This window comes from Motacilla alba, chromosome 6 (assembly GCF_015832195.1).
Source record: "Motacilla alba alba isolate MOTALB_02 chromosome 6, Motacilla_alba_V1.0_pri, whole genome shotgun sequence".
Taxonomy (NCBI): domain Eukaryota; kingdom Metazoa; phylum Chordata; class Aves; order Passeriformes; family Motacillidae; genus Motacilla; species Motacilla alba.
This window is the reverse complement of record NC_052021.1, coordinates 22,620,091-22,678,805: the sequence shown is the minus strand read 5'-3', so window position 1 is coordinate 22,678,805 and position 58,715 is coordinate 22,620,091. Positions and strand designations below refer to the sequence as shown.

Below are 58,715 nucleotides of genomic sequence, written 5' to 3'. Positions count from 1 at the left end.
CACCCCAGTGGGTGGTTGCTGCATCTTTTCTCCTCTCAAGGTCCTGGACACAATCAAGCCAACACCAGACTGTATTGCCAGATGCTGAGGCCAAGACACTTGGCTGTACTTCACAAGAGATATTGACAGATGGGAATCAGCTTTAAAAATCCCTATAAGAGCTCAGAGAGACCTGGAAAACCTGCTTGCTCTGCCTGGAGAAACTTGGTCAGCTGGGATGACACCGTAGGCTGGAAGAAGGCAAGATCAAGTGCTGTGAGTTGAAGTTAGCCATTTTAGGCCAAAAATTACAAAGAATATTGAAATATGGGGTCCCTGCAGAATATCCTTTCTTCCTGTTCCTTAAGTAAGAGCTGTGACGTTCACTCAGAAGGCACTGAGCAGGTTTCTCTCATCCAAGAATGGCAGAAGACTGGGACAAACATTCGGAATATTCCCCGCGACCTTGAAATCTGCTGATGTAACAAATCCAGTCAGCATTCAGGATAGGGTCCAATCTTCAGTCAAAGCTGAGGAATTGGACATGAGGTTTAGAAAAAAAATCAGGTTTGTGGTTTTATACCTCATTTATAACTCAGATTATTGCATATATGCATTGCTTCTCCCACTGGACCACTGCCATACCTTTTCTTGGCCTCTTACAGATTGATTCAGCTGATTTGCAGCTCTGCCAGAATTTCTATCAGATCTTGATTTTTCTGGTTACTGGCTTTTCCCCACACCTCCTCTAAAGAGGGGATATGGCACTTGCTTTCAGCTCAGGCTGGAAGCAGCTCACCCTGTGTCTGTGCAGAGCCCAGAACAGCATCAACTGATGTGGCACAAAGTATAAGGAGGAATGAGGATGTGATACTTTGGCAGAATAGCTCTGGAAAGTCTGTGCTCTTCTCTTGCTAAATTCTCTGCTGAGGGTTTGGCTCTGTTTGCATTGGCTACTGAAAGCTAAGCCAGCCTGGTGATGATGGAGCATTTTTAATGTCTAAAAAGAGCCCCCAACAAAACCAATCGTTTCTGTTTATAGCTGACCTTCTCTGGTATACAAAAAGTCTGAGCAGGCAGAGCTCATCCAACTCCAGCAGGCAAGAGGCACCCATCAACACATCCTGGAAGGATGCGTTCAACAGCAGCCCAGGGGGAATGGGACACCCAGAAGAGGCACAGACTGGGACTGCTGTAATTCAGCCCAGTCAAATGCATAAGCTGCCAGTAAAACATTTGCTCACAGACACAATGAGTGAGAAAACTGGGTTTTCTGCTTACCCCAAACTCCTCATTTTTGCTTTTGTAAGAACCAGTTTCTTCTTGTACACACTGGAGGTGAAACCCTGACTGATCTCCCGGATGCAGAGGCTCACTGCACATGCACTGCCTGGCATGGGGGGAGTTTCAGCTGCGTCCAGCCTCCCCAGTATGGGTGGCAAAGGTAATCCCAACGTGGGAGAGAACACAGCTTCTTTTAGTAGGTATCTGATGAAATAAGCAACTTTGTCCTGTGTGCCCAAGGATCTAATACAGCTAATTACAGAAAACATGTGCCATGCAGGGGTATGTACTGGTGGGAGTCTGGGATGACCATACTTGCAGTGAAAGGACAGAAAAGCGTGGCTCCAAGGAGAACCAGATCTGCACTCAGAGGAACCCTGAAGGAAGATCTTTGAAACATCTGCATGAGTTTCAGGAGCACATGTCCTGCTGAAAGGCACCAGGTCCCAGCTTCAGAAACTGAGCTCAGGCTTCAGAGCTGAGGCCCTGGCAGGAGCACAGGCCCCTGAGTACCCGCAAAAGCACAACCACCATGGTGCTGTTCATCAAGGTGCTCACTCCTCACTCTGTGTTGGAGCCTACATTTCACAAAGTCAACCTCTGCAGCGCATCCTCTGCATTTTCAAAGTCTTTCCTTAACAGGTGGCTGTCTTCCTCCTCCCCAAACATGCTACAGCTTGAATCAGACACTTTGATCAGGGGGAAAATATCCCCAGGGGAAAAAGCTCTTGATGTAACACCAGCAATGTGTTTGAACCAGCCTGTCGGGGCACAGTGGAGAACCAGGGCCTGAAACTGTGGACGGAAAAGGATGAAGACCTGACCAGCAGCTTTAAACAAACCCTGCCTGAACCCTGGGACCCAAGGAGTATTTTATAGTCTTTGTAGAGATACTCACACCTGCAGAGGAGTCTACATTGCCTTCCAGCAAGCACAGTGTCCCAGGCTGCTATGGGACAAGCTTGCATATGCTGATAGGAGCTGCTGTCCCTGTGCAAGCTCCTGGCTGGCGGTGCAGATGGAAACGGTGGTTTGTGGAAACACCTGAACATCCAAACGAGATACATTAATCTGTGCAGGTTTACTGGCTGGAACAGTAACTGTGGAAGAGAGCTGGACAATGAGCAGTTCCCATCCATGGGGGCCTAGAATGCCATGATGCCCCCTGAGTATCAATGGTTGCCCTAGAAAGAGTGGTGCCTGCCTTCCTGGAGCACTGTGTGGTGGCACAGTGCTCCAGGTGGTGCCAGTTCATCCCAACACACGCCAATGACCCTACTTTAACCAAAATGGATAAAAGTTCTGGTCATCCCCTTGCCTGCTCTACTGGTGTGGGACAACTCAAACACTTTCCTGAGCCAGATGCATTCACAAAATTTTGGTTTTAATAGCATTTTGTGACACAGGCTGGCTCCTCCACTGCAGCCCCAACTGCTGAGAAATCAATCATTACCAGCAGTTAGCTGTTTGATGGTTAACAGCCTGAACCGAAGCCAAACTGGTTGTTAATTGGGCTAACAACTGATTTCAAGGGGTTGTTTTGCAGGGCCCAACACTCCCAGCAATTGACTTGGAGTTGTAACTAGCAGCCAGGCGGCAATTAACAGAGTCCAGGGAAATTCGCAGGCCATTACCAAAGGGCTGGCTCCCAGCTGGGCTTCTGCTTCTCATGGGGAGATAGGGAGCGCAGCCACAGCCCGGGGCCTGAGCAGGCACAGCCAGCACTCAAGGTCCCATTTCACATCCTAATAGTCAAAATTGTATGGATGTACAGCCTAGGTCTCATCCTGCACTTCAGGAGGCTCTTATGTGTTTGTCGTTCTTGGTTTTTTTAAATGTTGCTATTGGAGTTTTCCTTAAGTTTGCTACGAACTTCCACAGGGACACCTTCCAGCTCTTCTTGAAATCCCTTCTCGGGACTCTGTTTTGCTGTGGTAGCAACTGGACCCAAGCTTATGGCTTATGGCACCTGCTACAGTGGACCATAGGAAACATGATGTCTTTGGGACAAGGGCTGCTCCTTACTCTGGGAGGTTCCAGCCACCAAGATGTACTACAACAGCAGAAAGTTTGCAAAACAACCACAGAAAGAGGCTAAGAATTTTTTCCCTTCTCCGCCTGCTATAAATCTTTGAGAGGAAAACAATTAGGAAACACGACTGGCCATATTGGCAGGAGAGGCCAGCCCAGGAAGCAAGGACCCTTCACAGTGCCATGGCCATGGTTAGAAGGGGTTCCTCCTTGGCTGAACAGAGGGCTTGGATGGGAGCAGTGGCACAGATCGAGCATTCACCAAACTGGGGAGACTCTGACAGCCCTCAGCACCCCATTGCCAGTCCACAACAGCCAACAGCACAACCTTAGCAAAGTGATCATACCTGAACATGGCTGCAATGGTTCTTATCTTGGACACCACACAGCCTGGAAGGACATTCCAGTGTTACAGCTACTGTCAACATAGGAGAGATGCTGTAAGTCACGTGAAGCCCAAGAAGATCCCCTCTACTCCCAGAGCAGCAAATCTGAAGTGCATTTCCTTGCACAGTACCTGGGCCATTAGGCAACCTGGAGCTAACAGCCATAACCTTCAACCAATCCACACACCAGCCCTCTCTTGTCTGCAGCTGATGTGGTGCAGGGCCAGCGGGTGGACAAGAAATTCTGCTGGAGCCTGGCACCAATTTCATGCTGACTTTGACCCTGCAAAGGCTGCATCCCAAAGCCCAGTCCCAAACATCCTTTCAACATCTCCCAGGAGTTCCTCTGGTGTACCAAGCCACAGGAGCCGTGTCTCCCTGGGCCCGTGGCTTGTCAACACCAGAGGCCACAGCACATCCTTGTCCAGGAAGAAAGAAAAACAGCCAAAACTTTGCCATCAAAGGTCTTCTGCAGCAAAGCCACAGGAACTGGAGGGCAGCCCCATTTCTAAGACAGAACTGATAGTGCTGTAGGTGTGCTTGGGGAGGGGGCAGAAACGTTGCAAATGGGAAGCAGAGTGGTAATCAGGAGCATATGTGTAGGTGTTGGAGCATCCCAGGTGCTACAGAAGTGCTAAGTGTTATTACTATGGCCAGGAAACTGGCTGTGAAAACAAACTGTACTCCACATCCCCTCTCTCTGCACCTTCTCCAGGGTCGGGACCTGAGACTCCCCATCCAACTCAGGAAAAGAGGAACCAGCCTGGAGGTGCCTTTGGCTGCACCCCGTGGTCAGACAACCTGTGTGGGAAGGAGAGGAGAGGAGCAGAGAGGGACCAAGGCTCAAAAGGAGCATCAGCTCTGGTCCCCCTGTGGCCAAGAAGATTTTGTGCCCGGTCAGAGTATGGTGCTGTCCCTCAACACATGTTGAGTGCTGTTGCAGCACAGAAGATTTTCCATACGTGAGACTCATTTTGTGGCCACCCTGCCCAAAGTAATCTATCTCAGGAGCTCCTGGCCCTGGAGGGCCATTCCCTTGTGACAGCACTGAGCTCAGTTCTGCTCCTCCTTGTGCCTCCCTCCAGGATGCTCCACTTGGTTCCACAGCCAGGGCTTGCTGCTATGGAGCAGGGCACGGAGCAGTGCTGAGCCCTCCCTGCTGGCAGGATAGAGCCCACCAACAAGCCAGTTTGGTTTGGAGTAGCCAAAATATGAGATCCCCCACTGAGTCTCTGAGCATCCCCGTTTCTGGCTATAAATCCTTTCCAAGGAGGAGTCTTTAGAAAGGGGGGCTGAGATGATCCACAAGCTGCAGCCACCCCCCACCCCCTCCCCGAGAGGAATTGCTCTCACACAAATGAAATGTGTGTAATTAATGGGCAGGGGGCTGGACAGGTCTGAGATGAAAGCGTTTCCTGGACTTGTCCTTCATTTGCATGGTATCAGAAGCTGTTCAGAAGGTGTGACTTTTCCCACAGGGAGCCCTCAGTTCGGTGGCACAATAAAGCCAGAACTTCTTACCCAGAATTAATTAAAGGAGGGGGAGGGGGATGGCAGGGAAATGTTTGAAAGCTGAGCCTGATGCAATAAACAAACAGCCCAGTCGTCCTTCCCAAGCTAGAGCCTGCCTAAGGGAGCCTGGGCAAGCCCCCGCCCTGCCACAGCATCCCACAGCCCACCCTGCTCAGTGGGCACCCAACCCAAGCAGACCTCGTGGAAAAGTTGTGAACTGAGAGAAGGGGTGGGAGCAGAGCCAGCATGTGCCTAAAGGTTTGGTTGGAAAAGCAGAGGTGCAGCCCCTGCTCAGACAGCACACTCCCCTTTTCTTGCCACTTCAATTTATTGCTGCCTGCTACTCTGTTTCTCTGCCATAGAATCCCAGAATGATTTGTATTGGAAGGGACTTTAAAGGTCTTTTAGGTCCACATGCCCTGCCATGGACAGGGATACCTTCCACCAGATCAGATTGCTCAAAGCCCCATCCAACCTGGCCTTGAGCACTGCCAGGGATGGAGCACCCACAGCAGCATTCAATCTGAAAACAGCTCTTTCTCCTGCCGGCTGCTGCCCTGGCATGTTCACCCCACATTTACTTCTTACCCTGTGCCAGCTGGCTGGACCAGATGGGCTTCCCTGTGATCTGGCAAGGCGGAGTCTCCCAAACGTTGCTCAGCTCCAGCCTTGTCACTGTGTCCGGATGGCACCTCATGGTGGAGCCCTGGCCAGGCAGGGACACCACTGCTTGGAGCTCAGGATGCGGCCATCATCCCTGCTTCAACAGCCAGAGCAGCAAGGCTCCTCTCCTGCTTCATCTGCCACCTCCCTCCAGCCAGCCGGGGCAGTGAGGGGTGCTGCAGGGTGACACTGGGAATGGTGGCATTAGGAACAGGCACAAGGATTCTGTTAGCTCAAAGCAGGGGTTTCTGCCCAAAACACCCATGCTAACAGCATGAGTTAACAAAAGCAAACACCCATCCCCAAAGCTCCCCAGCCCTCTCCTGCATCCAGCCCCATCTCAGCACCCCACCGTCCCCAGGGCCCTTGTAGGGCTGTGATTCTCGAGCTTGGTTCACTGCTGACAAAGAAGGAAAAAGAAAAAGTCCCAGATTCCTGGGTTGATGATTGACCCCATGCATTCAAATAGCAGCCAGAGCTCCTATAACTGTGGAGGGACAGCAGATATATCACCAGGGACTGTCCCCACCTCCCTGCATTTGTGGTGGAAGCCACCAGCCCTGGGGACCCTGTACACAGCACCCTGCAGGGCCCAGGAAGAGCATGAGCTCCTCCAGACTTACCGAGGATGAAGTGGTATCAGTGCAGAGTCAGGATATAGGAACAATTAATTAATTCACTTACTCATTAACTTACTAGAATTGGGGTCTTTAATCTTCCAAGCAGTGGTGAAACAGCCTTTGTTGACTAGGAGCTAAAGTCAGACAAATTCAAACAATAAACAAAGTCTCAAGCTGTAGTGCTCCATGGCCACCCAAAAGCCCTTCAGTGAGAAGTGCCTGATTAACCATGGACCAGGTGAGCTGGGGATCCCTTCCCAGAGGCCAGGCCTGGGTGCCTTTCCCTGAGGCAGAGCAGAGAGCAGGATTTGGGGGCTATGTGGTACAGAGCTGTGCGGGGACACAGGAGCATCCATACCCACCTCAAACCCAGGCTGCTGGCTGCTCACTGCTCCAGCTCTTGGCTGCATCCCAGGATGGCAGGGGTAGGGGAGCAGCCTTACTGGAGGCTGAGCACCCACACCATGCCCTTCCCTACCATGGCTGGGGCATTTGTAACAAGACAAGAGACATGGAGCCGGTCCTGTGCCTCTGCTACCCCTACCTGGAGCAGGCACCTGGCACCAATTCACTCATGTTCACAAAGCCATTAGGAAAAGCAGTTAGACAAATTAAAAGAAGAAAAGCAACCATTAAGGACTATCAAACACCATCTCTGCCTGGGGAAAGACCAGGAGCAATTCACTTTTAATTCCTGCCGTCTGTAAACCACAACAAAGTCTGCCCCCGCTGTCATCCTCAGGCTTCTGCAGCCCTTGGGTCCCTCCTGGAACAGTCAGACAAAAGCCATCCATGCTGTCCTGGGGCTCAAGCAACATCCTTGATCTCCCTGATGCAGCAGCGATGCTCAGGTGCAGAGCGAGGCCAAGTGCTCAGCTCCTTCTTTTCCCTCCTTGAAGTTACTGACAAATCCTGCCAGCTCAGCCCGGGCTGCTGTGGCAGGCGGGGGAAGGCTCAGCCTCCCACCCTCAGAGCAGTCCCAGCCTGAGCACTAAGGGATGTCACAGGCACCCCATGAGCATCGCAACAGGGCTGGCACCAGCGATGGTGAGATGCACCTTGCAGGGCGGCTACACTTGGGCAGTTTAACACAGTCCAAGTTTTATTCTTAGAACCTTAGAACCACTCTATATCTGAACCCCTGATCTGCTCCTGTAAGCAAGACCCAGCACTGCAGCAGAGCTGAGTGCTCTCTGAAGGAGGGGATGCAACAGCCCATTTTACGCAGCTCCCACGCTCTTCTGGGAAAGAGAGGAGCAAATAGCAGCTTTCTCTTGGAAAGTTTCATCCCATCCTTGAAAGCAGTGGTCAAGGCTCCATTACTCAGTCCCCATTCAACCTGCAGTGGGCCTTGCTCCCACACCTCAAGAAGGTGGCATCTGCACATTAAATCTGGAATCTGCTGCAAGGAAAACCACAATTTCCACGAGACTCATCTGGGTCCAAAATCTTGGGGCAGTTTCCCATTTTCCACAGCTGTTCCCCTGGGAAGGAAATTGCACCAACCAGCAGCCTCAGCCCCATCCTGCACCTCACTGCCATCCTCTGTCACCCCTCTCCAAGATGTCTGTCCAGCCCCAGCCCCTCCCTGGAAAGCATCAGGCTCAGTTAGACTAATACAAACTTTTAATGCACATATTAAATAAATATTTCAATCATTTCATATTCAATTTGTACACAACCGAAACAAAACAAAAATCCTCAAGGAAACAGGAAAAACCTCAAACAATCAAAAAAGATTGGATGAAAAGTCACCCCTGGTTCTGGCTCCTATCCAGTGTCTTTGTTTGCCCTCCCCGTGAAGAATAATTGGTTTAACCCTTTGGAGAGAGTCACAGTCCCAGGGCAGCATGTGCAGAGCAGGGCTGGCTGAGGATGTTCACTCAAGAGATTAAATGTTCCCTTTGTTTTTTTTTTTTCTTTTTCTTCTAAATATAAAATTGGACTTCTGTCAACACAGAAATTTTGAAAGAAACCCCCTCCTTTCCTAGGGGGGCAAGGGTGGCAGTATTTCTGATCAGAGACCTGTACGAGACGGTTGGCAATGGAAGCACCAACTATTAGGACAAGATACTGAATATCACAACAAAACAGCCTGAAATGGCTCCAAAATAATTTGTAAACTTTGTTTAATTTTATGGATGAAAACTTGCATCTCATAAAAAATATAGACAGAAAAAAATATCAATTTTTGGTGAGAAGTTCACATTTTCCACATGGGGAAAAAAAAAAAACAGTTATCAGCCCGCTCCACAGCAGCTGTGCCTTAGTACTTTAAAACAAACCAAATGCCAAAGATGCTCCCGTGGGTAAGAGGTACCAAGTCAGTTCAGGACTTTCTCTGGGGAATCCATCACCCCTGTCCCCTCCTGAGAAAAAAAGTTGAGAGTTGTGAAGCCAGCAGCATTCTCAGAAAGATGCGACTTCCAGCAACCCCTTGCTCAGCCAAAGAAGTAGGCACATCCAAGGAAAGAAAGCATCCAGTGGTCCTCACCCCAGGCGTCACAGCCCCCATTGGCAGTGTCCCCACATCACCCAGGCTGCAAAAACCACCTAGGAGGCCTCCAACCACCTCCAAAATAAATCCCCTCCTCTTAGCTGTTTTCCAGCTTCTCCATCTTCTCCAGCAAGCATAGCATTAGTTCAGTTCATTTAAGTAGCACATCGCTTCCACATTTGGATTTCTATGGTTTTTTGCTTGTTTGTTTTAAACATGATTTTTTAACTCCTTTCCCCCTAGAGCTACAAAAAAAAATATTACAAAATAAAGCACAACCCCAAACAGACTAGAACATTTCTAAGTGAAGGGCTCTTCTCCCTTCACCAGTCTTTGAATGTTTCATTACTTTTAAAGCTGGAGTACAAAAATAGAGCCTCTCTCATTTTTTCCTCTTTTTTTTTCTTTTTTTTGTAAAAACCAAACACCCCCCCAAAAGTACCAACAACTAGAGCAGGTAATTTTTTTTATCCTCCCCCCTCCCTTTTTTTTTTTTGTTTTCTTTAATACCCATATGGGAAAGTCTCTACATATAGTCCACCAAGCTCAGAGGAGCATCCTCCAGGAGAGATGCAGGCAGAGGAGGCAGGGGCAGGCACATCAAGGGCCCGCTCTGGAGTTTCTAGTCCTTTTACTTCTGCGGTTGAAGGGGTAGTTGAGGAACTCAAAGCGTCTGTGGGGCTCGGTGGTCTGGTGGCCCTTGGGGAGCCTCTTCATGAAATGCACCTCCCGCTGGTGCTGCCGGGTCTTGGAGCCCTTGCGCGGGCGGCCCTTGCGGGTGAAGGCCATGTACCAGCCCTCGTACTTGGCGTTCTGCAGCGCCGTGTAGTTGTTCTCCAGCACGATCTCTGTGAAGACACAGTCCTTGCCTTTGCCGTTGCTCTGAGAAGGGGACAGGAGCAGAGATTTAAGCAACAGGCGCTTTCTCAGAGGGCTGCTTCCCACTGCCCCACCCTGCGCTGACTGCTGTGGCAGCAGGGTTGCAGAGCTTGTGGGCAACCCAAGGCTCACTTCTCCCGCAAGTCAGAATGGCCCAAAATGTGCCTTTCCTTAACAAGCTGCAGGGAGAAGGCGTTGTGACACAAACACTGCTCATTGCTGCTTTTGTAGCAGTCCAGCTGGTCCCAGCCTCAACTTCCACCTCATCCACAGGGGAACGTCCCAGCCTTAACTTCCACCACATCCATAAGGGAACTTTAGCCTCCATCTGTGCCTGGATGTAACCATAAGCAAACTCTCCATCCCAATTCACCCACCCATCCTGTCCCCCTGGGGTCTTTTATAAAGGAGGGGCATCAAGGAGCACTGAGTGGCAGGAGAGGTGACATGAGGTGACAGTGCCCACAGATGGTGGGGGGAGCATGGGGCAGCCAGGAACTGAGCTCCTCCCATTATGGGCAGTAGCAGGACTTGAGAGGGACCTACATCGGCAGCCCCCAGGAAGCAGCTGCCGCGGAAAATCCTTGCAGATAATCACTGTTCTGGAGGGATTCTGCATGTCCAGCCCCCCCACCACGGGAAGGGGCATCAAGGCACAGAAGCTGCATGACAAACCAGCAGGTGGTGGGGTCTGGCCTTGGGGCCAGCCCCATGGAGCATCTTAACATTCCTGGCACTTGTACCATGTAATCGTGGAGAATAGACCAGCAATCCGCCTATTTGTTCCGAGAGATAGAAGGAATGTGCCCCACACGGCACCCGCCCACCTCTCTTGCTCCCCCTCAGGCTGCAGGATGGCTTGTCCCCCTGCCCCCAAAAGGCACAGCTCCTCTCCGGGCAGTCCCCACCCGTGTCCCCGGCAGTTCCCTGCCCTTACCCTCGCACCCTACCTTGCCAATCAGCTTCCCCTTCTTGTTCATGCAGATGTAGAAGCCCGTGGCTGCCCCCTTGATACGCACGCGGCTCCCAAAGGTGTCTGTCTCCACGATGAGCTTGGCTGGGGAGAGAGGGAGGGAGGTCAGAGGGGCTGTGGGATGGGGCTGGCACAGGTATGGAGCCCCCAGCAATGCACCTGATGCTGGGCACTGCAGGCATGCGATCTCTGGCAACTGGGCCAGAGAGCCCTGAAATCAGCACATGAGGTTAAGATACAGCGGGTCCCCCCTCCCCCTTAACCTGCCCCTATGTCCCTGCATGACCTTGGACATGTCCCTTTGCCACCTTAATCTGTGTTGGACGGGGAGCAGCTCTGTTGTACCCAGCTCCACAGGGCTCAGTGGTTCAGGTGTCACAGAGGCGTCCCAGATGGAGGCAAGGCAGTGAGCAGGGCACACACAACGGTTGGCAGAGAACGAGGCAGCTGCCCTGCAAACTGAGGCAAGTCTGGGTGTGCCTGTGGGCAAGGACCAGACAGGCACCTTCTGGAAGCGCACAGTGTGCTGCCAGCTGTCCCCAGCCCAGGGGACACCGCTCCGTGTCCCTCTGCCAGGCCAGGGCTGCAGGAGGAGCAGTGACTTTGCAGCTGGCAGGGGAGGCGTGAAGGGTACAGCCACCCTTTTAATGCCTTTCACCTTTGCACGAGTCGAGAGGGCGTATTGATTTGGTCTCAGTTTTTTAATGGAGGCATCGATCGACTTCCGAAGGAGCTATGCAAATTGCTGGGTCGATGGGCCGCCTATAAATAGACCTGTCACCTTCCCTCCCTGCCTTCACCCTGGGAACCCAAGCCCCAAAGCCCATCCATTCCCAGGGAGGGGGGAGGATGGGGACAGGACATCCTTCTTCCCGCTCCTGCAGCTGCTGTCCCCAGAGCAAGCCCCGCTAGGAATGGTGGCTACCTGTTTGCACCTCAAAAGGTCTGTGCTGGGCCAAGCTCCAAAGAATTCCCCACGATGCTGAAAAGCAGCTGTGACTGTCCCATCACCTCTTGCCCAGCATCAGCCCATAGTACTGTGCTATCCAGCAAGGCAATTAGAGGACAGGCTGCAAACGTTCCAAGCCCACACTCCTATTATGGGTTTTAAGTCCATTGATGCCTTGTTTATCCTCTCTGATGCCTGCACAAGGGCTGCTCAGTTTCTCAGGACTGCGGTTCACTGCAGCTTGCACATCTCTAGCCCAGGATGCTCAGCCTGCAGCCAGCCCCAGCGAGGGCAGTGAGGTGGCTCTGGAGTGGGAGGCTCTGCAGGAGGATGCTTTGAATGGCAGAAGGAGGCTGTAAGGTGCACACACAAGTTAAACTGAGCCTAAATCACACTCTGGGCTAGGGGCAAATGCCCTTCTGTCTCTGCAGTGCCTCAACCCTGCATCTTATGATGGATGCTACTGAGGTCAATGGCACCAAGGGTGGGGGGACAGCAAGCAGGCAGCTGCTGAGTTGACCAATGGAAAGGTCGTCCCCAAATTTGCTGGGGCCAACTGATTTGGTTCTGTTAGACAGGCCAATCTTGATGGGCATGCAGGCACCCCCTCCCTGCACCCCCTCCTGTCAATATCACCCTGCAGCATCACTTGTTCCCAGACTACCATGCACACATCCCCCTACTCCCAGGCACACACAGACTGAACTCAGAGACAAGAAATTTGGGAAGAGGGAACTCCAGGCTGTGCTGATCAATGCCCAGAGCCTGACAAGCACCTAGCATCCCCAAAACCACCCATGGGAGCGATGGCACTCTGCAAACAAAGCACTGAGACAGTGACCCCCTATTTATCTATATTGGGGAAAGGGGTGGAATTGATCTTGGAGGCAGTAAAAGGTTTAAGGAAAATTGATTTTTCTCTCTGAGAGATAGAAAGAGCTGGGAGGGAGGGAGGAAGGGAGGCATGAAGAGGGATGGAGGGAGGTAGTGGGGAGGCCTTGGCCCCAGTGAGCACAAAACCCTGCTTTAAAGATGCACATTGCTTCTCTTTTGGACTTTTCTCTTTTTTTTTTTTTTTTTTTCCCCAAAGGGCAGCTGTGATTTACAGCCACCAGACGGGTTTGCTGGCCTGCAAACGAGCCCAGCCCATGTGTCGCTCCAGACCCCTTATCCACAGAGGATGAAGATAACCTGGCCCCAGGGACTCGCACCCCTAGACCCTTGCAGGCAACGTGTGAACCCTGCAAACTCCAGCCCCAACCCACAGAAAACCCTGGGCACAGACAAAAACCAGCAAGTGGGCAGAGAGCAGTGCTGGTGTCTCCAGCCACTCGTGGGGTCGGTGCCAAGCTGCAGCTGGCAGTGGTTTTCTTGGTGGCAAGCACAACCCGGGAGGGACGAGCTGGGCTGCACCAGCCGCCCACCTTCCCTTGGAATTAAAAAAAGTCAATCAAATATTGACAATTAAGACAAATAACTGAAAACACCGGACTCGATGTTAAGTCGGCTGTAAAAATGTCAGCGTGGGGAAAGGGGTCATCTGCAAAAATAAATCAACCCCTTTTACATGCCCACCCCCAAAAATGAGACTAAAAAAAAAAAAAGGCAGAAAGAAGGGCTTGGGGAGGGGGAATCTTTACTACAAAAGTGGATTTCTAAATAACATTTTGGGGGATTCCGTTTTTTTTTTACCTTTCCTCTTTTGGGGAGTGGGGGGAGGCTTAACGTTTTCAACTCTATTCTTTCATTTAAGTGACAGATTTATCCCAGTAAAATTATGTTTCATGCTCAAACTTTGAAGGGAAAGTGGCTACGTAAATGCTGAAAAAATGCAGCGAGACACACTTGATCCCCCAACTGGACTGCGAAGAGGAGAAAGTATTCAGGAAATGTTAAAAAAGGTGAAAGTAAGAAGCGTTTTAATAGTTCTTCCAGACATGGGGGCCTCCCTAGAGATTCATACAGAACAATCCTGAACCTCTATTTTAACATTTACAGACTTGCAACTCTTTTAAAACTTTACATCTGAAAAACTGCTTGTTCTCTTTCTGGTTTAGATCAGTCTTCATTTTCCTCCTTAGCTCTTCAAATACTTAACCTTTTTTTATTACATTTTAATAGAGTTTTTCAAGCCACCACCAGTCCCCTCCTTCTGGCCGTATTTAAACCTGGTTGTTATTTAAATATGCACTAACTGTTTTTTAAAATCCAGGCATTAGAGGTCTAAAACAAGATGGGATTTCCTTTTTTTTTGCTTTGGAAATTAGCTACCACCCTTTCAAGTTAGAGCTGCTCCAGGATGGGAATAATTCATTTGCAAGATTAATTCTGGATGTATGGAACATCACATGGAACCTGCACTGTGCTTGTACTGATAATGTCCAGTGTGAAATTTTCTGCCAAAGCAAAATGAAGAAATAGCCCCCAAAAACCAGAAAGGCAAAGAAAAAAAATGGTTTCTACTAATCTACCCAAGGAAGAAAGGGAAAATGCAGCTAACACCAAAGCAACACAGTTATGATACCTATGTGCAACACACAGGAACACAGGCACCTCCCTGCCCTGGGCGCAGGATCAGGCCTCCCGCAGCCGTGCCGGGGCTCGCTGGCCCCACTGACCCCTGTGCCACATCTGACCATCCCAACATGTCAGCGGCTCACACCATCAAAGTATTTGGGCTTCGAGAGTCCCCAGCGGAGGGACCGGTCCCGTTGCCCCAGAGAGGGTGGAGGTTTTGGGGAGGGGGTGCCAGGGTGATGCAGAGGGGCCGAGGCAGAGCGCAGGCTCTCATGCTTGCAGAGTCCCTGCTTTGTCTCTGGAGACACCGCAGCATCTTTGCCCGCAGCTGACTGCCTCGCTGACCCTTTCCCCGTGATTTGTTTTGAGAAGGAAGGGATGGGACAGGAAAATGCCACTTTAGACAGTCCTACATCAGGGAACGCTTCCCAAGTAGTCATTCCCTTTCACCTCCCTGCCTCTTCTTTTTCAAATTTACTTTCCATTTCTGTTTCAAAAGAAAGTCTCAGGGATTCCCATCCCTGGAAAGAGCCAGGATAAAATGTCTGATGATGCTCAGGATGCCACAGCCCCAAGCCCTTTGAGTCAGGTGCAAACCAGGAACTAAAAGGAAAGAAGCAGAGCCTATCCTTCAAGAATTGGTCCCCTCCCTTGGCACAGGGAACCTGCCCTCACCTTGAATCACACAGCTGCTGATTACTGACCCCTATGTTCTCCTTTTACAAGCCCCCACAAGCCGAATGATTTTAACGATTTCTGGCTAACAAACAGGACGGAAATCATCAATCGCCACGCTGGGCTGGGAACACCTCCCCAGCTCCCCCCGCGCCTGCCCACACCGTGTGTCCTTACCGTGCACATCCCCATCCTCTGCCATCGCATTGATTTTCTTGTTGTCCAAGATCTGCACATGTTTCCCGCTGGTCCGGCTGTACAGCTGGTAGGTACGGACAAGCCGCCGGCTGAGCTGATCTGTCACCAGGCTCTGCTCCCTCACATGCTGTGTAAAATTAGGTGGGGACTGAACAGTTACCTTTAGGAAATTAAAAAATATACAACACACCATTATAATCTCTACTCCTCAGCGGGGCAAGCGGGCTGAGCTGAGATCGCTGGCCTCCAGCTGGGATTTACGGGAGGCCAGGAGCCAGGACCGCAGCGGTGCCTCCTGTGCCATCAAAGCCTCTCCAGAAGGAGCATTAAGCTCGGGGACACAGTGACCAGAGCCCTGTACAGAGCTGTGCCCTCTCCAGACACACCCTAAGCAGCGGTGCTGGTAGCTCGGGAGTAGAACAAGGCTTGGTGACCTCAGAGGCCCCTCCAGGACTCGGTGGGTCCTGACTGGGACTGGGGTACCTTGAGGTGAGCATCAAGGCTGGGAGCTGGAGGGGGATCAAGGTGGGACATACAGGACAGCACTATGTTGTCCTCTCAAGGGGCTGATGCTTTCATCCCACACCTCTCTCACCTCTGCAGGAGCATACAGCTGTTCCAGCTGCCCCGGGCACACACCCCAACAGTTTCAACAGCTGCCTGTCCTTTGGGTCTCAGGCTCTTTATTTGCTCCCAAGTACCCCATTTATTAAGTTCATCAAACACAAAGTTCACAGAGATGGTGGAACTATGAGGCATAAGAATTACAAGAAAACCATACCCCGGCGCAGGTATTTAGTGGCACAACAACCCAAGGATATCAACATGCTACCTGTGCAAACACAGCTCTCAGCCCCAGTCAGCTGTTTGCTGCCAGCACGGGGTCATCCCTAGCCCCAGCACACCAAGCCCTTTAGTCCCGGAGCCGCAGCTGAGCCCATCCTCTCCAGACCCGACACTGCTGCTCCTGGGCTTTAAATGATTTTCACGAGCGGCCAAACCTGCTCCCCCCTCAGCCCCGGCTCGCGAGCTGGCACAGAAGTCTTTTTCCCCCCTCGTCTCAAATCCCTCTTTTAAGTCTGGAAAGTTTCGCTGCTCCCTGACATTTATAAAGATGTATTCTGAGCAAATGTTAGGAGATCGCTCCTTTCAACATCAGAAGGCTGGGGCTACCCCCCACCACCCCCACGTCAAATGGGAAGATTTCCTCCTGTCTTAAACAACAACAGAAAACCACAATAAAAGCAAAAGCCGCTGCTCTCCCAAAGCCAGCTTTATAGAGATATCTCCCCTTGACAATGTCATCTCTCTCCTCTGCTTCTGCCTGTGCATGTGTGTTTCCTATAGAAGGGTTTTGGATAATGCAGCAGGATTCTCTCCCCAGCTCTGATGAGGGTACCATGTGGAGGAGAGGTCATTAGCCATGCTGCTATTTGGTCTCCATCTCATACTCCAAAATATTACAGCTATGTTTTTATACAACTGCACAATCCCAGTGCTCCGTTCCCTTCACTTCTCAGCTGGAAACTCCATTTTTTCCCCCCCAAGCTTCCAGGAAAAAAACAATAATTTTAAAGAGTAGCTTAAAGGGCATTTTAAACAAAGCTTCTGCACCTGTAATCTCAGGGGGAAGGGGAGGCTTCACCCCGGTTTGGAGGCGCACGGCTCCCAGCGACGCGTGCCTGCTGGTATGCGGGTGTTGCACAAGCTCTGCCCGGGATGTTTAATCTATTCATGTCACCTCTGTCTCTGCCGATACAAACCAGCGATGCTAAAGTCTGACACATTTAAGCTGAATCAAAACCTGCGCTTTTTATTAAGGCTTTTGCAGGGTTTCTTTTCCTTTTTAAAATTCTGCTTTACTTTTTTGGATGAAGCAATATGGGGGGGGGGGGGGAACGGAGCAGAGGGACGGGGGTATCCACAGTGTAATTAGAGGTCGGGGGGACAGAAATTAAAGCTGCTTTAAGATAACTCTGTGTATTTCCTTGAAATCCCGGTACTGTCTGCCTCGCAGCCGGAGTCCCCCGCACCTTATTTTGCGTCCCGGGAAAGGTGGGGTCCCCCCTCGGCTCCGGCGTCTTACAACCAGGCAACTTTTGTCTCCTGGGTTTTAAAGTGCTCCTTTTCCCCGTCTCCCTCCCTGCCGGGCGGCGGCGGGACACCCCCCATCCCCGCGGGGCGAACAAAGCCGGGCAGCCCAGCGGGCACTTACCTGGGCTTGCAGGCAGAGGACGAACAAGTGCATTAACCTGGGAGAGGGAAAAGCGGGAGAGAGGTGTGAGCCGGGGGGGCTGCGGCCGCGGGGCGGGAGGGCTGTGGCTGCCGGTACTCACACGTAGCTGAAGAGCGAAGAGCAGGGGTCCATCGCGGCGCCGGTGCGGGGCCGGGGGCCCGGGGCCCGGCGGCGGCGGGGAGCGCCCGGGGGGCGCGGCGCTGTCTCAGCTCCTCGGTTCCTCTCGCCCTGCCGGCACGTCCTCGCCCCAAAGAAAGGAGGACACAAGCGGCTACAGAGGGGAAAGGCCCGGCGGCCCCTCCGCCCGGCCAGCCCCCGGGGCGCTCGGCCGGCGGCCCCTGCCGCGGGGAGCCCCCCGCCCCGCTCCGCGGCCCCGCTGCCTCCGCGGGAGGCGAAGCCGACCCGCAGCCCCGACGGCGGGGGCGGGCGCGGCCGGGGGGCGGCAGCCGCCACGGGGGAAGCCCGGCCGGACCCCGGCTCCCCTCCCGATCCCGGCGGTACCTGCCGAAGCGAAGCGAGCGGCGGGCCAGGTGTCGCCGGGGCTTGGGGCTGCCACTAAGGGCCGGGCTCCGCGGCCAGTGGTCGGCGGGACTCCCTCCCCACCCCGTGCCTCAGTTTCCCCATCCGTAAAAGGGGGTTTAAGGGCTCGGAGGGTGGGTCGGGGACGCGGTTCCCCCCGCTGGGGGTTCGCCGCTCCGCGGGCGCGTTGTGGATTGGGAGCGGGCGGGCGAACCCTCCCGGGACGTGCCAGACATTAAAAGGATTACCGGAGGAGGGGGATGGAGGGGGCCGGAGTTTCGAGAAGGAGTGAGGCTGGGCAAATTCCGCAACCGGGGTGGGGAGCGGGACACCCCCGATTTCTTCGCGAGCATCCCCGCCGGGCGCTTACCTTGTAGAGCGGGCGGGCGCCCTCAGGGCCGGCGCTGCGGGGCCATGGGGCCGGGTGGCGGCGGCGGCGGCGGGACGGGGCTCAGCCCCGCAGCCCGGGCAGGGCCGCCGAGGGCTGCATTGTTCCGGCGAGCCCCGGCCCTCCCGGCCCCGCCACCTGTTGCGCACCGGGGCGGGGGCTGCGGCGGGGCTGCGGCGGGCGGCCCCCGGGGCCGGTACCTGGCCGGGGCCGGGGCCGGCGCCGCCTGCTCGGCGCTGAGTGACAGCTGCTAATTTGCCGGCCGTGCCCCGCTGCCGGTCCCCGCGCTCCCCGCGCCCTCCTTTATCTTATCAGAGCCCATAATTACAATTGCTATTTTGCTTCCTCGAATCAGCAATCAGCGCTATCTGCCGCCGCTGGAGAGGCAGCTCCTGTCAGCCGCCCCTGAGTGACAGCGCGGCGGCTGCCCCGCCGCACAAGCGCGGCCACACTCACACACACGCGTGCATGGCCCGCCCGCACACACAGAGCCCCGCACACGCCTGTGCAGCCCTCCTGCACACGCACGGCCATGCAGGCAAGCCGCACACACACAGGCTGCCCGCAGTCCCTTTCACACACGCACAGCTGGCACATGCGTGCAGCCTTTCCCGTGAGGTCCCCTCCTTCTCACTCGCACCCCTCGCACACTCTGCACCCCCCAGCACAGCTAGCCACGCTTTGCTTTGCTTTGCTTACCCCTGCCCGCAAAATACAACCCTCTGCCTCACGCACAATGGCACCAGCTGCAGCCACAGGACAGTTCTCTCTCTCACATGCACACTGACACCCAGCCTGGGCACTTTCCCCCTTGCTCAGGCACCCAACAGCCCTAGACACAAGTGCACCAACATCTCTCCCCACCACACAAAGTGTCACCCCAAAACTCTGCCTGCTGTCACTTCTGGGGATGGATCCCCCAGGGTTCTCACCTGATCTTGCTCAGCATCCTCAGTGCTGCAGGCAGGCAGGGGATCCTGGGCGCTGCCCCGTCGGTGGGCTGACCCCACAGGGCCCAAGGAGAAACAGTCCCTGCATCAGTATTAACAAACCCAGTACAGCACAGGATGAGCAACTGCCTTGTGCTGGCCAAAATTACCCCAAATTTCAGTTCATTGTTCACTTTCCTTCCCTTTTCTTGGTGCAAAAAGATGTTTCTAAGGGGGTTTCCCATGTGTAGGAAGAAGTCTTGGGCCAAGCCCAAGCATTTAACTAGAAGCATTTAGGAGGACCAGGAACAGGCAGGACAGGCACTGAAGGTGCTCAGCAGAAGCAGGAGCTGGTTTCCAAGGGCACAACACATTCACACACTCAGCTCATCAGTACAGCACATGGTCAGGAGAAAAACGTTCCAGGCTGAGCTGTGTGAACAGCTGATGTACCACAGCACAGGTGAGGTGGTTCCTCCTATTCACCTCTCTGCACTGCCTAAGGAAAACCAGGCAAAACCAGAGCAGGAAACACTAGATACTCCTGATGCTCTAAATTCAGGCAATCTGTACTTTTTCATATATATAAAAAATCAAGGAATTAAGTCTATTTCCCAGATGCTGCTCTCCTTCACCGGTGGCCACCTCTACTTTATCCCTGGCGGGCACGGGATCAGGCAGGCACACGTTACTGTGCACACCACAGTCTACTCAATAGCACCATTTCCAGAACAGCCCAGACTGCCTTAAATTGGGAGATTTATGGTGTCCTGTACGGGGTCAGAGGCAGCTGCAAGCTGACAGTCCCGTGTGCCCCCTGCCCTCAGCAAACAGGCTCAAGTGCCAGTCATGGCTGTAAAATCAAGCCAGTGTGGGATCACGCAGGGGTGGCCACACTTTGCCTGACAGGGGATGACAGACGATGCTCCTGTCAGCCATCCTCAGGCCTACAGCCAAAGCCTCCACAGCCCCCATCCTACCCCACCTTTGGGAAGGGAAAAGGAATGAGCAGGTCAGTGACAGCAGCCAGGGACAGGCAGCATCACAGCTGCTGGCCTCACCCCACCTCTGCTGCTGCCTTGGATCATGGCCATGATCTGCTCCTTGCAGGGAAGATGAGGGCCTGCACAGAGGCATTTGCCTTCTTCCCTTGGTGCTTCCCAGCCCACCTGTGTTTGCATCAAGAGTGACACCCCCACCCCCTTTTGTTTTTAAGTAAAAAAAACCTTTTTGGATAGGCTCTCGCCCATGCCAGGCAGAACAAGGGAAATCTGCCTGCCTGTCAGCTCCTTCACAGGCCATCTGAGATAAGCCCCCTGGTCCACAGGGTGAGGGTCCCCTCCATCCCCAGGCATGGAGGCTAAATGGCTTGTCTGGCTCTCCTGGGGAGAAGAGAAACTCCAGCCCTGTGCTCCTGAGACCAGCTGGGCCTCAGGCCAAACTGCTGTGGAGATGGTGGAAGAAAGCCCCTTGAGGCAGAAAGGCTTGGGGACCTGCTGTGCACACCAAGCACACCAAGCAGCCATTGGGCTGTGATCCCTGGAAGAGGCTTCCTGGCATGGTCCCATCAGATCTTGTCCTGCTGCCCCACTGCTCCATTGCCCTGGTCTGCAGAACTGGGACCGTGTTGAGACTGGTCAGTTACAGAAGGGTTTTCCTTCAGAGAAGAGCTCATGTTCATGTTCATCGGGGATGTTAAACGCTGCAGATGAAACATTAGCAGCAGAGATGTGAGCTGCAGCCCTCCCATCCCCTTTCCCACAAAGCTGAGGGTACCAAGGTGCAGCCACAGGGCTACAACACCAAGAAGCAGGAGCTGAGAGAGGAACCAGGACACAGAGGCATCTGTCCCAGCCTGGCTGGGGTCCAGGCTTGGTCTCAAACTTTGCCCACCTCCTTCACCCCACACAGAACCTCCTGGCAGCTGGGGAGTGTGGAGGCAGCTCCTGGAGCAGCCTAGACTGAGATAAGACAGGAAGGAGATCAGGAGAGGATTTGAGATGGAAGGAGTAGCAGGTGAGGGACTGTGAGACTCTGGGAGGGGTCTGTGCCATGTACAGCAGGGACTGGAGAGTGCACAGCAGGTGATGAAGAAAGCTCTTCCCATTCTCCTTGTGATGCTCAGCACGGCACCCCCACAAGCCAGGGCCACCCCAGCACCACCCATTCTCTCTTTCAGGACCTCCCTTAGCACATCTGCAGGACAGAGCCAGATTCCATCTCCAACTTCCTGCCTGCTTCCTTGTCACCCTGTCTAGCCCAGTTCTAGCCAGAAATGGTCCGCATACCCTTTCCTTGTGCAGGATGACCAACAGTGGTGTCAGCTCCTGCTCATCGCAAGAGATCAAAGCCAGCAAGGAGCATCATTAGCCTGAAACCTCTCCACTAGCACCCCTTCTTTCAGAAAGCCAGAGACACCAACTGCAGCTTTAAGGGCAAGCAGTCCAAACTGGGCTGAATGGAGACTAGGGCTGCTAGCAAACTGGGAGTTCATATCATAGGAGGAGTCTAGGAGAACCTGGAGTGAGGGGATGCCAGCAAAACACCCACAGGAGTTTTGCCTTGAATACCTCTTTCAGGGGGAGCTACCAGTGGATAGTTTCAGGGGAAGCTATCAGGTGGAGAAGAAACCAGGGCGTTGCTGTCACTCATAGTGAGAGGCCAACAGGCAGAGCTCCCTGCTCCTGCCAGGCAGGGGCATAGACAGGACCACAGCACTAATCCTGACTGAGGGAGGAGAGCAGCACCTGCAGCAGCACACAGCAACACTGAGCCAGCCAGAGGGTGAGGAGAGCTCCTCTCTGCAGGTGCAGAGGGCTCAGACAGTCTGCAGAGCAGTTGCCTGGGGGACTCTGAAAGGTGACAGACAGTGTAGGCAGTAGGGTTGAGGGTTAGCCAAAGGCTGGGACTCACGAAGGTGGGGACACTGAAGTGCAGGAAGCACTGCCCCATACCTGAGCATCTCTCTCTGCTGCAGCACCATATGAAGAGCCAAAATGCACAAAACCCAGAATCCTGTAATGTTTTACAGCTGAGCCTGGAGGATGCTTGGCCATAAACTAACTTTTCCCACCCCAAAATAAAGACATGGAGGTTTCCCAGCAAAGCCAGAGGGATATTATCCCACTCCACCCTCACCCTTCCCAGCCCCGTGGCCCAGTGCCCCCAGCCCTGCCTGCTGATCCTTCACTGTGGCTTTAATGGGGCGTTTCAGAGGCAACAGCAGCTCCTCCATGGCTGAGCAGCACGGAGCAGCCTGGGGCAATCCCACTGCTCACCATTAACCTGCCCCCACCCCCCAAAGGGAAGGAACTTGGTGAAACCCCATTGGGATGTGTTACATGGGAATGACCTTGTCTTCACTACCCACAGCACCAAGGCAGCCCCAGGGCAAACGAGGAGCGGGGAGGGGAGACACAGCCCACTCACAATTAATTCTTCTCTCTATAAAATTACTAGCAGCAAGACTGAGGCATGTTTTGTGGGCAGTGGGAGCACCGGGCCAGGAGACTGTCCCTGTGTTCTGGTCACAGCCCCCTGGACCTCCTGTGCAGGACCAACCTGGATGAAGTGGCCCTCTCTGGTCACTGTTCAGCAGCCTGCTCTCACAGCTTCCTCTCAGGGAATCGGGCTGAGTCCTCTGCCCCTCACCAGCTCCTGTCCCTCCTATCCAGCAGCTTTCTAGAAACACGACCTTTGCTTCCATAATTTCAGTCTGTGCTCCTGAAATTGCAGATGTCAGTATCGGCTTCACCATCCTCCAGTGGCCACATGCTGGCTACCAAGCAGCAATGCTCCTGCAGATCAGGGAAGACAAAGCTGGGCTCTGCTTTCCATCCAGACTGGGCTCACCACGCACAACAGCAGGGCTGCCAGCACAGCAGGGGCAGCCTGGGTGGCTCAGGGCGTGGCAGCTTCACTCCCGGCTCCCAGGCAGAGCAGAGGAGCACCCTGTCATCCAGGACGGTCCATGGGTGCCCACCTGGATTTTCCAATGGTGTTAAGCATCCCCGGCATTCGGGTCTGTTGAGGCCGGTGCTATTCTCATCTCTGGCACCCCCACCCAGCACATGGGGTGAGCCAGGCACACGGGCAATGATCTGACAGAGTTGAGCAAGACCAAGAGCCTTGTGGAGATCACTGAAGGGGAGGCACGTGCTCAGGTCCCATCCATCTGCAAGGAGAGAGAACTGGGATGGCTCTGCAACTACCCAGCTCAGGAAGGTGTCCACACAGACTCCTTGAGCTAGGCAAGCCAGAAACAAAGACCAAAGACTCCCAGCGAGGGCAGTTTACATGGCATCAGCTCGGGGAGAAGGTGACATCTCCAACCCTGCATGATTTAAACCTGAGGCTGAGTATTTTTGTGCAATTCTGCTCTGCATCAAACAGGGGTCAGCAAACAAGCAGCCTGACCAGGAATGGCCATGACACGTGCACATGGAAGGGGTCACACCCATGGACATGTGGATGAGGATGTGTGTGCTCATGGCCCTTGGGCAGCTCCACTCCATTCCTGACCCCCTCGTACAGAGCCAACAGCACCTCCAGAACCTGGTCCCAAGACATTCCTGGCTGGAACAACTTCCCCAGCATCACAGCCCCAGCCCAAGAAGGGGTCTCCAGCCACACATCATCAGGCAGGGCTGGGAAAGGGGGGGTCAAAGCCAGGATGGGTAGGCAGGGGCTCCACTGGCCACCCAGGAAGGTGGGAGCCATCACTCAATGCCAGGTGTCACTGTCCTGTCTGTGGGATGGGGTCTGTGGCTTCTTCAGCATCACGAGTAGCTGAGACAGAGATGCAAAATGCTGTTCCTTTCTTGCCTCGTTTCCCAGCCAGCCCCATCAGGCAATTTGGCTTGGTTTGGGTCCTCTTAGGAAGAGGACTTCTACACCCAGCCCGCAGTGGGGTTAAGCCTAAAACTAACAGCATGGCCCGGGGGGGGCTCTGTGTCACTGTAACTCTACCTTCGTTTGTTTGCTTACAGCATCCACCGAAAATGCCCGTGTGTGTCTCTGGGCCTCTGTGTCAGTGGCAGCTGAACTGCTGACCCCAGGAGTTTGCAAAACATCAGGGTTATGGCCCCTTTGACATCCCAGCCCAGCAGAGCCACAGCTCATCCTGACCCTGGCCCCGAGGCCCCGGGGCACCCCACATGGCCATGGGGAGACAGTGGGGCCAGTGGCAGCGAACCCCAAAGGATGTTGAGATGCACACACGGTACTTGCTGCTGTCCAGGCTTGGCTGCAGCCCCCCACATTTCTGTGAACCACCACAACACAGACCCACCCCAAACCCCCTGCTAGTCCTTATCCATGCCCAGCCCTTCATCTTCTGTCAACCCTACCGCTCCCATCCCATGCTGGGATGGGGATGGCACAGGAACTGTGCCCCTTGCCAGCTTCCATGCCCAGACCATGCCTGGTCTCTGTGCTGCCCGGCAGACCTCTGTGCTTTAGGAAGGTGAGGAACACGTGGTCACAGGCAAAACAACAGCCAGAGCCTGGAGACAGCCTGTAACTGGCTTCTCCCCAGTACAGCTGTGGTAGGGGACTTCATGCCACCCTGGAGTGTGGCTGTGGCATGCACAACCCAAGCTGCCATCATGGTGCAGATACTGTCTCCAGCATGTGCAGGGGTGGGTCAGGACTGCAGGGAGTCAGCCGAGGCACAGGTGCAAATGCCCAGGGAGTTCAGATGGAGTTTGAGAGATCTCTTAACATTCTACTTCCATTTTTTTCTCCAGGAGCCAAAATCCTACCTCCCAATGGGCAGGCCCCACTGCTAGACCATGCTGCCTTCCCCTGTGAGCTGAGCATTAGGAGGTCTAGCAAACAAAAAGCCACAGCAGCACCTTCATGGATGGAAACAGCCCCCTCTTGCACTCCGGGCAGCACTGTGGGACTAGGGACACGAGTCCACATCACAACCAGCCACATTATCACAGCCTGCCCCCACCCCAGGCATGAGCTAAGTCCCGTGCCAGGATGTGAATCCAAACATCTGCTGTGGAACTGGGAGTAGGAGGAACCTCTTCTCCTCCCATAGAACAGTCAGTGGGTGAACAGCCACACATCCAAGCTCCCAACAAACTTGAGGCAGCTTGGGGAGGACCCAGCACATGTCTGAGCACCAGCACGCAGGAGATGACACCAGACCTGAGCTTCAGTTTTTCCAGTAGAGAAGGCCAATCCCACACAGTGCACCAGCACCATGTCCCTTTGCAAGGCAAATTGATGAGAAGAGGATGGGAATTACTGGCAGCCTGGCCCTTCCAGATCCTGCTGCTGCCTCCCTTGGTTTCAATCTGTCCTCAGCTCAGCTCTACTGGAGCCTGCCCTGGTGGCTCCTGAGGCAACAGCAGAGGTACCCGTGCCCCCTGCCAGCTGGATGGAGCAGGGATGGCACAGTCAGCTAACACTCTGGAGAGCCAGACACTCATCACACCCACCATCAGGGTAGTCCCAGCTAAAGGTGGCTCTGCTGGCCCTTTTTCTGGCTCCTGCTGCCACCAGGGCGCCACATGGCTCTCTGCCCACTTTGCAGAGCTCCTGCACCCCAGGATAATGGGATGCTGCATCTCCTGGGTGTCACCCTCGCTTCCTTCGAAGCCCAGGCAGCCAAGACTCAGAGAAAAAGAGCTTTACCCTGGATCAGCGTGGGAACCAGCAACAGGGAGCTCATGGAGCAGGGGACCAGCCCCACCTACAGCACAGTCACAGCTGTGCTCCTCAGCCGCCCTGGGGCCGTGGTCTAAGCCACAAAGACTTGAAACCCAGCCAGAACTCTGATGGGGCAGGACCCGCTGGGGCATCAAAAGGAAAACCACTTCCTGGCCACGCTCAGCAGACCAGCTCCTCATCCTGCTCCTCCATCCCTGAAATAGCAACTCAAACCTGACCTCTGAAATCAGAGCATCCTCTGGGACCTGCTGGCCTGGCCCAGCCACCCAGAGGGAGGAGGCAGCCAAGCCCCAGCCCAGCGAGGCTGCACCTGAGCCTGGCCCTGCAGCAAGCAGCCTGAGCCTCCCACCAGGAGCAGCAGGCTGGTTTGGGAGGGTGTAGTGTGTGGCACCACGGGAGCACAGCCACCCTCATGCATGATGAGCTCCACATTAAGCTCCATTTCTCTGATGCATGGCTCAGCCAGGGGCAGGGTTGCCCACTGCTGCCAGAGCAGGGAGGGATCCATCACCAGCTGTACCAGCATACAGAGCCCTGAAGCAGCAGAGAGAGGGGATGCTCAGATCAAATCAACTCCCGGAGCAATCCTAGAGCCACCTGGACTGGGGCATCATTTGGCTCCCCAGGTACTGGCACCTCCACCCCCTGTTGGGAGAGTGATGGGCTCCATGCCCTTAGGTGTGTCTCCAGCATGGGGAGCTCACGTACGTACACGGAAACACAACTGGATTACCCCCTCAGCCTATGGAAAACAAGGCAGCCCTCACACCAGGAGCCCCGCGCCTCACTCCCTGTGCACAGAAAGCCTCCTGCCCCCCACCAGCACTGAGTACCCCCAGCCCGGCCGTGCCCGAGCCCACCTGCTCTCAGCCAGCCCTGTTTGTTTGCCCAAGGTATTTGCAGCCGGGGGCACCTGCTTTGATACCATCAGCTCCACGAAGGAAGCTGCTCACCTAGCGTGACCCCTGTAATCCCATCCTTCCCCATTAAGTGCTGTGTGAGCGCATCCCCCCTCCCAGCCTCCCGACATTTCAGCATTTATCTCCCTCTCCCCGAACTGAGCACATCAAGGCTGTGACATTGCTGGGGAGCAGGAAGCAAACCTCCCGAAGTCACTTAGAAAGGGGCTTGGCAGCACCAACACACCCCAGCCCCTCTATTGCTCCCTCGGTGTTGGGGGCATCCACTTCTCACGGCATTGCCCTACAGCAGCACTGGGGACCAGCCAGCCCTCGTGGCAAGATCTTGAGCTGAGCTGGTCCTACAGTGGGGTGCAGAAGCTTTGTCTCCTCAAGCCTCCTGCCACCACCCTCATGTCTCCCATGGTGCCACCTTTGCCCCCTGCCAGGACAGTCCTGCCTGCCTCTGTTCCAGCTACCTAGACACCCTGAAGTACACACACCAGCAGCCTGAATTAATCTCCTTTTACTATTGAAGAGGCCAAATGCTCCTCCTCATTAGCCGACACAGCCTCTTCCACCCTGTGTGAAGCAATAGTATCACCCTTCCAGGACTGAGCAGTGCCCATTCCCTCCACTCATCACTCCCCAGCAGGCTTGGAAGCAGCTGCCTCCCCCAGCCCTCCCTTCCAAGAGAGCCTTGTTAAAAATGGTCTGCTGGCTCCCGTTCCCCTGGAGTCAAGCTGCATTTCCGCGGAGCACAAGCACAGTCAAGGTCTGGCAGACAGATTATCCCTGACCCCTTCCAGGTGCACATAGCCAGGGAAATCTGCAAGGTGATGGGGTGCCAGCCCTGGCAGGGGCTAGGCACTGTCTCAGCACTGTCCCAGCCACGGCTCCATCCAAAGTCCAGGACTCCTTTCCCGTACCATCAGCACAGGGCACTGGTGCGCTGTGCCCACCGACCCCTCTCCAATATCCACTGCCCCGCAGGGAGGATGCTACTGCCTCCCTTCACCCAGCTCAGCTGCAGGAATGTTCCGCTACTTAGGAACTTCCCAGGGCAATGGGATTTGCTGAGAGATCCGACCGCGCCTGTGGGCACGGGCACCGAGCGCCAGCCCCGGGCACACGGGATGGCGGGGGGCACCGCAGCTCCCCGGGGGACAGGATCCCTGCCAGCCGCACCCGCCCTCTCACGGGAGAGGAGGAGCAGCAGGGCGGGATGCCCTGTGCGCCCTGCGGGGGAGGGCGGCCCCGCGGGCCGGGCAGCGGCAGCGGCGGGTCCCGGTGTGCCGGTGCTCCCGCGGAGCCCGCCTGCCCCCTGCCGGTGCCGCGCTGGCCCCGCCGCCTCTCCGGCCCCGGCATCCTCCCCCGCGCTGCTGCGGGCCGGCGCGAAACAGGCGCTGCAGCTCCCCCGAGCCCGCTTTCTCCGCTGGTGCCCCCCGGGCAGCCGAGGTCGCGTTCCCGGAGCTGGGATGCCAGCGGTCTTGGAGTCATGGAATTTTTTGGGTTGGAAGGGACTTTTCAAGGCCATCTAGTCTAACCTCTCTGCCAAGGACAGGGGCATCTTTAACCAGATTGGGTTGCTCAGAGCTCTGTCCAGTCTGATCTTGAATGGTTTTGGGTTGGGGCATCTACCGCTTCTCTGGGCAATCTGTGCCATTGTTTTACCACACCCAAGGGTAGTAAAAAGCCCTTCTTCCTTATATTTGATCTAAATAAACCCTTTTAGTTTAAAATTATTACCCCTTTTCCCACCTTAACAGGCCCTGCTAAAACATCTGTCCCCGTATTTCTTACAAGCCCCCTTTAAGCACTGATATGCCACAGAAAGATCTCCCTAGAGCCAGCTCTTCTTCAGTCCTTTTCCCTTTGCTGCTCGGGGCTTTGAAGCCTCATTCTGAGAGCTAAGCAAGATCTGTTTGGAGCCAGAAGGAAACAGTGGGTAGCTGCAAAGGAGCTGCACAGGTCCCAGAGGAGAGAAACATAATCTAGAAAACAGCCTGAGGTGAGGATCCACCCCGGATTTCCTACATGAGTCCAGGCTGAGAAACTCACTGTCCCAGGGCATCAACAGAGCCAGCATGACAAAACAGTCCATGGTGCTTCTCAGGGACAATAGCCAGTGTGTCAGGCAAGGACTGGGACAGGCATTGACACATGGGCCAAGAATGCAAGAGTGATTGCAGAGAAACTGCCAGAGAAATATTTAAGGGCAGAAGCAGCCACCATGGGTGAGAAATGCCACCTGGCTGAAGTGCAGAAAGGATCAAACCCTCTCCAGGTACCCAGGCATGGGGGGACACAACTCCTCAGCAAAGGTCACAGCTCAAACTTGCCCCATTGAAGCGTGCACAGAAAGAACCTGCCAGCCAGCAGGGACCTTTCTTCAGAGAAATCTTTATTGAGTGTAAGAACAGTTCTTTACAACGCAGATTGACCCAGAACCTCCCCCAAATCAGAGAGGCTGTGAGCTCCCACCCCACCACAACTGCAGTTGAGAACAGAGCATGGGCCCCACTTTGACACTTTCAAGTATAGAAAAAACCACCAAACTGTGAGGAAGCAAAAGCAAACACATTAGAATCAGTGAAAGTGCCTGTCCCACACTGGCTTTACATCCATCTGCTGGAGAAGGGGCCAGGACTGAGTATTTCACAGCCAGGGAAAGGGGGTGCACAGAGCAGAGGTCCAGGACAGCAAAAGGCACAGGGTAAGGATCACCTCCTCCATCCCCAGCTCCCAGAACAGGGATCGGGGAGAGGGGACATACCAGCAGCATCCATCCAGTTTTGGGATCACCCTCCCAGGGCTGTGTGAAAGGAGACACCTCAGTGCTGGGAGCAGCCCCTGCTCCCCAAATAGTTAAACAGCATTAAAAAAAAAAAAAAAAAAAAAAAAAAAAAGCAGCAAATGTTGAGGTCGTGGCAACAGGTATCCAAGGTAAAAACCATCCAGGGAGAGAAGTCCCAGTGAGTACCTAGGGGAAGAACCAGGCTGAGATCAGCAGACTTCAGCAGCACATTCCACCCACACTTGCCACACCAGTATCACAGCCACCCAGATCCTTCCTCCAATGCAGCCTGGCCCCTCACCTTGCCTGGAGACAAGATACTCCTTCCTCCTCCTACTTCTTGGCTGGCATAATAGGAGGAAGGTCCTCCTCATCCTCTTCAGACAAGTCATCATCCTCCTCAAAGGAAGCATCTTCCCTGTGCACTGGGACACACAAGTAACTTTTACTCACCAATGTGAGTGCATAGCCTGCACAAATACAGCTGGCCCACGAGACAAGAGCAGAGCAGCCTGAGGAGCTCTGAAGCAGCTTTCACAGCAGCTAACAGCGGGAAATAAGCAGCACCCCAGCTGGAGGGACATCTCAGAGGGGGATGGTGACAGGCAGACATGAAAAAAGGGGAAAGTTTGAGACATCCAGACCCCTTTTCCCATGCAAGGCCTTATGGTAGGGAAGGAATCCCTGCACTGAGATGGCCCCTGGGGAACCAGCACAAAGGAGGGACAGCATGCACGCCAGGTAGCACCCAGTGCATCTCCCAGCAGCTCCCTGGACGTTGTTGGCACTGGAGCCCCTTCATACCCCTCACTCCTCCCCAGCTTTTCCCCACCCTTCACTCCTTACTGATCCTGTGCCAGCCGGCCAGGTGCACTGGGCCAGAGCCTGCTGCCAGGCGAAAGGTCACTGGAGGCTGCAGCTTGAAGTTGTCCAGACTCAGCTGCAAAGAGCAGAGATGGAGCTGAGTTAGGGGCAGAGGCAAAAAGTAGAATATCCTGTAATTCCCAGTATAGCACCTGGCCCAGTGAAACATTTCCATCTGCAGCCAGGCCAAGGGTACCCAGGGCATTTGCCTGTGAGCTGCAGATCCTAGATCAGGATCCACAAACATCCAGAGCTGTCCTGTTCCCTGCAGCCATCCACCCCCAAGTCTTCAAATCAGCCTCTTACCAAGGGCTGGCATGACAACTTCAGATTTGCCACAGGCACAGCGATCTCTTGGTTCTCATGGTTTCGCCCAACGACTTCCACCACGTTGCACTCGTCCTTGGCACCATCAGTGAGGCAGACCTGGGTGGAAGTGGAGATTGTGAACAAATGCTCTCCCAAGGGACACATCTGGGACAGCTGGAGCTCTCCACAGGACAAGTAACCCACAGCAATGCTACCAGCCCAGATGTCACGCAAGGTGTGGGGATGCTGCTCCACAAAACAGGGAGAGCACTGAACAACCCCATAGCAATTGTCCCCTGACTGCCCCAGAGAGGGCTCTGTGCCTTTCCCAGCTGCAACAGCTGCTACTGCAGTCACCCAAAGGGATGGCACCTGGGCTGCATTTTCTGCTGATCTGATCCACGCTGACAGGTTCTGTGCTCCCAGGATAGAAAACATCCCCAGGAAGAGCCAAGAATTAAGCCCTATACCTATCTGGGCTTGGGGAGCAACAAGCCAGAGACCCAGCTGCTGTGGATCTGGTGTGAAGCTCCAGCAAGGTCATATACAAGGGAAACATTCTTTTTCTTCACCACTTGCCTGGAGCATTCCCCTACTCAGCAGTCTCCTGACACCACAGGCTTTACACAAGCACCTCTGTAGGATGGATAACTGTGACCACTCTGTGTGGTGCCCTGAGAGCCGCCACGCCTGGGACCTCAGCCAAGGGAGTCCCCATATCCAGCCCAGCCAAGAAAGGAGGATGAGCCTGGAAAAGGGGCATAAGGATATGGGGAACTACAGAAGAGAACAAACACAGTTAATTAACATTTCTCTTACCACAGACAGTGCTAAAATGTGGTCAGAGTTGTCTTCTTCATCCACCTGAAATGTGTAGGATTTGGTACTGGCACTCAGCTCACAGCCTAGAAGGAGATTAAAAAAACAGTAGCAAGCATTACACAGCAACAGTCACTACAGGTAAAGGGTCCTGAGGGGCAGCCCTGGCCAGGCATGGCATCCTAAAACTCTTTATCTTCTCATGTGAGGAGCAGCATCAGACCAGGGCACCCTGGGCTCCAGGGTCCCAGAAAACCACACACCTGCCTCTGCACCATGCAGAGACAAAACCTGGCGTCACCAAAGCAGGCTGCCATGAAGCCATGCCCACGGGCACCCAAGGCTCCCAAGCACTGGCAGGGCAAGGTTCTTCCCCTCCAGAGAGCAGAACAGTCAGGGCATGCCACTGGGGGAATCAGGAGGGAGCAGACAAAACAGTGACTCTGCTCATGCCATCGCCAATGCAACTTTTTCTTGAATGGGAGTCTGAGTCTGGAAGCAGAGATAGACACAGAGTGCCAGACCTGAATGAAGAGGCACAACAAGGGGAGGATGTCAGGCAAAGCTGCAGGGAGCTGGAGTCCCTTTAAGAGAAGTTTTGAGACATATTTTATTACATACCTCAGACAGTTACAAAAACAAGGGAGATGCACAACTATGTCCTTAGCTCTTAGTATCAGGATTCAGTCGACCAAAGGGAGGGACTAAACTGCCCTGGGTGCGTTTACTTATTGCAGGATGATTCACCAATGTGAGACCGACCGGAAAAACACAGAGCTGAGCCCTGCATACCAGCGCCGGCACTTCCAAGGGAGAGGAATCAGCCTTCACAAGCGCAGCCCGGGGCAGGACCGCTTTCTTCCCATACTCATATATTGAACTTACCGAGAGGAGGACCGAACCCCAGGTGCCTAAAAGGCCTGGGGAGCTGTAACTCCGCTCCTGCGGCAGCGCAGCGTGCGCGGAGCCGCGCCGCCCTGCCCGGGCTCAGCCCTGCGAGCAGCGCAGGGCCCCGCGCGGCCCGGCCCGAACCCGCCCAGACAGGAGGGACACGGCCCCGCCGCCCGCCGACGGGCGCCCGCCACACGCTGACGTGGGAGCGCGGGGGACTGACCGGAGGAGCGGGAGAGGCCGGCGGGAGCCGGGGCTGCCAACCCGCCGCCCCATTGCTCCCGGCCCTCTCAGCCGCCAGAACACCAAGACGCCACGCGGCTCCCCCCAGCCCGCCCCGGGACCCCAGCATGTGCCCGCCGCCTCCCAGGCGCGCTCAACACGTGTCTCTCCACACCGTCCTTCCCCCACGGCGCGTTAACGCCCTCCACGTGTCTCTCCATACCCACGCGTCTCCCTTTCCTCCCTCCGCCCCCCCCCAATGTCTCTGCTGCCCTCAGGGCTCTCTTGGACACCCACCCCCCGGGCCTACTGCCCCACACGTGTCCCCTCACCCCCCCACACGCGCCTCTCCAGCCTCCACGCCGCCCCCCTTACTCACTGAAGTCTCTTTCTGCCCCGTCTCTCACACCTTCCTACGTCTCTCTCGTCCGCCTCGTGTGTCCCCCCCCTAATTCATCCGTGACCCCTCTCGTGTCTCCCCCTTGCCCGTGTCCCCGCTCACCGAAGAGGACGCTGTCGGGACAGGCGGGCCCGTGCGGCTCCATGAGGCGGCGGCGGCGGGAGCGGCGCTGGCGGTGCGGCGGGCGGGCCGAGCAGCGCCGAGCCGAGCCGAGCCGAGCCGCCCCGCCCCGCGCCCGCCCCCGGGGCCCGAACCAAAGGGTCCTGCGGCAGCGCCCCGCCGGATAGCTTAATGTCAGGGTAGTTCCTGGCCATGCTAGGCCTTCAGCATTTACTGACCCCACCGCCAGCTGTGGAAACGCCTCACGGGAAAAATGGCCCTTAGTAGCGGCTGCTCACCTATCGCCCTTCGCCTGGGCACCATCCCGGCACACGGCAGCAGCCGCACAGCACTGGGGAGGAGACACAGGGCACATACAGAGCCAGGAGGCTGAGGGTATAAAGAGGGGTACCTGGGGGACAGGAGAGTGACAAGGATGGAAGGAGGGCCACAGCGGGAGGGACGTGTTCATCTCTATCCCTTTAAGCATGGGCAAGAGCAGCGTGACCTGACACTGGGGACTGCGGCACAGGAGGCAACATACTATTTCAAAATCTACGGTAAGGAGGAGAGGGCTGGCCCAGCCTTTCAAAGCAGAAAGGGAAGCAGTCTGCTTGGTGCTGCAGAGGAGCAGCCAAGTGAAAACAAACGCCACTAACAACGAGCTCACACTACCTTCTGGGGACAAATCTGGCTCTGCTCCTACCGCAGAGACCTCTGCTAGCCAGCCACTTGCTTTGCTTGAGTTGGAGTAGGGTCAAGGAAAACCTGACGGAAGAGGCTTGAAAAGCTGAACCAGGTCCCAGAAAGAAGCAAGTGCTCGTGCAGCAATGGTTACACAAGCAACCATTCTCAGCAGCTGCTCTGCGCAGCCACCTGACCCTGCCTGACCTGTCTGCAGCCACCACCCCGGAGCGATGGAGGCAGGAGCATCCATTGCTGCATTATGCTCCCTTACAGGAAGAGTCCAGTGCAACATCAGAGCCCAATCCCTTTTCCCAGGCCAAGATGTGCTGTACAGAGACAAGTCTGCCATAACCTCATGAAATAGGCTTTAAGAAAACAGTCACCTATGTGCAACACATTACTCGTTTTAACAGAGAACATTTACTGGGCCAGGAGAAAAGTTTTCACCTTATATCTTCCCTGCCTGGTTTGTGTGTTATCCACAAACCGTGTTCTCCACACGGCACAGCTTTTGAACCGCACCACCAGTGAGTGCACCCGTGCAGCAAGTGGACAAACTCTTGTGAAGTGATCTTAGGAAAAAGCTGCTTTTCATACCCCTGGCCTATCCCCTTTGATAGCTGTCATTCTAAGCAGGAAGCTACTTGCTTTAGGCATCTCAGCATTTATCTTCCTGAGTTAGATTCTGTGGATGTACAGCTGCCAACACCACAACCAGACACAAGTCTCTGACAGCAGATCCCAAGGGCATCAAGCACAGTGTGATGTAATGTACACTGCTGAACCACTTCTGGTTCTGAACCAGCTCATACACAAAATACGCATTTATTTACATTCACTTCTCAATTTTTATTCTATTTCTCGCATGGTCTTCAAATACAGTTTTACAGGTCTTTTTCTGCTACAGATACTGTTGATCTAAAACAGATTAATGAAAGTGGCATTCCAACCTTAATGAAAATTCATAACCATGAAAGATATGTCAACATATCACTTTACAATCCTAGAATGATGGTATTGGCCTGACATTCCATAGGCTTAGACAATTAACTTCTATAATAATAACAAATTCATAGGAAGAGAAAATGTGGCAAACTCCTTAAAAGCCAAGAAATAAGGCCACAAGCATCCTATGCTGTAATGTTATGCATCCAGATGAAGTAAGTCGAGTCTGGTATCCATGAAGAAACAAAACTCTCCCACCTGGTAAATCAAGGTTATCAGCTACTCAACATGCACCCAAAGCTGTATAAAAACTAGTGGCATTCAGCTTGGACTTAATGAAATCCCACAGCACAACCCCATACCTCTCTCTAAAAATGAAATGAACTTGTTTCAACTTAAATACTTCGCTACCGCATTAAAAATCATTCACATTCTGCAGAAAAAAAAAAAAAAAAAAAAGAAACACCTTGCACATGACTGCACCAGAAGGCCAAACACAGCATCTCCTTACAGGCTGCAGAGAGCATTACTGCAATCTTAATGCCATTCATTACAGGTTGCAAATCAACTTCTATGCAGCTGGAGGCTTGTAAGAGCAACCAAGCTTCCTTTGTGCACCACTGAAAAAAAACCCAGGAAAATTTAAACATAAGATATAGACAGCTTATGGCAGCAGGTGGAAGAAACAAAGTACTGCAAAGTGCATACCATTGTCCAATCACCTGTCTGGGACACTGGGACTACTGCAAAATACCATTTCCATTAACTGATCCAACCACCTCAATACCAGGTCCCATACGACGTCAGTTCCGTCCCATCACCAAGCATGTCCATCCTGGGTAAAAACATTAAACTCTTGGAACATTTAAAAGTAGATAACCATTTAAATAATGTGTAAAAATGTGCTTATTGTGGCATTTCTTATAGAAAAGTTAATTGATACAAATGTGCAGGACTTGAAGACCCTGATTTAATCAAACTAGTACGAACAGGCTTTGAAACATGGTGACTCTTCCAAGGACAAATCCCAGCTGTGGGCCAGCTCTCTCTCCCTCTCACCATCTTTCATCCATAATCCCATGTGAACATTACCAAAATTAACGGGTTCAGCAAAGCATCCTGTGAATTGCTGTTTCAGTCCCAGGAGAGTGATACCCTCAAGCAGTGACAAACTGCTATCTGAAGGAAGGGTCAGTTGGGATCTGCTCCCCTTTCCCAAGATGGTCAGTACCTAGCCCTGGATATGAGGCACAGTAAGAAAGGTCAGTGCTGAGGACAGACTTGTTCTCGATCGTGGTTTTAGGTTTTTCAAAAGTGCCATCTTGGACCTATACCATTTCACTTTTCAAAAGAAAAAGTTACAAAAATCAGTAAACAAAAAGTTAGTCAGCATACAGCTAAGTTTATATACACTGAGATTTACAAGTTTGTCATTGAGTGACTTCTGCCACAGACCACTGCACATTTGTCCCTAACAAAACACAAAGCTTGAACCAATGGTCATTAGAAGTGACAACGGGCCATTGCTTCATCAACAAGCATAAAGGTAGTAAAAAACAGAACTGTAACTACTCATCTTTAAAAATGCTGATTGACACAAGCAACCCCTCCCATTTCTGCAACTTCCAATTGCACATCCTGCTCTGAGACAGAGAACAAAACCTGCATCCTTATAGGCATTCTGCCAGAGACCAATTTTCTGTTGACACTTGAATGCAGAGAACTGTCGTCAACCACAGCACCGACTGAGAGGGATTCCTCTGAGAAGCTATAGCCCATGCAAGATTCCTTGGCACTTCACACAGGACCAGGAGAGGACAGGGTTTCTCTTTGTTTAACAATTTTCAGCAGCATTATCCCCTTCCAACAAATTACAGTCTGAATGTGTGATGGGTGATTTTCGCATAGCCCCTTTTACCAAGCTGGCTTATTGCTGGCTTTGTGCAGTTAGACCATATGAAGATCCCCACCACTACCTGCCCAGCTGTTAAGGGTCTACAGTACTGGAACAGTTCACTGTCAAGCACTTCAAAGGCTTCTTCCAAGGATAACAACATCCTTTGGAAATCCTTCCATTTTAGCAATTTCAAAACAACCCAGCTTGCTGTAAAATTCCAAGATTCTTTTATCATCTGGTCTCACTTCACAAAAAGCCCCACGGGAGCCTGAAGAAAGAAAAGAAACAAAATACTGTAGGAGAAGAGTTGCTGTAAAAAGTACAGACATCAAATATTACTAAAGTTCCCACCAACTTTAGCAGGTAAATCAGTGATCCAATTCCATGTGGAGCAAAGTGCCCAAGAGTCCAGATTCATGGCAGCACAGCTGACCATCCCCTAACGGGACTACACACTGCAGGCGCCCATCAGTCTGAAGAAACCCTCTGCACACCTTTCACTGCACACAAAAATATCTGATGTTGGCTCCAAAAGCAGCATTGCAGGAGGGCACCAAGTGGCACAAAGGAAGTGTGAGTGTGAGGTGCACAGTCAGGGCAGGCAGCCAAGCACTTCCCATGCTGAAGGTTTGGTAATCACCCAGCAGTGCACACAGCCAAACTTTAAAAAAAGCATCATTACCAATGCCAGCAGGAAAAATATAGACTTTTGTGCAGTGTTCAAGATGTAAAGATGTGTGCTCTCAGTGCCAAATTGCTCCCTCAGCTCTGCCTATCTTCTAATTTGCAGGATAATGGCTAAAATTAAAAGCTCCCTTTTTCAAGGCAGCAGCAGAAGTTAACTGTTCAAAAGCTTTTGTAATTATTTACCCAAATCTTCCGAAGTTTGCCTCGCACCCTAGAAATGACGTGTAGTTAGGAAACAAGGAATTCTAAGTGCAAGAAACTTACCATTAGCCTTTAGAGAAGAGAGCAGGCAGGCCATCATACTTTTGGCCACACTTGGATCTGTCACTTTTTTGTGGATATCAATCTTTATCAAAGATGGGAAGTTAGCAAGAAACGATTCTGGCAATACTTCTTGTTCTTCATGGAAGCTTAGCATTATTTTCTGAAAAGAATATTGGAAACGGGTATTTAATAATTATCCAGCTTTTCATTTTTATTCATCTTCATCAGGGGAGACTGCTTTGCTAATGGAGTGTACGTCCAAACCAGCAGGCTTTTCAGCTACACCTCTTGACTTAGTTCCTCATCTGCTGAATTGCCTTCTGTACACTCTAGACAAGAAGACTGGCTAGAAAAGCTTCTCAGACCATCAAAGGAGGCATGCAAAGCTTCTACTCAGTGACCCATACTTCAAGTGAAAGAAAGCACAAGCCAACACATAACCAGCAGTTTGCACACAGATACTCCTCTTTGTTTCTTTGCCTTTTTAATGGGCAGTTTTAGGCTGCCTTGCACCATTTACAGCTGTCACACTCCACAAACAGCTCATAGATTTTCACACCAAAACCAAAGTGCTCTTGAATTTGTTTTCCGTACTTAAACTGGTAAGACTTTCAGTGCTCTACCTGCAGCATAGGGAAACTAATACATTTTGCAGTAGAACAGAGCAGGAGCAATACTTTACTTTCAAAAAGTAATTTTCTCCAGATGAAGATGCTTTACATTTACTGCATGGATTACTACTCCAGTACACCTCATGGGTGTATTACAGCACATAGCTGTATCTGACTGGCAATGAATAATTTTACTGTCTGCTGTTACATCAGATGCATGCTTTAATACATGCTCAAAGTCTTCAGAAAGGTAAAAAAAAAGAATTTCATGTGAGCTCAAAAAACAAAGACGCACTTTGGAAAGACTCCAGCATACAGTTCTGACCTCACGGGTTATACCAACCTCTGCTTCAGACAGCTCCTTGTCACTATTTGGTTTAGTATATTTTTCTTGCATGAAAGGGATCCAAGACATTTTGCATTTCTTAATGAAGGGAGTTACATCAACTGTTCCCAAAGCATAGCCACATATGCCATCCTCATCTTCTAAGACGAAGCAGTAATCCAGGCTGAGGGTCAACAGACCTCCAACTAACCTGCAGAAAAAAAGTGCAAATTCAGTCAAAAGAAGGTCTGTTTGACAAAGTATGCCCTTCAGGTTCCAAAGAGGAGACTCCAAAGAGTTAACCAAAGAAGTGAGTCTTCCAGTCATGGAATTAGCTCCAACAAAGCACTAACTGACTGATCAGCTGTCAAAACTCAGCTGCAAGCAACATCTGCACCTCAGGATTCCACTGTTTCATTCTATACACACTGCTCTTCAGCTTTTGCTCTTAGTAGCTCTGCTGCCATTATTTCCCTGCTTTCATAATTGCTTTGGGTATTGTTTGATACCAGTTACACATCCTTTCTTAACTGCCTGTCACTCAGAGCAGTTTCTCTATAAAATTCTATCTAAATTAAATACCTGAGACAAAAAAAAATAAAATCCACTCGAAGTAGCTCATTTTACAGCTCATTTTTAATGCCCCATTTTTTTTTAACTTCATCTATCATTGTTTATCCTTTTAAAAAGTTTGTACATGTACTTCAGAAAAAACTTGAGGCACTTGGTTGGGAGACTGCACCTCAAAAACCTCTCAATTCTATTCTAAGAACTACGTAGGTCAGAAAAAATACCAGAGTTGGACACTCTCATGATATACTTTTACAAAATCTGAAACAAGATACTGTGATGCATACCTTTCACAATACAGAGGTTTCAGCTAAATTTATTTTCTAACAGCTCACAACAGGCAACCAGCACATGAACTGAGACATAACTGTCAACAGTCTCTTTAAGAAACCAAAACCCCAATTTCCCGAGAGTAAATTAGTTTATCTGCTTCAAAGTTCTTTGTAGTCTTCCCACACACAATTCTAAAAATTCAAATTAAATACACTATCAGGACTTCATCCTTCAGAACAACCTCTGCAGGACACTTGTTCCTAATACATACTTGTCTCCAATTAAATCTGGTAAACTATGGAAGGGTTGATCAGCTCCATCAGCATACATTTCTCTGCAGATCTTATATACAGATGCCTAAGAGGAGAAAAGAGATGATTTCACCTTAGCAGTCACATGCAAAAGAGAGTATGTCATTAACAGCTGCACTGTAACCTAGGAGGGCAATGACCACCCGTCAGAATCAAACCCCTAAACCCCATAGAAGTCCCACTTCTAAACACTGCTATCCATATGATATGACAGGCATCCAGTCACCAGAGATCAAAAGGACCCATCTATGCACAAGGATGGCATTCCCTCCACCTCTTCCATGAAAGTAACTCAAAGCTGCCTTCAAAAACATTGCAGTTTGGTTGAATGGCTGGGAAGGAAAGGCTGGAGGGCAACCTCCTGCTCTCGTAACAGCACAAGATTAATTCTGAGGGTTAGATACTAAATACTCAGTGAAGACCACCACCATTGCTACTAAATCCCTTTACAAAACCTCTGATGCTCCAGGATGGCAACTCAGCCTCTGCAAAGGACAGATATATCCTGCATGTTAAAAGGCTTTCACCTGCATCTCTTTAAAAGAGCAAATTCGAATTAGTCACATCTTAAATAAGAAACTTCACCTTTTTGTTTGTTTTTTTTTAACAAAAATGCTTTGCATTTGACACTTTCTTCCTTTAATTAAAGGGTAACTCCTCAGAAGAAATACTGTTTATGACTGCATGCTTAGCAGCACCTCTAATTGCTAAGGTGGTTTAGAAATATCAATTCCATTTTCGACAAAAGAACAAGTCAGCTTAGGTGGAGTCCTGCACAAAGATTTGGAAAAGGCTGCTTTACTGCTTGTGAGAACAGCACAGGATAAAGCCTAGAACAGGCAGGAAAAGGAGTCTTCATGCGTCAGCCTTGTATGTCTGACTGGCTTCAAAGTTAAGACCCATTTGAAATACTGCAAACTCAACCTAGAAACTCCTGTTTCATCTCAGTGTACCTACCAACACAAAATCTCAAACTGCATTAATCCCTACATTGTTTACACTGCATCCATAAAGAGTTAGCTAACTATTGGCTGACACTTCACTTTCAAGTATTCTCCATGCCAAGCTAATAGGAAAGAAACTACACTACAGATCCATCCAGAAAACAGAAAAGGTAAATAGCACTAATCAAAAATGACTAATTAAATTTTCCTGATTTTAAAGTATCAAACACTCCAAAGCAGATTTGACAACATTCTTTCAAAATCAGACCAATAAGCTTCCAACTGTAACTCAAATGATATGAATGGCTGAACCATGATCAGATTTTTCAGCTCCATTTTGAGATGCAGTATCAACGTTCTGCCTGTACAGTTCCACACACACCACAATAACCACTGACTGAAACAGGCATACACACACACCTTCTAGGTTAATTCACTGGATGGTTCCCTGCTGCAAGAATTCTTCTACCAGCTGAACAAATTTAACTTGTCTTTCATAAATAAGGAAGGCACTCACAGATTTAAAAGGGTGAGGGGGTGGGAGCCTGGGAATCAAGCTGTGCGTGTACAGGAAGTGTTGCACAGCACGTTGCTGAACCAGAGGCATATCACTTAACCTCAGCTTTCCTGTGAGCTGGCATTTTTGCCTTGTGCAAGGTATCAGGACACCTGCTTTATTAGGGAAGAGGGGACTCAGCAGTAATCACTGCTGCCAGGAAAGAAAGTGCATCACTAACAGCAAAAGTGATGTGTCAGCAAGTGTCAAAAGCAGTTACCTCATCTTTAGGGAAGTAGGGTCGTATGGTGTACACTTTTGAAGTGGGTGTTAATGGAGGTGGTTGAAAAAAGAGGTCATTTGCCCCATCAATAGGCAGCAAACGCTGTGAAAACAAAATATTTAATATAACTGTATGAACAACAAAACCCATCACTCTTGGGTGTGCACTGCAGACTCCCAAAATAACATTTGCTACTTGCTACCCCAAAAGAAGCTGGGGTTGGTATGCTTTACAAATGCAAAGACCTTATTTGAATAGAAAATATCCAATTGGTGTTCTAAAATATGCAATTGAAACAGCACATTAAGAGTCTGTTAATCTTAACTGCTTTAAAAACTTTTTACCAATCGTATCTACACTGTCTAAGAACACAGAATGTCAGGAGGAAAGGTTTGGTCTGAAGAGGGTTAACTGGCCAGAGGAGACGCTTTATCCCAAAAGCAATGCGCTGATTCAATTTGCTGCGCGCAGAGCACCTGTGAGGGGGGGAAAAGTACAGCGCCTGAAAAATCCATGAACAAATCTGCACATGGTACAAACAGCGATCTAGGAATACTGGCCAATTGAATTCCTCGCAATAAAGCACATTACAGCATTATTTCGAGAGGAACCGAAATTTGGAGTATGATCCCTTTTGCTCATGGAATTCCCATTGGCAGACAAGCATGCGCGCATTGTGCAATTGCGGGCGCAGGTAAAAATGCTGTGCGACCTGCAAAGAAACAATGTGAAATGTACAACTAAAGCCGCTGCGCTTCGCATGCGCGTGGGACAGGCAGCATCTCCTTGAGAAATTACTGTAGAAAGGGGAGGAAAATTATTTTAAACCAAGCTGTAAGGCTAATGGGCTTTGGACCAGAAAGCCTTCGGCAGACCAATCCTTCCAGACCTCTGATGTGCAACAAAAGGTTTCTCATAAAACAAAGAAAATGTCATTCAGTTGTGAAGTCATATTGATACCTGGAACTCTCCTGCTAGACCACCTCTAAAGGCCCAGGGTTCTTGGTCTCCACTTAAGAACTGTGCTGAAGATTGACTACGACACCCTGTTGAGATCAGATCCAAGCGGAGAATGTTACGAGAAGGGGGATTTCCTGGGTGTCTTACATGTCCAAAAAGCTAAAATACACTCGTGGAAAAAGCTCTCTAACTGAGCTAGAAACCAGGGCTGGGGGAGGGGGAGGGGCTGTAATAATGTATCATTTATAAAGCATTTGTGCTTGCGCACTAACTGCAGTATTTCAAATTTTTGATTACCTGTAGCAGACAGGTGAGGCAATTCAGCTACACACTTCATTCTAGACCAGAAGGCACAAGAATGGTGCCATGCAGAACTACGTAGACTTCCCTTCCTTGTACATTTTGTACACTTTTTATTGGGGTATTTGTGTCAGAAACATTCATTTAATCTATGAAAATCTGACATCTTGGAAGCTACGTGGCTCAAAAGCTACTAGCATAAATTTTAGATCAAACAAATGCCATTATCACAGCCCCTGAAAAAAAAAATGGACCTTTCTGAAGTCACATTTTAGTACTGATTGTTTCTAATCTTGTCAGAAAACTAGGACTAACAATATATGTAAACAGTCTGGCACAGATCAGGCAGCCAGGAGAGCTGTATGAAACAGCATTCTTGCAAGAGACTACACAGATTTACATAATCCAGGCCACAACTTCACAATACTGTTGGCACATTAAAAAGCTAAGTAGTGTTAACTGGAATTAACTCACAATTTAACTAATTCATCTTGGTGGCCACTACTAGCTTTGCTTTTTCTATCTTGATTTTTATTTCCACAAGCATACTGGATGCACCAGGGACACTGCTGCACAACCAGTAGCAGCAGGCCCATTACAGTGCATAGCTTTAGCTTGCACTTGCTTTTGAAAAGAAGCTTAAATTGGCTGTTTGATTTTTAACACTGTTCTGGCAGCAAGGCACTGCAGCCTTCACCAAGTAACAGAAATGACAGCTCTGGAGAGACAAAAAAGCCAAGCGGTATCTGGAGTGGAGATCGCAACTACCCGCCTAGTTTTCTGACAAGAGGAGCAGCGCAAATACTCTCTTCCTTTTGTGGACAGCAATCTACCTCCTGTTCAAGTAACAGCCTCAGATCAGTACAGACAAGTATGTTGTGCTAGTCAGAGAGTCCCAAAGTGTGCCAAGTTTGACATTTATACGAGTTTAGGAATATAGGTTCAATACAAACTACCCTAAGTACGGTAAATTTCAGAAACAATCCAAACACCAGAACTCAAATTTGGTTCACTCCCACATTTTAGAATTCTCATGTAAGAAGATATCCTTCCCAAAGAGATTTAGTCAAAAACTTGGAAGACAGTATCTGTCTGTCCTTTGAGACTACAACTTAACTAGCACTTCCAATTATTACAGTAAAGAGCTGTGTGAATGAAGAGCTGTGTAAATGAAAAACATAGTTAATGCCTTAGTCGCTGCGCAAATGTGACTTCAGTTCATGCCTGCTGTACTTCTAATCTATCTGAGCTGCCTCACAGACAAAACCTTTCCATTTTAATTAATTAATGACGACGCGCTGTGAACATCTGGCGCTGTCCATCCAATAGCAGTAGAAACTTGTGCTGAGGATTCTCCCATCTGTACACAATGGGGAAGAAGACAATAGAAGTCATTAGTAATCCATAGTACTGTACAGCCACACTAATTCAAGGGACTGAATGCTAGCTGGACTTGGGAGGAGAGGTGAAGAAAGTGAACATCCAGTGGACCATTGAGCACACCACTGTGAAAACTAACTTGTTTGGATTTGTAATGTACTTGACTTTATATAATGAGGTATTTTATCAATGACCTTTACTCTGTATTTGCACTAGTGATAAAACACAAGCTGAAGACAAAAATGGCCCCTCTCACAGAAGCACTGTTAGCACAAGAGTATCAAACTGTACATGTGAAAACCCCTTAATTTGCCAACTATCTAATACCAGTGTGAGTACTGGAACAGAACAGTGCTAAAGTTAACAGAGTTTGTGTTTACTGAGTTGGCTTCTACTGTGAACCACTCCAAATATTTGATGCACTTAGAGACTTACACCTAACTTCACAGGGACACTGAAAACAATTTCAGCTGAATTTAGTACATAGTCCAGTAATTCTGAAATGCAGTCTGCATTGGGCCCTTGATGTTTTCAAAGACTACAGGAACCAGTGCTCCCTTTATAGAGCCTTGGCCTAGAGTTGTAAGCAGATTAAGTTATCAAGAAGAGAGCATTCTGTCTAGCTAGAGGTCAACATACAGCAAGGATAGTAAAATTGGAGGAGATGTGTAACGCTTAAAAATACACAAACTAATGCTTTTAAACAGCATGAAGTTGTTCGAGAAATGTTAATATACTACAATGCTGCTGAGTTTTCCTCCCCCACTAGGTTTTCTTCTCTGTGCTCTGCACAAGGCAGTCTTAAAAGCTCTCTTCTTTATCAACTATGAGCTTAGGGATCAGATACTTAAAAAGCACAAACTACAGGAATTTGTTGGGCATAGACCAAGTTGATGATTTAATAGGTCTCCTCTGTCCCTGTTTAAGTCTGTCAGTATTTAAGAATAAAATTTAAAGACAATCCAAACACTAGGATTAGACCAAGGTTGTGTAATGGTTAGCCACTGTGAGGTTTGTGACAGCTACAGAAAGTGTGACTTGAGACCATCAGCTTTGCTGTCTGCTGTGTATGTCAAGCAACTCCACAGCATATTCCTTACAGTTGGATTGAAACCTGAAAGTGAAATGAGGTGACTAGAATTACCCAGGCCATGCTGGTGCTATCTGCCAACTTAGGATCTCCCAAAAATCTTTCAGGAAAAAACCAACAAAACAAAACAAAGAAGAAAATGCCACACATTAAAAAAAAAAAAAAAAAAAAAAACAAAACAAAAAAAACCTGTTTCAAGATCATTTTAAGTCTCAGACTAAATCTGTCCAGAGAGTTCCATAATTTCCATCCATTACCAAAAACTAAAATATAGATTAAAAAATTTTTAAAAAATCAGCAATTTGGAAAGTGTTTAAAGGAAATTATTTTGCACCAGAATAGCCTTCTGCTAAAGCTCGCATGCGCACAGGGGCTGGAGGATCACCTTCCTCATGGCCCATTGAAAGTCTGTTGAAGACAGCAATAATGTTATCAAGACAGAGCAAACAGCAGATGGCTGATGTGATCACATTTCGTAGTGTCATTTCCAATCATTCAGGGGGGCATCCAAGGAGCTACATGGCATAGTCCAGTGTGCATTCAGTCAAGAGTAAGTTAAAGTCAACACTTACGTGTCAGATGAGATTCAAGTTTCATTAGCCCAAGAAGAAAATCAAGGTCTCCAATCTTAAGCATCCAGCAGACTTCACTTTTAATAGCAAAGCAAACTCACTGCAAGCATTGCTTCAAATAGCAAGACAGGAAAACCTTTAAAAGAGGGTCAAACTAGACCCCCTGTCCCAGAAAACACATTCACCTAATGCTTCAGTTTTCCCCGTGGGCTAATTAAAAACACACATAAAAATAATCTATCTGGGATTATAATGGCTCCCAATGCACCTACCTAACCACTGCACAAAAGATTTCACCATTGACATAATACTCTTGATATCCCAGACGTAGGAGTACATGTCATAAAGGATTGTCCTGTTGGCACAATTGGAGAGGCGAGTGAACATGCCCATCACCAAGCTGCACATCTCTTCAAACTTGGCCGCCCGGTTACGCCATTCTTCTATCTATGAAAAAGATCCACAAGATCAAACACAGGCTCCTGGAGAGGAGTGGTACTCTAAATATGGAGAAAGACTACACAATTCACTACTTCATTTTACCAGGATGGACTGCCACACCACACATGACTCACAGATAGTCTCTAATGGCTGTTAGAAGTGAGGCCAGTACAGGCAACACTGGTCACATGCAGATACTAGACTGTCTTCATAGCTGTGTGGTACTACAGGGCTTAAAACAGTAGATTCCACTGGAGGAATGAAAATTACTGTGACCTGTGGCTCACTATACACTACCCTTCAGGTCCTACTAAGTAGAACAGCAGTCTCTATTACAGACAACAGATAAAATTGCTTGGAATTTTGACATAAAAGGAGAGAAACAAGATTTGTACTCACTTTTTCAGCATCCTTTCCTTTGCAATTTACGCTGACAACACTGCTATTTGCTCTAAGCCACTGGAATTCCCTCAGCATCTGTGCACCTTTGGGTCCATGTTCATAAGGAAGGTAAAACAAGTCAGCAAGAAGCTGTAAATCCTCTAAAGTCACTGGTTCTACTGCATAAAGAGGCTTTTCATTCGGCCCAGGCACAAAATGTTCTTTGTTAATTTGCTCATCAGTCTGCATAGGTGCAATGTCACTACCAGAGTCTTCCTGCATAGACATCTCTGGAGACTTTGACTCAACTATACTCTCCTTATCTGTATCCATTGGCTTCAGCTCCTCTGCCATCTTGGCTTCGGCAATATCTGTCAGTATCTGGTTTGCATTCTTGTCTGCATCATCTTGTTTCTCCACCACCATGTCCATTGGTTCCTCATCAGATTGCTTCTTCTCCTCCTCCTTGGCCAAGGCCGGCGAGTCACTGCTCAGCGCCGCGCCCTGGCTCATGATGGGCTCCTGGTACACCGTGGTAACCACTGTTGCTGCATTCAAAGAGGATGGTGCCACCAGTGGCCCTACATCCCCTACAGAGCTTTTAGCACCACTGTGGGCCACCTGCCTACCTGAGAATAAGAAGAAACAAATTTAGTTTTCAGTATCTGCCAACTAACATTCAAATCAGCAACTCCTGCAAATGATGGATGATTTTACCACAGCATCCCAACAGCACAGCTTCCTTTCGGTACTTTGCCTGTTCATGTCTGTCAATGTAACTCTAACTACTGACTTTGAGTTTTGCAAGTTTCCTTTTCACATAACTGGTAAGCAAAGATAGGATGAAGAAAAAGTTAGGAAAATCATTTAACATTAATTTTTAACTACGTCATCAGAATAAAAAGCTCTTCAAGTAACTACTTTTCCCTCTGCATCAAATTACTTGGTAAAGTTGTATTTGAATATAAAGGACAGTTCACAATAAAAGCTTAATATGATAAGCGGATGCTTAAATATTTCAAATTCAAAACTGTCTTTAACCTGGGGAAAACAGACATTCAAAACCTTACCAGATACAATCTTGGACAACATGCTCTAACTCACCCTCCCTGACCAAGGTCATTAGACTCAAGATATATCCCAAGCTCCCACTGGTACAAAAAAGTGTACAGTGCTAGAAGGAACTCAGCTGATGTATGCAGACAAACTCAGGAAATAAAACTATCTTAAAACAACTGGAAGAACACGGAGTCTTCAGGACCAGAACTAGTTTTTACAACAATCTAACATCAACTAAAAAAAAAAATCCCCACTGTACTTCCTTTTCTCTCAGGTTCCACTGAAGCCTAGTAAGAACTGGGACTACCAAGATCTGGACCCTTTCCTGCCTTCTATCAGAAATGCCAAAAGATAATATATCAAGATTGCTTCTGTTGCTCAGTCAGAGCATTACAAGCACACTGCAGAATATTAAGCATTCTTACTTTTTAATTAAGGTTCCCCAGTTACTAAGGCAGAAAATATTTCCAGCCAAAGTGTATGAATTGCTAGGATCTGTAAAATATCTTAAATCTAAACACAAATACTGAACATCTAACACCATTTTTCTACCAGCCTCAGAATGATACCAAATCACACTCACTGCTGTATTGCTGAGGTACCCCAAATTCCTGTAACCATTCCGTTAAAGCCAACTTCAGGGCCATCTGTGGGCTGTACAGAACATCTGTTTCAATATCTTCATCACTCCCCTCATTTTCCAATTTAATCTGGATCGAAACCGTGCTATCTTCAGTATCAGCTACAGAGACAAATTTTAAAAGTTATCATGTTAGTTTAATTTAAAATAGCAAAAATAGATGTCAAACAAGGCAGTCAGTAACTTAGGGGCTTACTTGACAAAAGAACAAGTTAATACATTCTAATTAGAAAAAAAATGACAATTATGGTCACCACCAATATCAACACAGAAATTAGACACCCTGGCATTTAGAGTGTCTTCTGATCTAAACTGCTTCTATTCAAATGAAATCATATCCATGGACACATTTCAAACTTGGGCATTAAACGTGCTTTCCAAGAGTAATAATTACATAACCACAGAAACTCTCCAGACTAAGAAATTCTTTGATATTATGTGCTATAGATACACCCCAGGAAGTCAGTAAAGCAAGATCATTATCTTCCAGGCAACTGCCATTTACTTATGGAACAGAAAAGGCTAGGTGATCACAAGAAGAAGTTGGTGAGGAAGAGAGAAAATCATTAAAAACACAGAGAATTGGTATGATTTATATGGTTAAGCATAGATCCAGCAAACAGTTACTCATACTTACTCATCACCACATCTTTTCTCACTCCATTCATGTTAGACTTGTACCAGGTTGCAAGCGTGTGAATGGCAACATAATTGGCTTCAAATTCACAGTTCGGATTGGTCAGAACACCCTTTAGTCGAGGGATGAGTTCAGTTGACCGACCCTTGTAAGGCCCAAGGAAAAGCCTCTTTTGATCATAATCATTAGCATGAATGTTATCCCAGATAACTGGGGCTCTCCTGATGATCTTAGAAACTTCTTCAATGGATTCTACTGGAATGTCTTTGGATACAACTTTCGGACCTAAGCAGAAAATAAGATGATCAGAGGGCTTTGCATATACTTGAAGATTCAACCCCCAAGTAGCTGGACAGTTTACTAAATATTTATAAGAAAATAATCAATGCCAACAAAATAAAAGAAACAAGCTATCAATCTTTACCTGTCCATAACACTTCAATTCCAGGGAGCAGTTTTTCTCCTACAGTCCGTAAATACGGTGACTGGGCAACATTTGGATAACAGAAAGTTCCACAGTACTCTGCACAGCAAAAGAGAATGTCACTGTCATTAGAAGGATGCACATGTGTGACCACGCACCAAACTGTCCCACAAACACATTGAGAGAATACCACCCTTGGAAATGAAAAACATGTATAAAATTAATCAAGTGAAGCCCAAAAGTCTAAAGTATAAATAAAAATGACATTATGAATTATATTCAGCATAAATATCAGAAACAAATGGTAGAGAATTATTTTAAATTGCTCAAATGCCAAAATTAGGAAAAAATTAATCAAGTCCATAATTAGAAGGCCTGTTACAGCAGCTAGCATCCAAGAGAATGAGAAAACCCCAAGACTCATTACGAAGTCAAATACCTAAAACTTGTAACACTGGAACATATGTCTCTAAAGTTAAGGTGTGCAACAGAACCACAATACTACAGTGTAAGAGGATAAACTACAAATAATTTTTGATAAAAAAGCAACTCGCTGACTAGTGAAGTGAGCAATCTTATTAAAAACAGGAACCAGTGACAGCCATAAGCATAGACTACCTCTACTTTAAAAACAATTCTTAGAAACTAACAACCTGTTAATTCAAGAAGCAAAGATTTCAGTTCAAGTTAGGAAAAAGTAAATTTTCCATTAGCCTAATTCTTGGTTCAAACTTCTCTAACTGTTCTACCAAGCTGCCTTATTTGCTTGGCATTGAGCCTTTCAGAGATTTATAAATTTGGAAAAAAATCTTTGCATACATCTGAATAATCAAACTTTTCTTTGTAAATCAATTTCTTCAATCAACCCCAAAATACTCCTTAAGGCAGTTATTAAATGTTAACCCAGGTTTTCAAACAATAAGGTAACAGTCCCCCTCCTTTAATGCTCAATGAAAATATTCTGCTTGTTTTACCTGTAGGACAGAAAAGGAATGTGTCTGGTTCTCCTAGATATTGATAAATTTCATTTGTGATTGAGACTTGAGCATGAGCAAAAGAACTGAAAACTTCTTTGTCTGCTGCACACATGTTGTGATCGATATCATCAAACAGCAGTGCAAAAGATCTGCAGCCAAACTGAGAAACCTAATACAAGAGACAAGAGTAAAATATTTAATTTGTTAAATTATTACTGCTTCTTTTAATCAAACTGTAGGATTTTTAGATCTAATCTTAGATACAGCTACAGGAACAGGGATATAGTTCTGTTCACAATGAATGCCTGTCTCTGACCCATAGCTCTGCTTCTCTCAAAGATGAGACCTTTAAAGACCTGCAATCTGCTCCAGTTTTAACCATCCAAAGCTGATCTCACAGGATGGACAGCTGGGAAAAAAGCTAATTCTGTAACAGCTCTTGGACAAAGAAGAGGAGTCAGGAGAACAAAGAAGATGTGCATGTCAGGTCTGCAAAGGCATTTATTGTGGGCTAGAGTTCTTGCCTTAGCAGTCCATCTTAGCTTCAAGATTCTAAAATACTCTGAAGACTAAAATAGCCTTCAGCATCCAATACAAGATGAGATTTTTTTTTTAAAATCAAAGTTATCACTGGCTACTTCTGCAATGCAACTTGAACATATCCATCGGAGTCATTCAGAGACACCCAAACTAACACCAGAGCTGAAAAGGTTCAAGGAGCTGGTGAAAAGCTGCAAGATGAGCAAGGAACTGGAGCTTCCAAATTAAGCAGCACTGGAACTGTGCTAAGTTTGTGTCATCCTTACCTGGTCCAGCTTACGTTTCAACGTGGATACCTCTTTAGGATTGGAGAAAGTGATGTCAAGTCCAGGTGAGATTGCATAGATGAATTCTATTTCATGTTCTCGTGCAGCTGATATTAGAGTCATTAGCTGCTCTGGAAATTAAATTAAAATATTTCAGAAGGACTCAAAAAATTTCTCAGGCATCATCTAAAGTGTAATTAGAAAAAAGAATTGCTGGAATTTCTTGAAACTAACAAAGCAAAGAACACCAAATTAATTGGAAGATTCTTCAGCATTTATGCCAAAAGGAATACAACAACTGTCCTTGTATTCTCATTTTTCCTGTTAAAATTTCTATAAATATCTTAAAAGTTTTCTTTTTCTCAATGCTGTGAGACAAATATGGATATAGCCTGTTTCCACAGTATGTACATCAACAGTTCTAGAATTATTACTCACTTTTTCCACACATACTAACAATTTATTGCCGTAATATCACCCCGTGTGACAGAGGTTCACACACTACTCATAGACTGAAGCTTGGGCACATGAAAAAGTGGGGTGTAACATCACTGTGCAGAAGAAGGTTCCTTAGGAAACAAACTTACAATTGAATCTTTCATAGAATGAATAAAGAAAATTATTTTTAGCATGTTTAACAATCTTTGCTGTTATTAGATATTACCCTGCAGTATCTTTTACTATTCTGCATTGATTTAAAGAGGTCTCCAAGAAGGATCATTTACTTTCCAGAGAGTGTAATTTTTCCCCTCACCCAAGGAAAACTATAATCCCTTCAGTCTAATAAAGCATCATAAATCCCATAAACACCAGAGGTGGATAAAACAACTCACGCTAGCGTGAACAGATCTTTTATGTTCTGGCTAATTGGTCAAGAGCTGTTTTTCTAACAGGTACTCTTTCATTGAGACAAGGACTTAATGAATCACATAAAAGGACACGTTATTTGCTCATCAATCTTTTTTTCCTTTCCTAAAGCAAATAATTTCTACTTCAAAAAATATTCAAAAGACATTCAAGAGCCAGAGGAGTAAGTCTAAACAACCTTTCCAATGACAAAAAATAAATCCTGCAAGACAAAGCCTTAAAAGCAGTTTCAGAAATCATCTGCAGTTGTAGTTAAAAGAAGTAAATCCATGCTTGTTCCAAAGCTCCCATAAACACACCTGCAGGGTATTAAAAAGAGGCTTTCAGTCACCTTTGGGAATGGCTACTGTGATTAAACACACACAAGTATACATAGCAATAACCAATTCATTCAAAAATCTACTCATAGAAAGCACAGAGGAGAAATAAAGGCAGTTACCCGCTTCCTCCACAGAGTACATTTCTCGCCAAAACATCCTGTGCTTGTAGTCATCCTTTGGAGCATACAGGTATGTATTCAGCCCCCACTTCTGAAGCCTAAAAACACAGGAAAAAAGCCTTCAAATAGCCTACAAATTCAGGAATTCTGTGGTTTACTTCATGTTACTCTTTTACTCAATCTGATTTTTTTTTTCTTCACTGAACATTGTGTTATACTGTTAAGTCACAATAACTTTAAGCACAAATTATATTGGACAAATTTGCTATATGCAAGATAAAAAGGTGAATACAAATCCCAAAAATACAGATATTGGGCAGAAAGTTCCTCTAGGATAGAACAATAATTCTTTCCAGACTTAAGTGGAAGCTTATGATTACATTGTGATGGAATGTGCTGCAGTAAGAGGAAACATGACTTGCCTTCTAAAAAGCTCCTTCCTCTGCTCCATCACCCAAGGTCTTCCATAAAATCCTATGGGCAACAAGATTAGAATTATCCAGTCAGATTATGCGTGCTTCATGGAACTTTGTATTACAACCCACCATTTTCTTCCTCTTTCGCTACATTTGTCAAAAACCTTCCCAAAGCAGAAAGGGAAAGAAAAATAGTTAGCATGAGGAAAAGTATAACAACCTAAACTGATCTAAATTTAAAATGCAATTATAGCTTGTTTTATTTCTTATGATGTAAGGTCTAATAATTTTGGCCACTGAAGCACCTAATTTTCAGAATACAAATTGTGTTCCTGAGCATATGCCCTTGACAAGTCAAGTCAGCATTCTTAGAGCAGCAGACTGAACACTTATAACCTAATTAAACTACTACACCTACAAAACAGATTTGACTTTAGGGTGAACACTGAAAACACTTGAAAATATTTACCAGCTCAAACATGCTTGATTGGTGGTACAGACTAGGATTTATATAAGCAGAATATATAAATACATACTGCAGAAGATGATGTATAATTTAAAAAAAAAGTGCAAGTAAGTCAAAAAAAATGCTGAGGATTTCATTTATTTTGTTCTGTTTAATTGAATCCTTGTCAAAATTAAGTTGCAAATTGATATCCTACTTTACCATTTCCACATTTTACAAGCTAATACTATGTCTGTGAATAATCATATATAAAAGCATCTTCCCAAGTGATTTTAGAATGTATTGAACGTCATACAATTCCACAGGAATTGCAACTGCCTCTGGCTTTAAATCTAAGCTTTCCATTCTAGAAGCAATACTTTAAAAAAGCACTCTCAATGCCCTCTTAGTCAAGCCAACTCACTTAGGCCTATGTGCAAACAGTTCAACCACAAGTGGGCACTTCAAAACAAAGCTTCAGCTTGCAGTCCATGCGAAGACCAGAGACTAAAATAACATGAAATTTAATAAGCTCTTATTTTCAAAGGACATGGCCACTCAGTGATGAATGATACTACTAGTACACAAAGCTCACAAGTCCCCATAGAACACCAGTTCAAAAGGTGAACAGTATCTTTATTTCCAAAGCTATTCACCCTTGTAAATCTGTAAATATGCAGTCTCACTGAGGACAAAACCACCCTTCTACCTTCAAAAACTCCAAACTGATGCAACTGAAGACATTTTTTATATATTATATTTCAGTTACATGTGAAGTGTACAATGCTCTTTTAAGAAGCTTAAAGCAAGAGGTTCAAGTTTTAAGACTTATTCTCTCTAAGAGTGATCTCAAACTGCCTGGCACCACAACGTGGCAAAACTGAGCAACTACTTCCCCTCACAACTGCCCAGTGCAACAGGGAACAACAAGAGAGAGCCGAGAGGCCTGAAAACCTCCCAGTTTACTTCACCCAGAAGGAATTTCTTATTTTCACTATAGTTTCCTAACTCTGACTGATGCTGCCCTGAGGAAGAGCAGGAACTCACAAAAGAAGTGAAATCCTGTGAAACCTAAAGAATATCCCCTACGCCTCATAACCTGTTCACAACACTTTTGTTTTACTTACGATACTACTGTTTCAGACCTACAACCCTAAAGCAGAGCACAGCTTACTGTTAAAAAAAATCAATTATCAAAAACTAAATAAGGCTGAACAGAACTGGCTAATTTGCAGCAATACTTTTCCATCTGTCACCACATTTCTTAGGTTACTACTGTCACCAGCCAAGTACAATTCTTGGATCTTTCTGCCTAACAATAAATCGACCTAGTTTTGTATTACTCCCTCAGGACTGTGTGTCAAGCTCATACAAAGTCAACAGATTATGCCAAAATACCTCATCCCATTACCATGCTCTCCATCACTAAAAGTCAGGACATCCTAGAGGCAGTGCACGAAAGCTTTGCATTCAGCAATCTCTCAGACCTTATTACTCTGCAAAACAGTGAATTTGATAAGTAGCATACACTCTTCACACTCTTAGAGTGCGCACGCAGTGTTTGCCCAATTGCCCTCTGCCTTTTCTACCAAAGATCCAAATTCTTCATCTCAGCACTCCAACCTCACCACACCTTAGTCTGTGTTAACCACTACCTTATGTTCAAGTATTTAGCCACACTTCTGAAGTTAATTCCTGTTTTTCTCTTAACTCTGTAATTCCCTTGAGTCACTAATGAGACAGATGTTTTCACTCACTACCATTTACCTCCTTCACCACAAGTTTGTTTTTCTGCTGGTGGTGGTTTTTTTGTTTGCCTTTTTTCCTTAACACTCCCCTATTCCTTTTTCCCCGTACACATATTATTGTTAGACTGGTAACTCCTAACCAGTGTTTGACGGCTTCTTCGGGCAGAGGCCATTTTCTTGCTTTGTTTTGTGCACAGTACACTCAGGAACACCTGCAACAAAATATATGCTGAGGCAACCAACGATGTAACTAACACGACAAGAAAATTTATTACGGTATTCTCAGTGGTTCCAACAGAAACCTGGATGAACAAGAGACATTCCAGGTGTATCAGCAGGAACATGAGAAAACATGTCGTTACAATCTGTGTTCTTCTTCACTGTTATGTGTCTCCAAAGCCTTCAATTTGATATCTACCTTCACAGAATTAAGTTTATTAGCAAAAGAAAGGCATTTTTCTCCACATTGACTGTATTTAAGCCCTACCAATTCACCTCTCACAGTCATATTTACAGAACCCGAATGATTTTTTTTCTAAAGATACAAACAGAAAACAGTCTGCAAAGCAATGTAGATACTGACTTTGATAAAACTGCCTGTTCCCCTCTCCATTCCATCTGCTAATAATTTTATTTTGCTACTGGAAAATCCTTATTAGTACAGAAATAATTTGAGATCACGGGAAATAAACGATTTAAAACCAACTGTTACGCTGGGGATAAACCATTTTTCCTGCTGGCTTTCAACCACCTACCTTAACTGACCTCTGACCTACCAGAAATGCATTAACTGAGAACTCCAAAAAGTCCCTTTATTCTGCAGCTTCAAGAACAATTTAAACCTTTTAACGATGCAACTATGCTAAAAGACAGAGGATTGTTCTACAATTAAAATGATACGCTACAATATTTTAGAGAACAAGGGTGCATTTAATGTTAATTACTGAGCAGAATTCCACGGAATCACCTATTTCCTGCTCAGGACTGAATGCGAGCCTCGGGAGCACAGGAAGAGCACGTAGAGCCGAGATAATCGCGCGGTAGCTCCGCTCTCTCCCACTTCCCCCTTCAGACACGTACGAGCAAGCGAGCCCCAGCACCGCCTCAGCCTCTCTGAGGAATCATCGGCGCGCCGGGTGCCAGGCCTGCCCTCGCCCCGCCGCACAGCTGCCATCAAAGGGCGCTCCCCGCTCCAGCACCAGCCCCGGGGGCAGAAGCTCCGCCCGGGAGCCGCGGCTCCTCCCCGCCCTGGCGGAGTCCCGGCCAAGAACCGCACGCCACCTCCCCGCCGAGCGGGCTCCTCCGGGCGGGGGAGGAGACGGCAAAGCGAAGCCAGCTGGGACCAGCCCACCCCCCGTTCTCCCGCACCCCCTGTCTCCCAGGAGAGACCCCCTCTGAAAGCTCTCACCTTCGACGACTCCGCAGAGGAAGCGGCGGGAGCCCAGCGCGGTCTCCGTCTCGGTGTCGGTCTCCTCGCCCCCCGGGACCGGCCCTGCCGTGGCACCCGGCGGCTCTAAGGGGGCGCCGGGCACCCCGGCCGGGTTGGGACTACCCTGGGGCTCCTCCAGCGCCGCCTGCCCCTCCTTCTGCACCATCCTGCCGCCCGCCGCCAGCGCCGCCGCTCGCTGGGCCGGGCCGAGCCGAGCCGGGTCCCTGCCGTCCCCGCTGCGCGGCCCCTTTGTCTCCGCCGCTCCGGGGCCGCCGCCGCCGCTTCCTGTTTACGGGGCGCTGCGCCTGCGCGGGGAACCGGCCCCAACCGGTCCGCGCCGCTCCGCCCGCAGCCGCGCCGCTCCGCGGGACTGCCGCGGGGGCAGGGGAAGCGTCAGCCTCGGCGGGAAGAGAGCGAGGGACGAGGGCGGCCGGGACGGCGCCGGTGGAGCGGGAACAACGGGCTGGGGCGCGGGAGGCTCCTCAGGGAATGGGGCGGGCGGGCGGTGCGCGCGGGCTGCGCAGGCGCGGGGCGCGGGAGGGCGCGCACTGCGCGTGCTCGGGGGGGCCGGCAGCGGGAGGGGCGAGGCCGCGGCGGCCTCAGGGCGCTTGCGCGGGGAGGCAGCGCACGCCCGCGGCGCACGCGCGAGGGGCCGCGGGGACTGAGGGGGGAAGCGGCAGTGCGACGGCACGCGTGCGCGCTGGGGTTTGTGTAGGGAAGCGGCGCCGAGGGGGGAAGGAGGGCGGGGAGCCAAGTGTTTACCTCGGCTCTGCGCCTGCGCCTCGCGGCGCCGCGCTCCGGCGGGAGCACGCCTGCGCGGGAGCGGAGGGCGCGCGGGCTCCCGTGAGACGCGCCCTACTTCTCGCGCTGCCGCGCAAGCGCAGCCGGGCCCGCGGGGCGCACGGAGCCGCGGCGGGGGCACGGCTGCGGCCCTCCTGGCACGGCACGGCACGGCACGGCCGATGGCACGCCTGGAAGTGTGTCCGTGCCTGGAAGAGGCCACGAGAATGCTGAAGGTGGGATGGTATTAGTAGATCAGAGGAGGGCTCTGAGGTTACACAGCGTCTCTCCTGCTGCACCCTCAGGGGAGCACGAGGCGCCCCATGGCTGAGGTGAGCTCTCTCGTGGCTGTGGAGCGAGGCCGGCAAGGCGATCCTGCCAGCCTTCCCAGCACTGCGGAGGCTGCAGCAGGTACCGGCCAACAAGAAACAAGTTAGCGAAGAGCTGCCGAAAACCCCAGCTGGCGAGGAAGGGCTGGAGAAGGCCTGCAGACGTCAGGGCACACACTTCACGGTTCAGTCACGTTTCTGCTTATTCCCACTGATAGCAGCTCCAGCGTGACAAGAAACCGAAGACGCCTGCGTTTCCGGCAATGCCCGCGCTCGGGAAACTGCAGCAGAGCCCCTGGCCAAGAGACATCTCTAGTTACCACCATCATCCGGCCAAAGCTTTCAAAGAGCAAAAATAGAAATTGTACAGATACCCTAAACAGGAACCAGCTAAATTGTATTGACACACGAGCAGGCTTTACAGAAGGGTTAGAGAGGAGAAATGCACAGAATCTGGGTGGAGAGCACACACGACTTTCACACACCTCTAGAGCTTGGTGGTGACTACAGGGTCACAAAAGACCTTGAAGGGGTGCTCATATCTCTGGTCATGGCCAAATAATCCTACAGTAATAGTTCTCCCAGTGTTGCAATCTCATTCTTTTACAAAATGCTTGTGTTTTTAGGCAGTATTCAGGATGCTGGAATGAATCACTGCCCCAGGCTGCATCAGCTGCCTCATCCAGTTGCTCAGCTCTTTTACCACATAGCTACTATTAATTTTTCCTCTGAAAGCTGGGAAAAAATTGTCTGGAAACAACACAAGGCTGCCCTTTTCCAAGGATCCATCAGCTCTTCTCTCTGTTCTCATCATAGACCAAATGACTTGGCTGTCCATCCTTAAATGCCACCTCCTACTAACAAGGGTCATCCAAGCCCTGGCTCACACAGCAGCTTCTCATGGCAAGCTGAAGGCCACCTAAAGGATCCAGGCCTCCCTGCCCTCAGCCCCTTCCTGAGGGCCTGTTTAGGGGAGAGCCAAACAGATTATTTTTGACTCTCAGCTTTCCCACCCCCTACTCCAAAAGCTGCACTCCCTGCACAAACCTTTTCCCATTTGGTGTCAAAAGGCCACGGCACCAT

At 49.5% G+C, this 58,715-nt stretch overlaps 3 protein-coding genes across 4 annotated transcripts; all 3 read right to left on the bottom strand.

Moving 5' to 3' along the window:
- Positions 1 to 9,456: 9,456 nt before the first annotated feature.
- FGF8 (fibroblast growth factor 8) lies at positions 9,457 to 17,609 on the bottom strand. 2 transcript variants are annotated; one of them, XM_038140866.1, is made up of 5 exons: positions 17,500 to 17,609; positions 17,379 to 17,415; positions 15,143 to 15,323; positions 10,802 to 10,908; positions 9,457 to 9,854 (listed from the first exon to the last, which is right to left on the bottom strand). In XM_038140866.1, the coding sequence occupies exons 1-5, from the start codon at positions 17,529 to 17,531 to the stop codon at positions 9,573 to 9,575; spliced, it is 639 nt and encodes a 212-aa protein (XP_037996794.1). In that variant the 5' UTR covers positions 17,532 to 17,609; the 3' UTR covers positions 9,457 to 9,572. The 2 variants fall into 2 exon arrangements, with proteins under 2 accessions (XP_037996794.1, XP_037996795.1); XM_038140867.1 differs by having other exon boundaries at positions 15,143 to 15,290.
- An 11,588-nt stretch (positions 17,610 to 29,197) lies between these two features.
- On the bottom strand, positions 29,198 to 34,595 carry NPM3 (nucleophosmin/nucleoplasmin 3). The gene is made up of 6 exons (XM_038140750.1): positions 33,223 to 34,595; positions 31,608 to 31,693; positions 30,786 to 30,905; positions 30,462 to 30,555; positions 29,917 to 30,040; positions 29,198 to 29,801 (listed from the first exon to the last, which is right to left on the bottom strand). The coding sequence occupies exons 1-5, from the start codon at positions 33,263 to 33,265 to the stop codon at positions 29,949 to 29,951; spliced, it is 435 nt and encodes a 144-aa protein (XP_037996678.1). The 5' UTR covers positions 33,266 to 34,595; the 3' UTR covers positions 29,198 to 29,801; positions 29,917 to 29,948.
- Positions 34,596 to 34,730: 135 nt separating this feature from the next.
- OGA (O-GlcNAcase) lies at positions 34,731 to 57,023 on the bottom strand. The gene is made up of 16 exons (XM_038140749.1): positions 56,503 to 57,023; positions 52,908 to 52,959; positions 52,486 to 52,583; positions 51,180 to 51,310; positions 50,371 to 50,542; positions 49,397 to 49,495; positions 48,973 to 49,257; positions 48,279 to 48,437; positions 46,655 to 47,265; positions 46,087 to 46,261; positions 42,473 to 42,558; positions 41,510 to 41,614; positions 39,750 to 39,835; positions 38,654 to 38,846; positions 37,700 to 37,859; positions 34,731 to 37,016 (listed from the first exon to the last, which is right to left on the bottom strand). Exons 1-16 carry the CDS (start codon positions 56,687 to 56,689, stop codon positions 36,880 to 36,882), a joined length of 2,736 nt encoding a protein of 911 aa, XP_037996677.1. The 5' UTR covers positions 56,690 to 57,023; the 3' UTR covers positions 34,731 to 36,879.
- Positions 57,024 to 58,715: the final 1,692 nt, after the last annotated feature.

Bases quoted from the DNA above. Each gene is read 5' to 3' on its own strand.
- FGF8 (XM_038140866.1), bottom strand. From the start codon at position 17,531: ATGGACCCCTGCTCTTCGCTCTTCAGCTACGT. The intron at 17,416-17,499 runs GTGAGTACCGGC...TCCCTCTCCCAG, and splicing joins TCTTCGCTCTTCAGCTACGT to GTTAATGCACTTGTTCGTCC. The intron at 10,909-15,142 runs GTAAGGACACAC...CTCTCTCCCCAG, and splicing joins AGAGGATGGGGATGTGCACG to CCAAGCTCATCGTGGAGACA.
- NPM3 (XM_038140750.1), bottom strand. From the start codon at position 33,265: ATGGAGCCGCACGGGCCCGCCTGTCCCGACAGCGTCCTCTTCG. The intron at 30,906-31,607 runs GTAAGAGAAATG...ACTTCCACCCAG, and splicing joins ACATTTTAGCACTGTCTGTG to GTCTGCCTCACTGATGGTGC. The intron at 30,041-30,461 runs GTAAGGAGTGAA...TGTGTGTCCCAG, and splicing joins GGCCGGCTGGCACAGGATCA to TGCACAGGGAAGATGCTTCC.
- OGA (XM_038140749.1), bottom strand. From the start codon at position 56,689: ATGGTGCAGAAGGAGGGGCAGGCGGCGCTGGAGGAGCCCCAGGGTAGT. The intron at 37,860-38,653 runs GTTGGTATAACC...TATTCTTTTCAG, and splicing joins AGGAGCTGTCTGAAGCAGAG to AAAATAATGCTAAGCTTCCA. The intron at 37,017-37,699 runs GTAAGTTTCTTG...TTCTTTCTTCAG, and splicing joins CTCTTCTCTAAAGGCTAATG to GCTCCCGTGGGGCTTTTTGT.